Genomic DNA, 70,486 nt, shown 5'->3' on the forward strand with positions numbered 1-70,486 from the left:
GGAATGACAAAATGGAATAAGTGCCTCATACATTGTTGGTCAACACAAATATTAACATTTAGAGATGGCGTTAGTGAGACCAAGTCCGATGCACAAGAGATTGATATTTGTGCTATCTTACCAGGCTCACTTACGCCACCCCCAAGTGTACGGTGACCAAACATTTTAATCATCGGCATTTTGAAAATCTCAAAGCAAATGGAATGACAAAATGGAATAAGTGCCTCATACATTGTTGGTCAACACAAATATTAACATTTAGGGATGGGGTAAGCGAGGCCAGGTAGGATGCACAAGAGATTGATATTTGTGCTATCTTACCAGCTCACTTACGCCACCCCCAAGTGTACGGTGACCAAACATTTTAATCATCGGCATTTTGAATAACTAAAATCAAATGGAATGACAAAATGGAATAAGTGCCTCATACATTGTTGGTCAACACAAATACTATGGTCAGAAACCATAGTTGCAGTATACACCGCCGTATACTTTGCAGAAGGGCCCCTTTCCCCGGTTGGCGTTCCGTCAACGGGTGCTTGACGACACAACAACGCCGATCTGCATCTCCGGCGCAGAACCACGCCAGTCCCTCGCTGTCCAGTACGTGAACGAGTCCTTGATGCAAAGACCGTGCCGGCCTGCCCAGCATTATGCCGGGCCGTGTTGCCGCGCTTCAAACCGTGTGTCCACTGATCGACACGGCCTGAAGCACGACAACAGGGGTCGGCATGATGCTAGGGAGGCTGGCACCGTCTTCGCATTAAGGACTCGTTCACGTACTGGACGGCGAGAGAAGAAAAGTGGTGCTGCGCCGGAGAGGCATGTCGGCGTTGTTGTCTCGTCAAGGACTCGTTCACGGAACGGCGGCTAGGGAAAGGGGAGCTCGTCTACAAAGTATATTGCGGCGTATAGGTGACCAAACATTCTAATCATCGGCACTAAAATGGAAGAAAGAGCCAAGTGGTATCTCAACTAGATATCATATGCCTCATACTTTGTTGGTCGAAAGAAATATTAACATTCCGGGATGGGATCAGTGAGGCCAGGTAGGATGCACAAGAGATTGATATTTGTGCCATCGCACCAGGCTCACTGGCCCCACCCCAGAGTGTACAAGTGACCAAACAATTTAATCATCGGCACTAGCTAGAATGGAAGAAAGGCCAATGCAATTAAGAAGTAGCTAGTATGAACTAAATGGAATGCCTCATACTTTGTTGGTCGAAACAAATATGAACATCCCGGGATGGCGTTAGTGAGGCTGTAGGATGCACAAGAGATTGATATTTGTGCCATCACACCAGGCTCACTAGCGACACCCGGAGTGTCTGATTGACCGAACATTCTAATCATCGGCACTAAAATGGAAGAAAGAGCCAAGTGGTATCAACTAAATGGAATGCCTCATACTTTGTTGGTCGAAACAAATATTAACATCCAGGGATGGAGTAAGTGAGGCCAGGTAGGATGCACAAGATATTGATATTTGTGCCATCACACCAAGCCTCACTTGCTCCACCCCCGAGTGTACGAGTGATCGACCAACCATCTAATCATCGACAAGTAAATCACTTGGGGTAATGTTAAAATGCTTGTCTCCATATTTGGGAGACATTTTTAATATTGGAGTCTAGCTAATGGAAATCAAGAACTAGTCTTGATCTCCAAATGGTGATTAGAGGGAATTTATTCATCTTAAGCAACATTAGGGACAAATGGGATCATGCAAGGGACTTGGGTCATTTGGATCATAAGGCATCAATTAAGGAGGCAACCAGGGACAAAGGGAAACATTTGATGATCCATTATCATAGGCAACAAAGCAGCAACTTTTTCCCCTCTAATCTAGCTAGAGTCCTTAAAAGAAATCCATCATAAGCATGGTCAAATACACATATATAGCATGGGGCAGATGCTCCAAAGGGATTATATATTCATCACTTGGTAATTTGGAGAGCAAACAAGCAGTAGCCATATCACTCAATCCAATAATATAGTAATTTGGATCATAAGGCATCAATTAAGGAGGCAACCAGGGGACAAAGGGAAACATTTTATGATCCATTATCATAGGCAACAAAGCAGCAACTTTTTCCCCTCTAATCTAGCTAGAGTCCTTAAAAGAAATCCATCATAAGCATGGTCAAATACACATATATAGCATGGGGCAGATGCAGCCAAACAGCTCACTGTGCAAAGGTGTGCATGCCCAACAAAGACACACAGCCGGTGAGTCACCACATGCTTGCCAGGCCAAAATGGGTAGAATACCCAGTTTGTATCATCATCTGGCTACTAAGCCATTTGGTGGAAGCAAACTGAAGATCAGCCAGAAGGAAATCACCAAGGGAACATTGGTATGTCAGTATGGTGACACTACCAGAGAAATCCAACATGGATTAATCCCTAACTAGCCATCCAAACTCACCTAGCACCACACAACTAGTTATACCATCGTAATATAGACATTTAAATGTCTATTTTGTTTTCAACAGCAAAAGCTACCGGTAATCTAGTCATGGATCAACCAGATAGCATGAGAGAGTCACAACAACAGCCACAAAGAAAGGGAGCCACCCTTGGACAACATAAAGGCTGTCAGGGCTACCTCAAACCCATAGGAACATTCACTAAGCCACTGCATCATAACCCAATAGGGCTCAGCATGAGCTAGGGTACCCAATCAATGATTGGCAACCCTCTAGCTACATCCAGTCCATCCATGAGATCATTACTGCTCAGCAGTTCATCTCATTTATCTAATCAATCAAGTTAAACTAACCAGATAAATGAAATGCATAATTAACAAAGGCACCAGACTATTGCAAATGATCCAGAGGATACCACAAAGAGCATACCATAGTAGCATTTCATGCATTTAAATGAACCAAAGTAGCATCAAAACCAACCAAATGTCCAACTAGCAAGCAATACCAAGTGAGCAAGTCTTCATTACCTTGTACAGGTTCGGACAAGGATTTATAGAACAAGTACAGAGAGGCGAGGCAGAGGCATAGACAATTTCTATAAGCATATAGAACACTCCAATTTCTATAAGCATAGACAATTTCATTGTCACATCTTTCTATAAGCATCACTAGCAGCAGCAACAATGCATATGAACACCATATACAGTGTACGGTTCGAACAATTTCATTGTCACATTGTACAGTTCAGAACAACATATAGAACACTCCAATAAGCATCACTAGCAGCAGCAGCAATGCATATGAACACCATATGAAGCAAAACGATTAGGGGCAATGCATCCAGAGCAACAGCAGCAATACATCCAGAGCGAGCATTTCGTCGAGCACGTTGTGCTCGCGCGGGGGAGGAAGAGGGAGGGGAGGGGAGGAAGAGGGAGGGAGCTCACCGACGACAACAACAGTTGTGGAGGAGCTCACCGACGACGACGGCAAGGGTGGAGGTCGCGGCGGCTCCTCCACCTTGACGCGACGGCGGCCCCTCCTCGCGGCGGCCCCTCCTCGCCGTAGCGGCAGCTTGTGCCGCAGGTGGCGGGGATGGGAGGAGCGTGGCGGCAGGCGGCCCTCGCGTAGGAAGGCGGCGGCGACGGCGACGGCGATGGCGACGACCATGGCGGCGCGCGGTGAGGAGAGGGAGAGGGAGAGGCGCGCGGTACGGATCGGAGGTGAACAGCGTGGGCGGGGAGGGCACGGGATGATATAGCTAAGTTCCCTTAGTTACGTGGCGCACCAGAACAAGTGCGCCACAGAATCAAATACTTCGTGGCGCACCAAAGAAAGTGCGCCACGTAAACGATAATTTCGTGGCGCAGCGCACCGCGTGCGCCACGTAAATACGTACACCGATAATTGGGGGTGACAGGTTGTGGGGCCCGCCAAGTTTTTGTGGCGCATGGTCGGCTGCTGCGCCACAAAATTAAGCTATTTCGTGGCGCACCTTGCTTGGTGCGCCACAAAACGCTTTACGTAGGCGCATTTTTAGTGGTGCGCCACAGAACTAAGCTTTTGCCTATAAGGGTTTTCCTACTAGTGGGCGGTCAATGGCGCACATCGACATCGTGCTAGGCAGCCGCCATGGCTGGGTGCCGCGGCGGCGCACGGCGGAGTGCCACGAGCGGCAGACGGCGCGGGCGCGGGCCCGGTCGGCGGGGTCGGGGAGCCCGGCTATGACGAGGTCCAGGAGTTCCGGCGGCAGTAGGTCGTAGGACCGTCGTGTTGTCAACCCCAAAGAGCTGCATAGTGCTCCCATGGTCGACCTGTTTGTCCCGACGACGAACGTAGACAAAGCTAGCTAGTCAACCGACCAGAAGTTTTTGTTGCACGAGGATCGATCTGCCTGATTTCAGGGGGAATTACACGTGTATATTTATAGCAGCATAATTAAGCTAGCTGTGCTGAATACAGGACGGAATAATTCTAACACGAGAGACCTACCGTGCTAAAGCGAGTTTCCGTTTTGGGAGTGGATTGCAGTATTATCGACCTATTTCTTACCTAACATTACCTCTGGACTCTGGAGCTACCTTGTCGAGGGGAAAACGCACGGGAGGACACTGAAGCATACACGAACCAAGGTCGTTCACATCACAGGGATACGCACGTTGCTGGTTCTGCTAGGATACCAATCCATAGGACACGAGAGAATACAGATTTGTATGACAGATTTAGCAAGGAAACATTTGCCACATCCGTCCGGATGATAGCTTAGCAAATGCTTCTAAGAGCATCTCCACTCGTCCCCCCGAACAGGCCCCCGGCGAGCGTTTTTTCCATCCGGACGGCGTAATTCGGCCCAGTCGCGCCCCCGGTTCCTCGTTTTCGTCCGGATTTGGGCCTAAATCCATCCGGCGATCCCACGACATCCCCGGACCCCCGGGGAGCGCTCGGGGACTCCGGACGAAGCGAAAGCGCGCGTGGCCCCAACTTGTCGGCGACAATGGCCTCCGATCTACGGCAAAACCCTCGTCTTCCCGATCTACGGCAAAACCCTCGTCTTCCCGATCTACGGCAAAACCCTCGTCGAACGAAAGCTTTGAACTCTCAATTGGTGCAACATAGATAGATTATATATATATTTCGAATATAATTCGAATAAACATAAGAATTACATATAAAAACTTTAAAACTAAACTACTTCTTCTTCTTCTTAGAAGGCCCCGCCTCATCGTCGTCGCGGCGACGCTTCCGGCTCGCCACCTCCTCGTCGGAGGAAGTTGAGTCCTCGTCGTCGTCCTCATCAGCTTCTTCGTCCTCCTCCTCCTGCTCCTCCTCCTGCTCCTGCTCCTCCTCCTCTTCCTCGGCCTCTTCCTCGGCCTGCTCCACGGCCTCTTCGTCCTCCTCCTCGTCGTCCAACTCGTCCTCGCTGGCCGGCGGGGGGGGAATCGTCCTTCTGCCGGACGATGCACCGGATCCCACCAATGGCGCCATCCGTGCGGCTTCCTCGCTGTCGGTGTCCGATGGCCAAGAGATATCGCTCATGGTTGACGGAGGATGGTGACGAGAGAACAGATGAATGGCGTCGCCCGTCGAAAACCGTATATGTAGGTCTCTCGACGACAGAGAGCGCCGGTTGCTCTTCCCCGGAGTTCGTGCTCCATTACGGCGGTTCTCGCATCGAGGCCACTTCGACCGTTCCCGACGAGTCGTTCCGGCTCTCCAGTCCACTTCGCGACGGTTCAATGCGTCGAGGGAACTCCGACGATTGCCCTTCCCGGTGACTACGCCGTCGCTATGCACGCGGTGGGTGCGCGTCCATGGGCTCGCGGCTGGGAAAATGGGCCTCCCCAGGCCAAAAACTACATCCATCCGGCGCTAAATTTCGCCGGATTTGGGCGTGGGGAGCCCAAACGAGTGGGGATGCTCTAAGATTAAACATGCAACGGAAATCAACAATAGATAAAGGAGATAAATTGTACTTTTGCATAAAACCGTATAATTTAGCACCTGTGATACAGAACGTTACATCGAGCCATACAGAGTGTAGCTGGATTTCTCAGGAAACCCAGGTTACACTAGAAAACTGTTTTTGCAGCCTTAGGCCTCTAGTTTAATCGGCTGCGGGTCAGAAGTAGTAGCGTTCATATCATCTGCAGCTTCGTTTATTTCTTCAGCTGGTGTGTCCTCAGTTGCCCCTTTCTGGGAAAGCATCTCCTTCAGTCTTGTCAGCTCTACATCTCTAGCTTCTAACTCCTCTTGCAGGATGGACACCTAGCAACAGTTGACAGTTCGAATGGCTTAGCAGAGAAAAAAAAACAGCAGGTAGTTTAGTAGTAGCGACATGAACGATGAATCCTACCATTTCATTTGACCTCTCGACATCATTTGTTAAGCCATCCATGTGCTTGTACAACGCTGAGAACAAAAGAAAAAAAGGTTAAGCAGATAAATGTTAGCATAACTATAAACTCAGCCATATGATTAAGGAGTTAAGAAATTTCTATTCTGCAATGTACACAATACATATGATTATTCGGCCATATACATCAGATTTAACAAAAATAACTAACAAACACAAATATTGGTTCTTCACTATTATTTTCACTTGGATGTAACTTGACACGTACCATCGAACTGATTCCTTAGCTCATTGTTCTGGGTCTTCAGAACTGCGATTTTCATTCCAAGTTCATGGATCTGTACAAAAGATAGTTCCGTTAGAACTAATTCTGGCAAAACTAACATGGCACTGAATTTCTGCTCTAATATGTTGGTTGTTCAAAGAAAAACCAATGATTTTATTCTTTCAAAAGCACAAACAATTTGGAAGCATATTTAAACCTCCGACATCTGTTGGAAGACTCACTTTTCCTTCAGAAGCCATCGCCCCAATCTCTTCATTTTCCTCTTGCAGTGTTCTACACTTGGCCATTAGCATTTTCCCATGCTTGCTGGATGGAGTAAAATTGACAGCAGCAACATTGTCCTGTAGCTCTTTTATTTTCTTCTCCTTTTCTTCTGCAAGATTCTGGACAAAAATAGGAAATGCCAGCCAAGGTAAGTTATAGCTTTCCTTGGACACTAGTAAAACACAATTTCGAAGTTATAATTCTCAAGGTGTTATCAGCATGCATGGTACACCAAATAATACTATGCTTGAATTGTACATATTTTCTTATACCTTCTATAATTTGCACTTATAAGGCATAATAAAACAATCTTTGTGACAGCTATGAGCAATATGATGGCAATGATGGGCTTCCTGTCTGTCAAACTTGCTTAAGAGGATTATAAACATTGATTCAACAGAAGACATGCAAAATCTGTCTCACTGCCTATTTGAGAAATTTACACGTTTGACTAAAATTCTAAAAATAGTGCAAAGGAGCATCAGAAGAGTGCTATCCGAAGTGGTTTTCCACTTCTTAACATTCTGGTGCATACTCATATAATGCAAAAAAGAATTGTCTGATTGAAGGGAACTCACTGACCTTTAACCGTGTAAATTCCTCGTGAATTGCTGGGTCAAGCAATAATCGCCTCGTCTGTTAAAGCATTCAGAATAAGGCAAGTAAATAAGCAGTTCAGTGTAACAACATAGGGTCACTGCATTATTAAGATTCATTTAAGATCTAGCCGAAGTTTAAGGGGCCCATACAGGGTGAACTACTAGCCACTATGCCTTCTCAGGAAGCTTAAGGCCACATTTTTCATGTGGTAATATTATCCCAATCCCTCCTGTGAATTTGCCGAGTAGTTCTTTCATTACAGACAGTACCTAAGCCTGTTCCTATCCCAAGAGCCCCTTGCCCATTACTTCTCTAAGAAAACAAGCTTTTGGGAGAAGCTAATCCTACTGTGTGTGGAGTCCAAACTAAATTGGCATATCATTGGCACGGTATGAAGGAGAAGATATCCACTCAGAATGTAAGGTATTTCCACTCAATTTTTAAAGAATATATACATGGGGAAAGCTAGAATAGATGACAAGGCACCAGTCTTCAGAGTTCAGAGCATCTCACGTTCCTTAATCATTAAACAAAGCTTATGTCGGGCATGTATGTTAGTAGGGCAATCAAGGAAGAAGAATCAACATATTCTCTCATTTGAACCTATGTACTGACTCAGTCACTCAGTAGCTGTCCTGTTTACCTATAAGATAACCTTTCGAATTGGAGAGGATGCAATTTATTATCGCCGCAACTTATGGAAATTCGTAATTGAACTGGGGTCCAGATGCTCCCGGTATCTATACCGCCCAGTTTCTCTGAGATCTGTGATGCTAGCTGTATTCGATTGTGTTCCATCGGTAGCATGAATTAGGAACAGTGACAAGGCCCACAGTCAGTCTGCATTTAATGCGTTTGTTGCTGTTTAAGATGGAGCGGTACAAACGGAAACCCCACGTCCTGGACCGAGTGGCCCCACCGAGCCTCGAGTACCCCAATCATCCCAGTCATTTGCTGCACTTCTCTCGCCTCAAGCAGATCCATGGCGGCCATCTCGTAGTTTGGCCACATGCGCCGGAACTGTAGCGACACCGGCGACCGCTTCCAGAGAACCACCGGCATCCTCCCTTCGCCACTATCGTGAACCTGACGGCCTCCACCTCGCCGTCCGTGCGCAGCGCTCGGCACACTTCGTATTGGAGCCTTGCCGATCTCGAGGACGAGGAAGGGGAGGAAAACCGAGAAGCGCAGAAGGCGTGGTCGCGTGGAGGCCGAGCACGAACATGCTGTTGACGGCGCCCCTGGTGGCGAGGCCGACCGTGATCCTCCACGCTGACGGCGATGGCCTCGGCGCCATACTTCTAGACAAAGCGGAAGTTGCACCAGGATTGACGGCCTGGCGCCGTCACCACGTCCTTGCGAGCGACAATGTCAGACTCGACTGCGGCGAGCGGTGTCGACTCCGGGGATGGACTCCCTGTTAACCCTCACGAGAGTTCCATCACGTACACACGCGCACTGCATCCTCACGTGGGCCAAGCGAATTCAATGCGCAATACTCTGGTCGATTTAACAGCTTTACATGCCAACCGTATCTCTTTTCGAAATCATTCTGACACACATCCCTATACATATTGGTTGGTCCAGATATCAGGACTATTTGGACCCGTGTGCCAAAACGCCATGCCCCGCAACTTATCTTTTTTAAATATTATATGCAATATAAAATACCATATTGGTTCACCGAGACGAGGTCGGTCCTTCCGAAGCCGCTGCGCAAGGGTTTTGCATCAGCCACCCTGCTGATTCCTTGGATGCTCTGGAAACACAGAAACGATTGTGTCTTCAACAGGGCTCGTCCGTCGACGCAGGCTCTTCTTATGAAGATCAACGAGGAAGCTACCGATTGGGCTAGGGCAGGGGCGCTCGGCCTACGGGCTGTGCTGCCAACCAGCTGGGATGTGCACTAGGCATTTTTTTTCTCTTTTGTACCTGCATCCCTTAGGGGACTTGTAACCTAAACTCTCTCTTTTCAATGATATGAAGCACAAAGGTCCTTTGCGTTTTCTCGAAAAAAGAAAAAAAAACATAAACCAGATCTCTTGTATGTTGTAAAACAATGACCAGACTGCTCACTGCCCTCCTTGCAGAGCATACAAAAGAACATGAGAAATCAACCTGGGTTTACTTTCGACTAAATTGCACCTGCAAGGTACACTTAACATGGTTGCATAGTACAGGTTGTCACTTGCCTCATCACCCGTGTCATCCCTTCATTCATGCTAACTCCCTCTACAATATGTGGATCAGTGGAATTGGTATAGAACTACAGATAAGGGTTGACTACTGCAGATCATGGAGGCTTAGTATATCAAACAGAAGGGAAAGGTAAGCACAAGATGAAAGAATGTGTACACCTTTCGACAAGAAACAGATATTATGAGTTTTTTCTAACATAGTTAACATGTACTGCCATCACTTTGCCTGTTAAAGTAAATTAGGTAATCATTATCAGGTACAGTATTGATGCCAAGGGTTTGCTTGTAACAAGTCCATACTAATTAGTAGGATTTACACATTACAGTATGCAGAAAGCAATCATGGTGAGGTTCTACATAGACGATTTTAGCTACTGAAGTCTTCTTTTACAGTTCACATTTTGCAGTAATTCCACCTACACACCTCACACAAGTAACTTTCGAGAAACGGTAGGAATTAAAACTTTGAATGCACAATAAATTGTCAGAAGTGCAGAACAAATATCATGGGCCGCATTATACCTGCATTGACGGTGGCCTCAACTGTGTTTTCAAATCCCTAACTGCAGACTGCAAGCTCAAAGGAAAAACATAACCAACAATCAGCACAACTAGACGGATGATAGAAATTGATTAGTTACAAAATACTGTTCAGACTAATCAAAATCAAAATATTTCTCACTGTAGAAGGAGGCTCTCAGCGAGTACCTTTAATTCTGCAATCTCTTGTTCTCGTTTTGCAAATGTTACAATAAAAGCAGCCTCTCTTTTCTTTGCTTTCTCCAGCTGAGCATTAATGAACAGTCAAACTGATGCAAAGCATAAGTACTACACCAGTTTTACAAGCATGCCAAAAGAACCAACCTGCTCCTTCAGTGACTCCTCTGACGACTTCAAGTTACTTAGGTAAGTAACCACTGAAACAGGCTCTGTATTTATAATTATATATTATTTGTTCAGCCATTACCAGAAATAGGAAGGACTTGGATTTAACTTGCCAACCTGGATTGGTTCCTGCAGGTACAGCTGGAATGTTCTGAAATGCTGAATGCCACTTCTGAATTTCCGATTTAGCAGCTTCCAGTTCCACCTGTGATGCATAAAAATGCAGCATTTCAAAAATTACTGCTCATGACATTTTGGATCATTACACTGGAATAGAGTGAAAATCTATTGCTGGAACAAAACTGCAGACAGGGTTATTGAAAGTAAATCTCCACATTTCAGTGACAACATTTGATCATGCTACTCAATTTTTCAAGATAAATTATATGTCCATTGGTGTACTATTAGTTGTGACTTGCCTTTATATTTCTCAATTTTCTAGATTTGATTTGAAGTTCAGACAAGTCGTATGCTAATCTTATTAGTTTATGCGTTTTCATATGATTAAGCATCCAAAAGTTCCAAATTGCACTTTGCGAGAGGACAAGGTTTGGCCTAAAAGGACGACAGTATATATCCGGCAATACTTGCTTACCAATTACAGTAAATCTGATTACATGCGATCGATGCTTATTTATACCAGAATGAGGCATAACAGAGTACTTGGAGTCACTAACATAGTAGGTATTCAGCTTAGCATAACTATCCTTTACCAACAAAATGAAAACACGAAAGAACAGGGACTAACTACACACCTGGTTTGTTTCAAGATTTTCTTTGCAGCTCTGCAAACTTGAAAAGCAGAGAGAGAATTCAGTCGCAAGTTGACAATTGACAATATGGAAATCAATAGATCAAAAGGGTATATATATATGATAAATGCAATGCAATGCACCTTTCCCGAAGAGACAGAATCATTCCTGTGGCAGCACCTGGTGCGCTCTCCTCCACCTTCTTTCCCTGCACACAACTTGCTGTCTTAAGCAAAGTTCTTGTTGGATGAAATTCGCGAAACTTATACGGAAAGTATCATTTGCTCCTGAGCACCAGTGCTCTCGTCGTTCAAATAAATTTAAAATCATGGTTTATAAGTTTTAAAAAAATCTGAAAATAATTCTGCACATAGTTAGTGTTGTATCCCACAAGCATGTAAAATCGTGACTTGAAATTCTTTGTATTGTGGGCTACACAAAAATGAAAAATCTGATAAAATTTGGGGATTTGAAACATATTTCTACAGATCTACATTTTTGTTATTTTTTTACAGCTCAGAATACAAAGTATTTGGAATTGATATTTTACACGTTTGTGGGATAATTCATGAACTACATCCGAATATTTTTTTCAATTTTTTTGAAGACTCACAAATATGGTTTTGAATTTTTTGAACTAACCAGGAGCACTGGAGCTCGGGAGCACGAAATCTGCGTTCAAACTTATAGGACTATTAGGTAAGCAAGAACTGTGTTCCAGAGGACTAATTTCTTCCTGCATCTTCCCATCATCCTATAATAACCATCTGGTACCTTAATCCCACAATTACAATTCCATGTGAAAACATTCATAGTATATCGTTCATCGCGCCATGCATTCAGGATAGAAACAACTTCACCAAGACCAAAGTGCTAAGCATGTTGCATTATTGCGAAACCGTAGTGGTAATCGTAATTCAGCACGGTATAATAGGGAGTGTCTCCGGTAAATAAAATTTGCCACGAATTGCTGCAGCGGCCAAAGGAAAAAAAGAGACTTTGTATTGGATATCAAAAGAGGAAACTAGAGCAAGTACCTTCTTGGAAGCGAAGACGTCGTCTTCATCTTCATCCAGATCCCCGAACGGCCTCTTCTCGCCTGCAGCAGCAAAAGCGCCATATGAACCGGGTGAGTTACGCAGAAGCCAAAGCTCGGCGGCTAACAAAAGCTAAGGCGGCGAGCGGAAGGGATTGAAAGGGCAGAGGGGAGAGACCGGAGCGGGCGGGCGCGGCGCTGCGGGAGGGCGAGGCGTTGAAGTCGCGGCCGAAGGTTTCGTCTTCGTCGAGGCGAGGGGAAGTTGCGTCCGCCATAGCCTCCGCTGCCGTCGTGCGGAACAGCTGCCGCCGGTGAAGTGGTGCTGTGACGGCGAGGGTTTGTCCTTGGGCGCCGGAGAGACGGCACCGGTCTGCAGGGAAGGGGAGGAGGGTCCTCTCTGTTTGTGGGCCTTCAGGAACGGGCATCAATGCGGCCCGATAACAGGTAAGTTTCAGCGTGACCGAGCGCCGCGCCGCTCAAGCGCAGCCGTTTCATGGGCCGCCTCAATGCGGCCCAATAACAGGTAAGTTTCTTTCTTGTGTTTTATTTTCGTTCAAATTTAAAAATGTTTAAATCTAAAAATATTAAACTTTAAACAGTTCATATTTTTAAAAAATCAATTTAAAATGAAAGTTTTGAAAAATTGAGAAAATGTTCAAATCTAAAAAGTGTTCAAACCAGAAAAATGCTCAAATTTTTAAAATTTGAAAAAATATTCAAATTTGAAAAATGTTCAAGTTTTGAAATTTTGAAAAAATGTTCAAATTTAAAATTATTCAAAACTGAAAAATATTCAAACTCGAAAAAAAGTTCAAAAGATAAAGAAGTTCAGGAAAAAACCGAACCAGCAGAAATAGAAAAAAATGAAAAAACGCAATAACAAAAATAGACTTGAACGTGGGTAAAAATACCTGTGTGGCTGTGTCTCTAAGTGCTTCTCTCGGTGGACCCTAGGGCTTGCCAGGCTCTTCGCCCTCGCCGTACCAAAAGGGTAGTCGCATTCCCCGGTGTTGGAATCCAAGACATGACATCTAGCACGCCAGGTAGGGGACGCAAGTGAACAAGCAATCTACGCATTGCCTAGACTTTAGAACAATTACTAAATAATCTCTTCAATAAAAAGCGATATATAAAATGTTTTAAGATCGCCTGAACTCTAGCTCTTCGTGGCTCGATACTCTTACTTTGAAACTAGTTATAAATGAATTATGCACTAGCAGTCATCACTATGGTTTCCACTTAGCAGTATAAAAGGAAGCCCAAGCTCCACGAAAGGGAGCATGCTCTCCCAAGAAGCAAAAAACTATATCGGAGAAGGAACCAGGATTTGGTGAGCAGATGGGTAGCTACGCATAGTGCCTCTACCTTTGGATTTGCTTTGAGATTATGCCATCACTAACAGCGACGAAACGGCGTGAAATCTGCTTTTGACCTGAACTGGCATCATGTGTGCTCCTGACGAGAAAGATATTGTATGCCTCCTTGTGATTCTCCTTGTGAGTATATTTTGTTTTCTTGTAGGGTTGGCCACTGGTTCAATGCAAGCATGGCTGGGGCCCAGATCTTTTCGCGAGCGAAGTGCATTTATTTGGAGGAAACCTTGACCCAGCTACTGGTTTGGCGCGTGAAAAGAAAGAGTATGGCGCCGATCGAGGAGGCCGACTGCAGGTGTTTTCGGCCAGCTCACAGGTTCAAACTCGCGCTCTCTTCATGTCCTACATGTATGGTCAGCTGGCTCGTATAGATCCCAATACTTCCGCTTCCTCGCCACCGGCCGGTCCTTGATCCCGGGCTGTTGGCTCAGCTCCAATACGCCGTCGAGTATGGTCGGACGACGATCGACGAAGACGATTCCGGTGAGAGCGCACGCACGTACCAACGACAAGCCCGCGCATGTAAGCTCCAATACGCCGTCCAGTACTGGTACGACACGACGCCATGCTGGCGTGTCCAGGCGTGATTATTCCTAACACGGGCTTCTCGTCCGAGCCGTCGTCGACTAGCAAGTACGTAGTCATGGAAGCGTACGTACATCTGAAGGTATATATGATGCCCCCCATAGGGGGCCTCACAGCGATCCTCGCACGTGAGCCATCGGATCTTCCTTGCGACGAATTTCGGTCGTCCGTTTTTCTTCACTGTGACATATAAAAGCGGCAGCTCAAGTTAGAAACCCTAGCCGCCGCTGCCCAATCCCCTCACGCTTCGCCTCCTCTCCCAATCCCACCACGTCTCTCCTGCTCCTCCCTCCTCTCCCTTGGCAAGAAGACGAAGGGGGATCGGGAAACCCTAGCCGCCGGCCCCCAATCGTCGCACGTCCTCTCTCCCCAATCCCGTCGTCCTCCACTCCTCCCAATCCCGTCTCCCAGTTGTCCTCCTCAATCCCGTTGCTGCTCTCCCGTTACCACTTCCCTGGCTTTCTCTTCTTCTCATCCGTGAGCCTGTACGTGGTGGTGGAGATGCACAAGGCGTCGGTGCTGGAGATCGAGCCGCCGCCAACACCACATCTCCCCGGGCGAGCTCCTCGATGCCTCAACAGGGTTTGATTAGGCCGATATGGGCAGGGACAGGTGCAGCGGGCGGCGGCCGCAGGTGGACGATGGTAGCCGCCGTTGGTGGACGCACGATGGCAGAGGTGAAATCGAGCGCAGACCACGGACACAGCTTGGGGTTTGGGCGGCAACGCCCATCGAGCGACGATGAGCACGGCTGAATGAGGCCAACGTGAGCTTCTCCCAATCTCCATGTCCCTCTCCAAGCTTGTGTGATGTGTTCTATCTCCTTTATCTCTTTTTCTTTTCTTAACTTAATTACTGCGTTCAGGACCACGGGATTAGATTGGTTCTTGGGCGGCGACCCATGATTTGGGCGGCAGTTCGATGACGAGCACGGCTAGAGGAGGTGTGTTGTGCTCTGCCCCCTTTTTTTTCCGTTAAGATCTTCAAGAGCTCCAACAAAAAACATTGGATCTCTCATGCTATATCTGAAGATTAATACCTTTCCCTTTGAATAAGTACTACTAGCACTCCCCGTTAGCATCATGTATTCCTGTCTAGCAGTTGCTTTATGAATCTACCATTTTTTTCCCTTTTTAAGCTGACACTATATCCCTTGCGCGTTTGTTGTTCATTCACTGTAATGGACATGTGTGTTTTGATGTCTGAATATTACTATGCTGAAGCATCTGTCTATACATATTTATCTCTGCATTGCTTCTAGCTACCTGCAGCTTAACTTGGAACCTGGCCACCTGTTGCAGGAGAAGATGACCACTGGCGATGGAATTGCAATCGTTGCTCTGCTGATGTTCACCTCCTTCCTAAACACCCTTGCATGTGACTTACGGCTCATCGCTTGCTTCTCATTTCATTTACTGTGCCGTTGTCGATGATAAGTTCACTCTTCACTGATTTAAGCAGATGCCGTGGAGTTTGGTTCTTTGGCTCCCTCGGCCCCAAGCACTGTTTGCCTAAGGTTCCAACCTCTTGCACAGTTTAGTCTGCTGTAATCTTGCTCTCTTGCTCTGTTGGTTGTTTTTGTTCTTCTAAGTAAATGTAAGTTCTGATAAGGAAACAAAATTCTTGGTTGCATGTCACCAGAAAACTATTGTTTTGTACCAAATTCTTTTGGTTATATTTTCAAGTATTCATATTCTGCTTTAAAATCACACTTTTGCATTCCTGCTGTTACATATAGCTTAAATTCATAATATTAGCATGTGTGTCATGTCCATGCTCTTCCTGCAGGTATATATCGTATCAATCATTGTGTGGTGGCATGTCAATTTAGCTTATTATTTGATCGAGCTCGGCCTCCTTTGCACCCACTTCATCATGCACAATGCCTCATTGGCCATTCGGTTTGTGGTGTCTACCAATTGTATGATCCAGAAAGTAATGGAATATTAAGCTATTGGTGGATGGCCTTCTCAATCCTTCAGGGTATGAAACTATTTAGCCTCTTTGTTGCAGTTACACTGATTGGTAAGAGTTTAGGCCCTCTTCATCATGCATCCATGGTTAACTCTTAGTGCTGACAGTAAAGAAACTCAGTTTTATGTGTTACTAATAAACTACAATGCAAAGCAAATTTTATATAAATTTCAACGTTGCTATCTAGAATCTCTTGTACTTTGTCTAGATTTAGTATGGCATAATGGCATACAGACCATTTTGTCTTTGGTAGCGCTTTCACTGTCAAGTGTTATTTTATGAAAAGTTCAGAAAATGGTCTTTTTATCATATGAGCCGTGTTGAAAGAATGTCTTGGCTGGTTTCATATTTTTAATTTCACCTAACGCCTCCTTATCATATGATGCTTGGGGAATTTAATTCTTCTCTATGCTAGATGATCTTTCTCTGGTCATGGATGGAGGATTTTGTTTCTATGAGCTCCTGGAAATCAAAAGGATTATAGAAAATAAGTCCATTTTACATCAGGAATTATATAGTGCAATATTTGTAGATCATTTATGATGCTCTAGACATTCTTGTTTGTTGAGTGCGAATCCTTAAGTGGGAATCCTTAAGTTGCTTTAGAATTTCCAAGTGAAGGGGCTCTAATTCATATCTAAATTTCTCTGTGAGTTCACAATAATATTTGAATCTGATTTGGTTTTTTAAATAGTATTGTATGAAAATATATGTAGGGACAGAGCAGTTAGAGCAACTAATGGGAGTTTCAAACCTGATTTTTCGAACTAATGGTCGCTGCATTCACTTTTGTTCATCTTATGGTTGCATCTCAGTATCAGTTGTACTTCTATGATACCTCCTCTTGAGTTTACTTATCAAATTTAGTTCGTTTTTCATTCCTCATATCCAGCTATCTAAAACTTGAGCTCTTCAAAATGTGAGAGCTGGTTTCGCAACATCTTCTATTTTGTTTACTAAAGTCTGAATCATAGAGTGTGATGGTTATCTAATTTCTACCTTCTTTTTTGAAAGTTTCTACATACTATTTATAGTGTCATTAAGCAAATAAAATGTATTTGAAGCTAATTCAGATTTCTTGAAAGCTAAAACACAAATGTGGATTTTGGTGTTGTTTGAGATTCTTAGATTCACGGTTCTGCACGTCAGACCACAAATAGGGAATCTAATCCAAGTTAGTGTCGAAATCTCATATTCAATTACTAATCACATGTTATGGAATTAGTTTCCTAATTAAATTTTGAAACATCATATATATTTTTATAAGTAGCCCAGGAGACTTGAAAGCTTTGATTCTTCTTTGTCTTGCAGGGTGTTGGTTGTTCGAGTTTCGTGTGTCTAGCCATTGCAAAATGGTTTAACTTTAATGATTTTGTATATGTCTCCTCTGCATCCTCCTCAACCAAAGTACAAGACTAGTGTGGCTTCTCAAGGCAATCTGGTGGCCAGTGTAACCTTCTACTCCCTAACACACCGTCTCACCATCAATTTTGGCAGTGTATTATTGTCCAGCCAACAAATGGGCAGGCTCGAGGCCGTGGAAAATGCTGCGCCACACATGCCATTGGTATGTAGCAGCCAGCGATATCGAAAGCTTACAACTATGAAAAGCCTAGGAAGCTGTCTCAAGAGTGTTATCTCAAACAATGAGAAGGACAAACGGTTGAATGGGAAGGACAAGCAGCATAAAGAATTTACCAGCACTTGGAAACGCAACTAAAAGGTGAGCTTTCTTAATCAGTCAATGGCCTCTCCGCACATATCCTTTCTTCATGTATAAGAATCTGTAAGGTTTGTTAATTTTTGGAAAAGGTAGCTATGTAGCTGCTTGTCTTTAGTTTTCTCCAAAGCTTCCAGTACCATATCCCTAGCTTATATCAAATTATTTTGTTTTGTTTTGTTGGTGTTGTTTAGTCTGAAAAAATTCCTTAATTAGGCAGGATAACTAGCCCAAAGGTTTTGGATACTAGCTTTAGATTTTGGTACCTACGTGATGCATCGATAACTTATGCAGGGTATAAATATCATGGTAACCTTTGTTGTTCAATTCTAGGAATTGTTTATTTGATCATCACTCATGTATATGCACTGCTTGCTATTTCTGAAATTTATTAATTTCAGTCAACCACACCTTGCATGGGATAAACAACCAGATAAATGCATAAATTGTACCTGTGGGATTTGTTTGTGACCTCTGGTATGGAGAGGACCACCCCTTTTATTGTGAAAGAAAACCTGATTTTTTCGGCCTCAACAATGAGGATTACTGGTTTGGAATTTAGGCGATCGTTTCTTATTTCCTGAGAGACAAGAACACAAGAATATATATGGGGACACACTGACGTATGCATATGCATCGCCCGGCAGATTGAAATGTCTCTCTTGATCTGAGATGCATTTTGATGTTACTATTACTGAGCATTATCAAGATGTAGTTCCATACTTCCATCCTTCATGCGCTATCTGTGATGCAAATGCCATTACTTTATTATGCACTAACGTGACTCAGTTCCAAGCTTAATCAAGCCATCACTTTAATCCGTTCCTTTTGACCAGAGCAAGTGGCTATGCTGGGTGTCTTCAAATCTTGCGGAAGTTTTTTTTTCCATGCAAGTCAACGTATTTTTGATTTGCGTAGGATTAGACAAAGCCATAACTCCCTGACAGAACATTTTCTTGCGACTAATTTGCTCATAGACAGATGGGTGAATGCATTTTTAGTTAATTCCCGTTTAAAGTCCTATTGGTGCATTAGTATCTTATTGTACTACGATCAGTTAGCCATTTATTGGGTATACTGTTATCTCATTCCAGTCACTTGCATTACAGCGGTTTGAGGAGACCAGAATAAGGATCTTAATAATGTGCTTGCTTACTATCCACACAAGTAGGTATAATAAAAATTGGAGTTTATGGCTGGGTTTACCTGATGGCCTTGATATGGAGCTTTGCTGATGGTCTTGCGGAATAACTGAGTTACTTCTGAGTGATGATTTATGACTGATAGGTTTGTTCCCTTGCTGCAAAAAGAAGAAAAGGTAAATTGCTTGGTATTATGCCTTTTGTTTAGTATGGTTTTAGTTCCATAATGATAATTGGTTGTGTTTAACTGCAGCATCATTTCCCCTCACCGGAAAAATTGATAAAGGCACAATATTTGTATATCCGTGCAATCCAGCAATTGAAGCCACTCTTTGCCTCATCCATGAGAAGCACCAGAAACCATACATGGAGGTAAGTTATCTTGAATGCCACTTCTTTTAAATGCACCGTGACCAAAGTTTTGTCTTCCTGCCTTGGCATGCTACTGCCTTCATGATATCATCCGAAGATGTGAGGCCCCAGTCCTTTTCGCGCATTTTTATACCTATTTTTCAATGCATTCTAGATAGTGAAATTGTTCATGCTTATTCCCTCTTCTGAAAATTATGCCTTGGCATGGTACTGCATTGATGGCATCATCTGAAGATGAGAGGTCTTGGTCGTTATCATGCATTGTTTCATATATTTATCAATGCTTCTAGGCTATGACAATTGTGGACATTTGATCGGCATGTTGGGAAATTCATTCTGGTTGTCCCTATAGTTCATGATGTCTAAACTCTCTATTGATTCCCCTCTCCTATTAAAATACTACTCACTTTCTGGATTGTCAGTCACATATTGCTTTTGTTAAATAATCCGCGCGTTGGGAAATAGATTCTGATATTATTTGTTATTTATCTTCAGAAACTTAAACCGGCCATTTGAGATTTCAGTCATGTTCTGGAACTTGACTTCAATTGGGCAAAGAGTGGCTTCAATTGCTGGATTTATCAATGCTTTGTAGGAACTGATTATCACACTTTTTTTTTGTCTTCAGAAACTTTAATCGGGCATTTTAGATTTTAGTGATGTTCTGTGGAACTTCAATCACTCATGATTTCTGTTCATTTCATTTGTACAAGGTGCATGCAATTGGCTCGCATCAAGATCCCACCAACATTCATGACTGACGCCATGTTAGATGAGCTGCAACTTCACAGATTGACATATGCAGAACTACTGCGAGATGGCAACATGACCGTGACTGTGTCATTCTATCCATCAGTGCACATGATACATCAGAATCTTGGCCAAAAGTCTTTCACCAGCCATCCACAGAGCTCTTATATGAGCTGCTGACTGAGAACCAAACAATAATCTAGGATATTGAATAGAATGTCGCCTCAAGCTATGGAGGGCTCTAGCTACGATAGACTTAATAAAACACACTGTTCATGTATATCACCTCAAGCAAGTGGTCGACACGGGTCAGTAGATTAAACAACTTAGTAAAAAAGCTGAAGAAGATGCATAGCTATATTTAATGTTTCCTGCAGCAAGTGAATGACAAAGACAAGCAAATAAGGCAGTTTAGCAGGTTCTGAGATAATGTCAGAGATGATGTATGCAAGCCTGAGGAGGTAGACTATCTGGGAGAGATGGATCACAAATACAATCGTGGCTCGGTTCTTATTGGAGCTGACAAGAATGCATATTCAACAATTCAAAGCATCTAAGGAAATCTAGAAAGCAAATAAGTACATTTCCTACAACTTGAACTTCAACCCCACTGAAGATGATCAGTTCTCCGGAAGGAGTGCACTTGTGATGAGTTGCACCTATATTTTGCTCCATGCAACGGTTGGTTAACGTTAACTTCTGTGTTGTTTTTACATATAACTTCTACCCCTATTATTTACAGCATTATGTGCATAACGCAGCCTGGCTTTATTTTCGCATAGAAAACTTATGTACCTAAAACATTATTTATGTTATGGATGTATGTTATGTCTCAGACTGGATCACCGGTAGCTGCTCATATTTTCATGTTTCCTCTGGCGTCTGTATGCCAACTGACTTTTGATTGCCTAACCTTTGAGTTTTTCTGATCCGCTTAGCTATGTTATACTTTTTGCCCGTTAGTAAGTTTGGGTGAGTTAGCACATATTTATTGTGAACCTATTAGAATTATAATTACCTCTCAAGTATATGTCTATAGATAATTTGAACTTTGTTATCTTGATGCGTTTGATATTAAACCAGTACAAAACGTATCATCATTTTTTGACCTTATTTCTATTGTTGTTTTACAAAATGTAAATTGGCGCAAATTTCACGGGATCGTGCGCCAAGGCGCACATCTAAATCTAGTACGGTGAAAGCATGAGCCTCCAGGCTCCGGTGCCTTTTCTTCCGTGTGTATCCAAAATTGGAATGGATATGTAGACATGCTAATGGAGCCCACTCCATTACGTACATGCAGTCGTTGGATATGTTAAGAAAGCATGCTGGTTTGGAGGAATCGATGTGTTTTTTCTTTGCCTTGCATGACTCACTGTTGGAGATTCCTTTTCAGGCCAAGACACTCACATAGTCACATGCAACGATGGGGTTTTCAGAATGCTGACATACTCACAGAGAAACAAACGGGGTTAGACACGCGTCAATCTCTCTATGCGTGCGTACCTATACATCTGCTCACCGGAGTTCATTCGTATGGAGAAGAGTTGCAGGACGTATGGTACGCACATCGTGACTTAAACCTGGGTAAAAATACATGTGTCTATGTGTGCTTGTGAGAGATCTCTCGACCGATGCTAGGGTTCGCCGCGCTCTTTGCCCCCCGCCGAACCAAAAAGGGAGTCCCATTCCCTGGTGCCAGAATCCATGACACGACAGGCCTAGAGATTCGGGTTTGGAGTGGTGCTGTGACGACGAGGGTTTGTCCTTGGGCGCCGGAGAGACGGCACCGGTGTGCAGGGAAGGGGAGGAGGGCTTTATCTGCTTGTGGGCCTTGGGGAACGGGCTCAAAGCCCTCCTCACCGGTATAGAACCTATATTTTCTCGGCTTTTGATCTGCAGGACAATTTCAGCTGTGCTGACTAAGACCATCGCTAGTAGTACCCCTAAACTCTCAAACCCTCAAACCAGTTCAAGGGTTGAGAATGAGCATTTTTTTGGTAGTTTTAGAGGTTGAAAAACAGAGTGGGTTTGAGGGTTCTAGTCTTTGCCCCAACCCCAACCCTTCTAATTGTCATATGACATATCACAATTATCACTAGAAAAACACAAACAACATTGAAACAACTAGGAAATGAAAATCATTGATGCATGGTTTAATAGTTTACATCACAAAATCATCATCTTCCACGTCTCATCGGCACTGTCACCAAAAAGTTGCACCTCGGCGCCATCTCCTCCACACCGCCATCGCCTCAAGCACCTCCATAGGCGCCGGTAGTGGAGTTCTCCACACCGCCATCGCCACCACAACTCATCGGAGTGTCACCTCGAAGAGTAGAGGACGCACCACGAAGTAGCCTCTTCCTCTCGGCGATGTCCTCCTTGGTCTCCTTCCACCACGCCAATTGGTCTTCATCCATGTCCTTTTTGCACATCATCATGTGCTCCTTCTCCTTGGCCATGATCTCTTTCCATGTCTTTGCTTCCTTGAGCTTGAGCATCCTCTCCTCCATATCGGCCTTGCGCTTCGCTTGTTCACGTCGTGCTTCAACTTGTGCAAGCTTCACCTCTTTCTTCTTCTCGGTGATAAGAAGCTTTGTCTCCAATGTCTTCATTGTCAATGTCTCCCTAGACTTCATCATTTGCTCCATCTTCTCTCTTAAGCTTGACGCCTCTCCTTCCATCTTGATCCTTAGCTTTGCCTTCTTGGTTCCCTCGGGCTTGCACAAGTTCCTTTCCTCCTCATCACTATCATCCATCCTAAGCATTGCCGCCTTCTTGGGTGCGGTCTCTTGATCCCTCAACTTCCACTTGTCAAAAGTTTGAAGAATTGCCCAAGCATGCTTAAATGGGAATGATTTGCCCTTGGAAGCGGGCATCTCCTTGTACCTCAAACCGACAATTGTCTCCTACAAATCCACCAATAGCATAGTAAACAAACATAAGAACCCAACAATGCATAGAAAATAAAAAATGAGCACATATGTACTCACATAGTCACTCTCAACGCATCCACTAGGCGGTGCATTCATCACTTGGTCCATTGCCGCACTCCAACGAGCACAACACGACTTCATCAACTCCCATCGGCCTTGAAGCAACCGGTATGAACGAGAGATGTACCCACTGGTCTTCGGCTTGATCTTGCAATAGGTGTCTTCTATGCGTTGCCAATATCGTTTACCGGTTTGATCAGAACCCATGCTTGCATCCATCCCCACATTTGCCCAAGCATGAACCAAGAGAATATCTTCAGCCTCGGTATAGTTTGTCGAGCACGGGGTGGAGCGGCCAACGGAGGTGAACGTCTCCTCCTCTATCTCGGTCACCTCCTCATCATCACCCTCTTCCTCCTCGCCATCACCCTCTTCCTCCTCCTCACCACCAAACCCAAAAGACTCGAGAGGAGCAACCCCGATGTCCACCTCCGCGTCTTGGAGAAGCCCCATGAATGATGTTGCGGGATTATTATCAAGCACCTCGTGCACGACGGGCGGCGTGTCGGCGATCACGGGCGTGGGAGCAGTGGGCTTTCTTCCGGGCGGTTGTCTTCTTCCCGGCCGGCTTGGCGGCCGCACCCTTGGGCCCAAGCGACGGGCGTTTGGGCGGCGCCTTTCTCGGCGGCTTCGCCGGGGCGACGGGGCCGGGCGACGGGCGGGGCGGCCGGACGTGTCGGCCGCGCACGCCGCTTTTCTCCGACGTGCGTCGCGACCACCGTCGAGGCGACTTGCGCCTCGCGGCGGCGGCGCGGGACGGCGGAGGTCGGGCGCGGCGCGGACGGAGGCGGGGGCGACGGGGCCGGCCGTGGGCCGGACGGAGAGGGGCGGCGCCGATCGAGGCGGAGCGGGGGCGCTGTCGCCATGGCCGGTGGAGGCGGGCGACGGCGCGCAGCGACGGCGGACGGCGGGCGGGCGACGGACGAGCGGCGGCAGCCTGGCGGGCGGCGGGGCGGCGGGAGGCGCGGATCCGCGGCGGGGAGCTCGCGGCGGCCGCCAGGAGTCGAGGGAGGCGGGCGGCGGCCGGAATCGCGGCCGGCGGCGCGGGGTGGGAGGTTGGGGATGGGAAATTTCCCTCCCGCGCGACGAGGAAGAGGAGTGTGGGTTGGGTGCAGTTTGGCCTCCCCCACCCTCACTTCTACAGGTTGAAATCGTGTTTGAGGGTTGGACCTCTAAATTTTTTTGAGGGTTTAGGGGTTCTAGTCTACGCGTTTTTTCTCTCGCAAACTGTAAAAAAGCAGTTATTTTTTAGGATTTGAGGGTTTAGGGGTACTACTAGTGATGCTCTAAGAGCATGTCTAATGTAACCCTCAAACCGGTCGACCCTCAAAATAATCGCCGCTTTGAGGGTTGAGGCAAAAACGGCGCAGATCGTAGCCCTCAAAACTCAGAACCCTCAAAAAATTGGGTGTCGAACCCTCAACTTGGACCCCAACCTGCAGCAGTGAGGGTTCGTAGCAAATTTCTAGGTCGAGCCCTCACCCGGTCAAACCCCACGCGCGCGAGGGATTTTTCCCAACTGCTCCCGCCCCCGCCCCTTCCGTTCGCGCCGCCGGCGCCCGCCGCCGTCCCTGCTGCTGGCCATGGAGGCCGGCCAGCCCCCGGCAACCCTCTCCGCGCCGCCCGCCGCCGTCCTCGCCCGGCCCCGCCCCAACGCGCCCGCTCGCCTCGGCCCCGCCCCGCGCCTCGACCGATGGCGCGGTGGCGGCGATGGTCGCCGTGACCCACGTCGGGCAAAAACGGAGGAGGACGGGCACCCACCTCCTGCCGGCGACCCCCCCGCGCCGCCCGCACCCGTCCCTGCCCCCAAGAAGGCCAAACCGGATGGGAAGCCGGCGAAACCGCCCGCGCCCCCAAGCCGGCTCCCGCGCGCAAGGAGAAGCAGCTCGCAAGGAGGAAGAAGGGGGCGGACCGGCCACCTCCACCAGCGAGCACGCCCGGTCCAACGCCGCCAACCGCCACCACCACCGACGTGCTCGATGAAATGTCCGCCCCAACCGTGTCATTTAGTGCATTGCTCAACAACGCAGAGGTGAACATCGGGGATCCTCCACTTGATTCCTTCGACTACCATGTTGAGGAGCCGGCGGTTGAGGAGGCCGGTGTGGAGGAGGATGAGGAGGAGGAGGAGGAGGAAGATGAAGATGAAGATGAAGATGTCACCGAGATCGGAGAGGAAATGTTTGAAGCGGGAGGTGGTGCTCGAAGGCCAATTCGCACGGCGAACTACACGGAGGTTGAGGATGTCCTTTTGGTGAAGGCTTGGTCGCAAGTGGGCTTGGATGCGGTCACCGGCACCGATCAAACCGGGAAACGTTATTGGCAACGCATTGAGGACAGGTATTGCAAGCTCAAACCCAAGACTGCCACATTGAGAGCTCGTTCTTACCGATCGCTTCAAGGCCGGTGGGACTTGATGAAGCCCGCTTGTGCTCTTTGGAGTGTGGCTATGGATCAAGTGAGGGATCAACCCCTAAGTGGTTGTGTTGAGAGTGATTATGTGAGTACAAATATCATGCTTTATTTACTTGTTGGTTCATGCTATATTTACTTGTTGGTTCATGCTATATTTACTTGTTGGTTCATGTCTTAGGAGAAATATGCCGATTTGAGGTACAAGGACATGGCCGGTTCCAAGGGCAAATCCTTCCCATTCAAGCATTGTTGGGCATTGCTCCAACATCTTGACAAATGGAAATTGAGGGATCAAGAGAGTGCACCGAAGAAATCGGATATGCTCAAAATGGATGATAGGGATGAAGAAGGAAGAAACCGTGACAAGCCCGAGGGAACCAAGAAGGCAAAAGAGAGGATGAAGTTGGTGAAAGGATCGTATGCCGCACCTAGAGGGGGGGTGAATAGGTGCTAACCAATTTTTAGTTCTTTTTCAATTTAGGCTTGACACAAAAAGTAAATTCTCTAGATATGCAACTAAGTGAATTTACCTATATGACAAGGTTATCAACTAGGCAAGATATAGCTACGCAATATATAAGAGATAGAGTGGGATAGAGGTAACCGAGAGTGGAGCACGCGATGACACGGAGATGATTCCCGTAGTTCCCTTCCTTTGCAAGAAGGTACGTCTACGTTTGGAGGAGTGTGGTTGCTACGAAAGCCAAACCAACAGCCACGAAGGCTTCACTCAGATCTCCGGTGAGCAACGCCACGAAGGCCTAGCCCACTTCCACTAAGGGATTTCCTCGAGGCGGAAACCGGGCCTTTACAAGGTTCTTGGGGCACACATCCACAACCAAATTGGAGGCTCCCAAATCTGTTACAACACAACAAATCAACAAGCATACATCAACAACAATCACTAGGGATCCAAAGAGGAACACTAGCAAGGGGGCCCTCAAGCATAAGAGGGGGAAATGAAAAACGCTTCGGTGAGGATGTAGATCGGGGTCTTCTCCGTCGATTCTCCAAAGCACAAGGGATTTGGATGGTTGAGGAAGGAGATCCGATGGATTTGATGTTCTTGGTGGCTCAACAATGGTGTATCTCTTTTTTAGAAGGGGAATGAGCAACCCTAGCTCAATGGAGAAGAAGCCCTTAAAAAGGGGCAGCTGATTCGGCCGTTGGAGAGCTGGGGAGGGGTGGCCGGTAGTACCGGCGAGCTTGGGCCGGTACTACCGGACTTAGGTGCTCGCGCGAGGCCAGCCGGGGGCGGCCACGTGGCCAGGAGGGCCCGGTCCGGGGGGGGAGGCCGGAGCCTCCGGCCCGGGGTACCGGCCGTGGTACCGCCGGGTGCCCCAACCCCCCTGGAAACATCCAGTGTTGCTCGCCGCGCCTCCGGTACCATGGGCGGTACCATGGCCGGAGCCTCCGGCCGTGGCCAGGCCGGTGGTACCGCCCAGGGCCCCCGCTCCTTCTTCTCTTCCTTTCCTTTTCTCTTTCTCTTCTCCTTCTCTTTTCTTTCTTTCTTCTTCTCTTTCTTTTCTCTTCCAATATCTTGCATACTCTTCACTTTTTGAGCATCTAGAGATTGTAATGACCTACAAATCTTATAAACCGAAATGATCATATATTATCATTGTCATCAACACCAAAACTACATATAATATGAGATATGATCTTTCAATCTCCCCCTTTTTGGTTTCTTGATGACAATATAAGATTTGCAAAAGAAGAGAGTATTTGAGCAGAGAGAGTATAAGATTTGCATAAAAGGCTCCCCCTAGACATGTGCATCTAATAGAATTAACATATGAATGATAGGCACATAATCTAGGATCAAACTACTCAAGAAAATATGAATCACCAACAAGTGCAAAGATGCTTAGTAAGCAAATAAATTCATCACTTGAAGAGAGGAGAGACAACCATATGTGAGTAAAGACTAGTGTTGAGTTTAGAGATCATACCACATGAAGTTCACTTAGTCTTTACCATAGATAGATAGATAGATAATTTCTCATACATAAATAGATAGCCCCTATGTCTCACACACATAGATAAGGTGCATAAAACAAGATAAGTAGTTCTCAACAATAGATAACCATAAGTCACAAGCATAAAAAGTCAAAGAAAACGCAAGCTTGTGACTTCCCATGCAAATCCCGAACCTAATAGAACTCTTCTCCCCCTTTGACATCAAGATGCCAAAAAGGTTGAAGAGCGATGCTACCGTCCCTAGCCATCAAGGAAGTCCTCGGCAACATCGGAGTCGACATCATAGGAGGGACCATCCTCGCCATCAGACCACTGGCTATGAGCAGAAATCCACTGAGGCTTCGGAAGGATATTCTCTTCAGATCCTGGAGGAGACACTTCCACACCAAGCTTTGCCATGATGCTCTTCTGACGGCGTCGAGCTTTCTTCTCTGCCACATAGGCGTCATACATGCGCTCCTGAATATCCAGCTGGAGACAGAAGGTCTTCTTTACCTTGATCTTGAGTTTGGTGTACCAAGAGGGCTCGAGCATGGGATCATATGCGGAGTGAGCCGGAGGCCCCCCAAGGGCCATATGAGGAGTAAAACCATCAATGAGTCTAATGTGAGCAAACCGGCGATCAGCGCGAGGATCTGCAGGACTCGCCGGAGGAGGGGCTGAGGCAGAAGGTGCTGCTGAGGCAGAAGGAGCTGCAGGGGCTGAGGTAGAAGCTAGGAGCTCATGATCTTTGATAAGAAGGTTCTTGCGTTTATGAACAGTGAGTGTGGAAAATGGTTCCAGAATGGCACCCTCAAACTTCTGACGCCACACCTCAGAAATAAGCTTCATGATGAAAGGACCAAAGGCAGGAGACCTCTTCTCAACCATACGCAGGAAGATCTGGTTCCACAGGCAATCCATGACATCCATCTTCACACCCTTGCCCTTGCGGAGATGAGTTTGAAGCATCAAGTCAATGACAAAAGAATGGATCTCATCAACATTACCCACTTTGACGGCAACAGTCTCACGGTAGATGCGAAGCATAATATCATAGACGGGTTGGAGACCGGAAGTGAATCCAAGCTTGCATCGACCGGGCATATAGAGCGGCTCAAGAACATCCTTGGTGCTAGCATTAGTCTGCCCATGAAACCTCCAACCACTATCAGTGTCATGTTCACAATCTTCCGGAATAGGATAGCCAAGAATCTGTCCAAATGTGCTCCAAGTGGTAGTGAGTACCACATCACGAGTCATCCAAGTGATGGAGCGAGCATCATCCTCATGAAAATAAACTGTGGCAAAGAACTGAGTCACAAGGTAAGGATCATAGTTGCATTGGAAAGTCATAATGGGAAGCAACCCAAACTCCTCGCAAATACCAAGAGCTTCATGAAAGTAGGCATCCTTCTGCAAATGGTCAATGTTGATATACCGTTGATCAACCACCTTCACCTTGTTGGGAGGATAGACTTCATTGAATATGCGTTCTTGCACCTCGGTGTAGAAGTGGCGGTTGTGGGTGCGAGAAGACCGAGGCCCCAAATAGGGATTAGCGGTGCGAATAGCCATGTATGCATGAAGGCGGACGCTGCCATAGGACTCAATAGCCTTTTTCCCTTTCTTTTTATTTGCCAAAGAAGCACCACGCGCAGTGGTGGCACGGGGTAACACTTCATCTTGTTCAACAAACTCATCCTCAAGGGGCGGATCCCCTCTCCTCTTCCGACTAGTACCTGTGAAATAGACGAACAGAGCCGAGGGAAATTTGGGATAAGGGCACAAGCTCATCTCAACTTAACAAAATTTTGACCCAAAATACACATGCATGATGAGGGAAAAAAAATGAGGCCACACACAATGGGTAGAAAAAAAAGAGCTACAAAGTAGAGGTTAACGGTGCTACATACTAGAGGGCATAGATCAGCAATAGATACAACCTCTAAGAGTAAGATTTAGCCAAAAATCTAAGCATGTAGTACCACGAACCAACACACATGTGAGCCAAAAATGCGAGCAAAATACATGGGGGGAGAGGCTAATACCGGGAGCCATGGCGGAGGAGGGGTGGGGGAAGGCTCCCACGGAGCCGATCCGGCCGGAGATGGCCGGAGAGTGGCCGGGGGAGCAAGGGGCCGGCAGGGGCGGCCGGGCGGCAGAGAGAATGGGAGCAGGGAGGAGGGGGCGAGTGGGGAGGGTTGGGGAGCGTGGCTCGACCCGCCCGCTCAAGGAGGCACCGGCCCGAGGCCGGCGGGCAGAGTACCGGCTGTGCCTCAGCGGTACTACCGGCCTGGTCAGGCCCGGGTCGGCCAGCCTCCGCCCCCGATTTTTTTTTTTTTTTTTTTTTTGTAGGCTGTTTTAAACAAAATCCTCCCCTTTTTTTGTAGGCTGTTTTAAACAAAATCCTCCCCTTTTTTTTGTAGGCTGTTTTAAACAAAATCCTCCCCTTTTTTTGTAAAGACACTCTCTTTAAAACAAACAATTTTGATATGCATTTTTTGAGACGAGCTTGTGCAAGATATAGAATGTTTTAGAGGTGAGAGAATGGCTTAGGTTGGACACAAAGAGAGGTAAGGTAATATGAACTCAAGTTTGCAAGGAGCAAATCAATAGAAACCAAACATTGAGCCAATTCCCCTAAAAACAAAAGATAGGCAAATGAAGTCCAATAAAGATCCAAATTACTCCAACTCTTCATAGAGAAGAGTGTGGTGGCCTAGGCCACCATATATGAGTGTTATGGTATGGCACCGCGAAGATATATCTTGGGCCCAAAAACCACTACTCATCATTGAAGCTCACATATCATCATATGATATAAAGAGAATGATTTCTTAATGTTGGCATTATGGGGGGAGGGATAGCTCAATAATTTAAACCGCACTCCCCCTATTTCCATGCCCACATCTAAACCAAATAAAGTTTTGAGACGAAGGTGTGTTTGCAAGATGGTCAAGCTATACTCCTTGAATCGATGATATTTAGCTCATTCCTCAAATAAGTGAACCTTGCTTCATCAAGAGGCTTCGTGAATATATCGGCAAGTTGATCCTTGGTAGGAACATAGATAAGCTCAATATCACCCCGGGCAACATGATCCCTAATGAAATGATTCCGGATCTCAATATGCTTCGTTCTTGAATGTTGCACCGGATTATAGGCAATCTTGATAGCACTTTCATTGTCACATAATAGAGGCACTTTGTCACAAATGACACCGTATTCCTTTAAAGTTTGCCTCATCCATAACAATTGAGTGCATCCACTTGCGGCGGCAACATATTCGGCTTCGGCGGTGGAGAGAGATATGCAATTTTGCTTCTTAGAAGACCAACACACCAAGGACCTACCAAGGAATTGGCAAGCCCCGGAAGTTGATTTCCTATCATCCTTGTCACCCGCCCAATCCGCATCGGTATATCCATTGAGAATAAAACTTGAGCCTTTGGGGTACCAAATACCATATCTTGGGGTATCAACTAAATATCGAAAGATTCTTTTGAGAGCCATCATGTGGCTCTCCTTAGGAGAAGCTTGATACCTTGCACACACACCAACACTCAACACTATGTCCGGTCTAGATGCGCAAAGGTAAAGCAAGGATCCAATCATGGAGCGATATACCTTTTGATCCACTTCTTTACCATTGGGATCTAGTGCAAGATGACATTTGGTAACCATAGGAGTGGCCACACCCTTCAACTCGGTCATCTTGAACCTCTTGAGCATGTCTTGGAGATATTTTGCTTGGTTGATGAAGGTTCCTTCTCTCAATTGCTTGATCTCAAAACCAAGGAAAAACTTCATCTCTCCCATCATAGACATCTCAAACCTATCGGTCATAAGCTTTGAGAATTCATCATTGAAAGCTTTGTTAGTAGAGCCAAATATAATATCATCAACATATAATTGGCAAACGAAAAGCTCCCCATTGACCCTCTTAGTAAAAAGAGTGGGGTCGATTAGCCCAACATCAAACCCACGGTCTACCAACAATTCCTTAAGGTGCTCATACCAAGCTCTAGGAGCTTGTTTGAGACCATAAAGAGCTTTATCGAGCTTGTAGACATGGTTAGGAAAGTTGAGATCCTCGAACCCCGGGGGTTGCTTAACATAAACCTCTTCATGTAAAGGACCATTAAGAAATGCACTTTTCACATCCATTTGTTGTAACTTAAAGTTATGATGCGATGCATAAGCAAGAAGGATACGGATGGACTCAAGACGAGCCACGGGAGCATAGGTCTCTCCAAAGTCAATCCCTTCAACTTGAGAGAAACCTTGAGCCACCAATCTTGCCTTGTTCCTCACAATATTTCCAAACTCATCTTGCTTGTTCTTGAATATCCATTTAGTGCCTATAACATTGCGGCACTCCTTTGGCTTCTCTACTAGGGTCCACACTTTGTTGCGCTTGAAGTTGTTGAGTTCCTCATGCATAGCTTCCACCCAATCCGAATCTTCAAGAGCTTCAAACACTTTCTTGGGTTCCACTACGGAGATATAGGCATGATGGTTGCTAAAGTTAGCCAATTGCCTTCTTGTGGAGACTTTTGCTCGAACATCACCGAGTACCTTATCATGAGTGTGTCCACGAATTTCAAGGGTCCTTTCTCTTCTTGCCAAACGACGGGCCTCGATCTCCTCCTTGGTTCTTCTTGGCCTTGGAGGTGTCACTTGATCAACTTGATCATTTGGGTCCCCGTCTTGACCTTCAACTTGAGCAACTACAATCTCTTGTGGGTGCTCAACATCATGTGCTTGATCTTGGACATCATTTGGTGTGGAGCAAATATCAAATGGATACTCGTCGGAACCATCATGAATTCTTGGTTGATCATGTTCTTGATCTTGTCCTTGATCTTGTCCTTGATCTTGCACACAAGGGGGAGGGTTTTGTTCTTGTTCTTGGGTTGGTGCATCATTTGCTTCACTTGATGGGGTTTGTTGATGTTGAGAAGATGAGGGCTCCACCGTGGTAGAGCATAGTCCTTCCCGAGACGCCACACCGTGTCCCTCAATGGGGCGGAAAAATCCCACACCCATTCTTACTATGGCATCTTGAGGTATTTCATCACCTGCACAAACATCAACTTGCCCCACTTGGGAGCCATCATTTTCTTCGAACTTCACACTACAAGATTCAATGATAATCCCGGAGGATACATCAAAGATTCTATAAGTGTGAGATTCGGCACCGTAACCAACAAATATACCCTCCAAAGCTTTAGGAGCAAATTTAGACAAACGAACTCCTTTGATTTTGTAGAAACACTTACACCCGAACACCTTGAAGTATGAGATATTAGGCTTGTTCCCGTGAGTATTTCATATGGAGTCTTGTTCAAGCCCTTGCGGAGATAGAGCCGGTTGGAGGAGTGACAAGCGGTGGAGATGGCTTCGGCCCAAAAGTTATAGCGGGATTTATACTCCGCCATCATAGACCTTGCCATATCCATAAGAGTCCGGTTCTTCCTCTCCGCAACACCATTTTGTTGAGGGGTGTAAGCAATGGAATATTGATGACGAATCCCCTCATCACTAAGAAAATCATTGAGTGTGTAGTTCTTGAACTCGGAGCCGTTGTCACTTCTTATTGCCATAATGAGGAGGTTGTGTTGGCGTTGCACCTCGGTAGCAAAGTCAATGAATATTTGTTGAGTCTCATCTTTCGTCTTGAGAAAGTAGACCCAAGTGTATCTTGAGTAGTCATCGACAATCACCAAGCAATGTTTCTTCGCACCAAGACTTGCATGAGTAACGGGACCAAAAAGATCCACATGAAGGAGCTCCAAGATCCTCTTGGAAGAGATGATGGTCTTGCTTGGATGCGGAGAATCATGCATTTTGCCTTCAACACAAGCCCTACAAACACGATCTTTGGCAAAAGACACATTTTCCATTAGTCCCACAATATGGTTCCCCTTGTGAAGACTTTGCAAAGTTCTCATGTTGACATGGGCTAGGCGGCGATGCCACAACCAACCCACATCCGCCTTTCCGAATAGGCACATCGCACTTGACGTGGTGGTCCCCGAAAAGTCCACCACATACAAGTTGTGTTCGCGATACCCAACGAATGCGACTTTTAGAGTCTTGCTCCACAAGAGGACCACAATATCATTATCAATAAAGACGGCGAAACCCATCTTGCCAAGGGCGGAAACGGAAAGTAAATTGTAACCAAGGGTTTTGACTAGCATGACATCCACAAGAGTAATGTTGTGTGCAACCACAACCTTGCCAAAACCCAATACCTCGGATGTAGAATTATCGCCAAAGGAGACGGTGATATCATTTATGTTAGGCCTCAACTCCTTGACGAGGTTCTTGCCACGGTCATATGACTTGTACATCCACTATCAAGTACCCATTTTGAACCTCCGGCGGCATAGTCCTACATGAGATCAATTCTTGGATTTAGGTACCCATTTTTCAATGGGTCCTCTTTTGTTAGCAACAAGGGTCTTTGGGACCCAAATAGACCAAGCAACATAACCATCATATGGACCAACATACTTAGCATAAACATCACCATAATAATCTTTAAAGAGAACATAGTGAGGATTATCTATTCCCGCACCATCATCATTAATGGTGTTGCCCTTTCGGGGTTCACCATTAGCTTTCTCATGTGCGGGCTTGGTCTTTTTCTTGTTTGCCTTTTTAGCCTTGGCATTGAAACCAAGTCCCTCCTTCCCATTGTTTGACCTTTGCTTACTCAAAAGATCATCCAAGGAAAGTTTACTTTGGGGAGAGGAGGTCCTAGCAAGTTCATCTTTCAACCTAGCATTTTCCTCAATAACATTTGCATGATCACATGAAGGAGTAGAGGAGCTAGGCACATCATATGAGGCAAGCCTAATTTGAAGTTGCTCATAAGACTTGGATAAGAGAGTGTATTCACTCTTCAAAGCTTTGTGAGCTTTGTCTAGTTCATCTAGACCTTTCACAAGTTTCTCATGATCAACCTCAAATTGGGCCTTTTCTTTTTTAAGCACTTTAGACTTAGCCCTAGCAAGATCTCTAGCTTTTGTGAGCTTGTTAATTTTATCTTGAGGCTCTTCAAGAGTTTCTAGCCTCTCCTCAAGAGAGGCTATAGTTTCTTGACTTTCCTCAAGAGCATTTTTAAGAGCATGGATTTCAAGAGAGTCTTCTCTCTCTATTTGACCCTTTTTCTCAAGCATATCGCCTTGTTGAGCTATACGAACCATGAGGCTAGAAACATGCTTCTTAGTGTTACCTTGTAGGTTAAGAATGAAATCATCAAACTCTAGCATTTCTTGTTTCACTTTTAGACTATCATCATCAACCCCTAGATCACTAGATAAGTTAGGCATAGAGGGGTTAGGGGGTGATACCTCGGAGGATTTAGCCATAAGGCAACTTTCTTCCTCCACATGAATGACCTCATTGGGGGATTCACTTGGCGATGAAGAGTTAGTGGAGAGGGAGGCAAGAGCGACCAATCCATTAGAGGTTGCATCTTCTTCATCATCAACATCATCATCTCCGGAGGTATACTCTTCTTGAGTTGATAGCACAATAGGTGTGTCCAAGGAGGACCTTGCCATGAAGCAATGTGCATTCTTGATATGAGGGTTCTCATTGGGAGATTCAAAGAGAGATGAAGAGGGTGTGTTGGTGGTGGCGATGGCGGCTAATTCCTTTGAGCTTTCTTCATCTTCTTCACCACTAGAACTTTCAACTTCATCGGTAGAATATTCTTCCCTTGTTACTAGCACAACTCTTGAGGGCCTCTTGCCCTTCTTAGTCTTGTTGTTGTAGAACTTCTTGTTGAGGGGCTTTGAATATTTGCCCTTTGAATCTTTGCTCTTGTCCTTGGGAATGAGCCTCCCATTATGAAGCTCTCTATTCTCATAGGGGCATTCGGCAATGAAGTGGCGTTTGTCATCACAATTGTAGCATGATCTTGTCTTTGGACCAAAGCTAGTGAACCCACTTTTGTTGTTCCTCTTGATGTTGTCTTCCTTGGCCTTGGAGGGATCAATCCAAAACGACTTTGCATGGAAGGCCATGTGGTCATGGTAGTGGCATTGCAAATCTTCCGGATAGGTCATGCTCCAAGATGCCCTATAAGATTCTTGAGGAGTCACTTCATCGACGGAGTTGACCACCAAGGCAAGGTTGGAACCTTTTGCCATCCCAAGAGCACGATTGCGAGAATCATGAGAAGCTTCCTCAAGCACCTTGAGAGCTTGCATCTCGTGCACGACTTGTTGAGAGGTGAGAGAGGAATAGCATTCCCTCCCCACAAGAGTCTTGACATCGATGGGTACAAATGGCATCATGCATTCAATGTACTTCTCCTTGATCCAAGAGTCATTTATGTGGGTGGCACCAATAAGCCGGAAGGCATCGGCAACGGTGAGAAGTCTTCCATACATATCTTCATGATCTTCATCCGGTAGCCTCAAGAACCCTTCGGCTTTATTCTTGAGAGCATTATACTTGTTCCTCCTTGTGCTCTCACTTCCAATGCAACTCGCGGTCAAACCATCCCAAGCTTCCTTGGCGGTGGTGTAGTTCCGGACACGATGCAATTCCTTTGTCCCCACACTGGATTGAATCATGTGCAAGGCGGTGTTGTTGAGTTGACTCTCAATGGCTTCTCTTCTAGTCAAATTGTCGGGGTTGTATGGCTTGAAGCCCACCTTGATGATTCTCCATAATTCATTGGAGGCACTACAGACATGAGAGCGGAACTCAAATTGCCAAGTATCGAAATCCTCAATAGAAAACTTAGGTGGGTCGCCCCTAATGTTCAAATGAGGCATGGGAACCGGTATATCGGGTGATTGGAAGGTGGAGGTACTCGATTGTAGCTCTCACTTTCACTAGTTCCCTTGGGAGATGCAATGGGGGATTTGATAGTGTTTAAGTTATCACCTTCCACGGGTTTGGTAGATGAGGGTAAGTCCGAAGCCTCTCCCTCATGTAACACACCCGTGTCTTTAACCTCTACTCTAGGAGCCTTGGAAAGGGCCGGAGCCAAAAGCTCGGCAATCATCTTTTTCATGCTTTCCATTTGGGCTTCCACGGAGGACTTCAACGAATTGAAGTCTTCCACGGAGACCATCTTGGCGGCCCCTTCCGAGGACTCCTCGTCCGGCATACTCTTAGGCGGTTAAGCCCGAAATAAGAGCCGAGGCTCTGATACCAATTGAAAGGATCGTATGCCGCACCTAGAGGGGGGGGGGGTGAATAGGTGCTAACCAATTTTTAGTTCTTTTTCAATTTAGGCTTGACACAAAAAGTAAATTCTCTAGATATGCAACTAAGTGAATTTACCTATATGACAAGGTTATCAACTAGGCAAGATATAGCTACGCAATATATAAGAGATAGAGTGGGATAGAGGTAACCGAGAGTGGAGCACGCGATGACACAGAGATGATTCCCGTAGTTCCCTTCCTTTGCAAGAAGGTACGTCTACGTTTGGAGGAGTGTGGTTGCTACGAAAGCCAAACCAACAGCCACGAAGGCTTCACTCAGATCTCCGGTGAGCAACGCCACGAAGGCCTAGCCCACTTCCACTAAGGGATTTCCTCGAGGCGGAAACCGGGCCTTTACAAGGTTCTTGGGGCACACATCCACAACCAAATTGGAGGCTCCCAAATCTGTTACAACACAACAAATCAACAAGCATACATCAACAACAATCACTAGGGATCCAAAGAGGAACACTAGCAAGGGGGCCCTCAAGCATAAGAGGGGGAAATGAAAAACGCTTCGGTGAGGATGTAGATCGGGGTCTTCTCCGTCGATTCTCCAAAGCACAAGGGATTTGGATGGTTGAGGAAGGAGATCCGATGGATTTGATGTTCTTGGTGGCTCAACAATGGTGTATCTCTTTTTTAGAAGGGGAATGAGCAACCCTAGCTCAATGGAGAAGAAGCCCTTAAAAAGGGGCAGCTGATTCGGCCGTTGGAGAGCTGGGGAGGGGTGGCCGGTAGTACCGGCGAGCTTGGGCCGGTACTACCGGACTTAGGCGCGCGCGCGAGGCCAGCCGGGGGCGGCCACGTGGCCAGGAGGGCCCGGTCCGGGGGGGGAGGCCGGAGCCTCCGGCCCGGGGTACCGGCCGTGGTACCGCCGGGTGCCCCAACCCCCCTGGAAACATCCAGTGTTGCTCGCCGCGCCTCCGGTACCATGGGCGGTACCATGGCCGGAGCCTCCGGCCGTGGCCAGGCCGGTGGTACCGCCCAGGGCCCCCGCTCCTTCTTCTCTTCCTTTCCTTTTCTCTTTCTCTTCTCCTTCTCTTTTCTTTCTTTCTTCTTCTCTTTCTTTTCTCTTCCAATATCTTGCATACTCTTCACTTTTTGAGCATCTAGAGATTGTAATGACCTACAAATCTTATAAACCGAAATGATCATATATTATCATTGTCATCAACACCAAAACTACATATAATATGAGATATGATCTTTCAGTTGGAAGCGGAGGCATCAAGCTTGAAGGAAAAGATTGATCAAATGATCAAGTCAAAGGAGGCATTGGCGGCGAAGGCATTGGAGGCAAAGCTTATTAACACCGAGAGAAAGAAAGAGGTGAAACTTGCACAATTGGAAGCAAGGAGAGAAGATGCCAAGCGCAAGGCCGACTTGGAGGAGAGGATTATCAAGCTCAGGGAAGCAAAAGCATGGAAGGAGCTCATGGCCGAGGAGAAGGAACACATGATGATGTCTAAAAAGGACATGGATGAAGAGCAATTGGAGTGGTGGAAGGAGTACAAGGAGAACATCGGCGAGAGGAAGAGGCTACTGCGTGGTGCGTCGTCTACTCTCCGAGGTGAGTCTCCGATGAGTGGTGGAGGTGATGGAGGTGTGGACAACTTCACCGATGCTTGAAGTTGTTCGTATGTTTTATGTTTGGCAAATGATGTCTCCCATGACTATGTGATGATGATCATTTGCACGTTGTATATTTTGCTACGATTTCTATGGGATTTTACTATGTGATGATTTGCAAGTTTGTTTCATGTTTGTGATGATGATTATTTACAAATTTGAAGTGATTATATTGTTGTCCAGTTTTCAGGGTTTGAAAGCCGGGGCGCAGATCAGAGCCCTCAAACCAACCCTCAAAATAGAATCTGCGCCGACTGTTTTGGGCCTTCAAAATCACAATTTCTCGGTCCTCAAACTGATTTTGAGGGTTGCAAGTTTGAAGGCTGTGTTAGACATGCTCTAAACTGGGTGAATGTGGTCGGTGTATAAGAACCACCGCACACCCTGTCACTAATCTGGGTCTAGCCCATTTATTCCTTTAGGCGTTGATTATGTCTCAGTGTCTCACAGCAAGCCTTCGCTTGATTTTCTTCTTCCGACTGTAGCTTTCGCTCCGTTTCGTTTCTTTGCTTTCAGTTATACTCAGCTAGTTTATCAGTTCAGGTAAAAAAGCTAGTTTATCAGTTTCGTTTTTTCTTCGATTCTTTTTTTTTCTAATTTCTTTTTTTATTTTATTTCCTTTCTTAAAAACATGTTCATAGCTAAAAAAATATTCAGATTTCACTTTTCTATTGTTGTTCTTCATTCTCTATTTATTATTTCACTTGATATGAAATGCCTTGAAAAAATCCAATTGTTAAAAAATGTATTTATTTTAAAGTCCATATTTATTAAATTGCTCATGTACTAGGAAAATTGTTTTGCGGGTTCTTGAGAATGTTAAGAGTTTAAATAAATTTTTCGATGTTCAAACATATATGTTCACGCTAATTCAAAAATTATTCAATGTTCACCAACATACTTGCATGGGATTTTAAAATGTTCACTCGTTCAGAAAATATCACGTGGTTTAAAAAATCACTTCATTCAAACAAATTTACGGGGTTGAAAGGTTATTCAAGTAAGAAAGATATTTATTTTTGGAAACCTCTCAAGTAAGATAATGTTCAAATTGGAAAATCGTTCAAATAACAGGGTCGGGGCCGGGGCCGGGGCGGGGAGAGCGTGCGAGCTCTCCGAATGGAAGCAGAGAGAGGAGGTGCTCAGGTTGGGGAGAGGAGGGTGGAGGGACCTGAAAATAAATGTAAAAGGAGGCTGAGGGGGTGGCTGCAAGATTGCTAGGGGAGATTGGTGGCCGGCTAGGGTTTCCCCCCAGGATGGGCTTGGCCCAGATTGTGGTGCTGGCTGGGCCTTGCCTTGGCCTGGCCGGTTGGAGGTTGTTTCCCTTTTTTTATTAAAACAATTTGTTTTATTCTTTTTCCTGTTTTATTTTAAAACGTTTCAAATAGTTTTTATGTAGCAAAATAAGCAGAGAAAAATATTATTTCATTTGAGATAAGAAGAGAGGAATAATTTAGCAATAAAATAGGGTTTAATAAAATAATTTTGAAGTTTAAAAATATGCATGATGTCATGATGATGCACAAAGAAAAATAACAAACAAAATCTATTAGGGGTATTTTCCGGGGGACGTTACAGGTTTTCAGTTCAGATTACACTAGCAACCCAGGCGAGGTGCAGCACAGTATCTTGCAACGCTGCAAGCACCGTCAGCCTTGCACAGCAGCCAGTCATTGTAACAAAATGGCAGCAGACACACAGCTAGAAAGGAAGTAGCGAAAGGATCGGAGTCGCCTCTGTAGCCTTAGTTCGCCCTGTAGTCCGTCCGAACTTGGATTCCGTTTATGCTGCAAAACTGTTATAATTCATGCAGTCTCTCCCTCTTTTTTCTCTCTTCCGCTTCTGTGGAACTATTGAACTCTGTTGTGAAGCCCACATGAAGAAAGACTGGAGTTCTAGAGCTGGAATTGTTTATATTGCTGCGCAGCTTCTGAAGGTCACAAGCCCTGCCAATGAGTCACCAAACATTTAGCAAGTACAAATCACACATAGGGAACTTAATTAGTATTTATGCTTACATAAAAGAAAAACAGAACAACATATGAAGTAACTGATATAGTTGCAATCAAGGGTCCATTTTGCACCTCGATTATGTTAAAGCCTATTATATTGGATACACAAAAAAGCAGTACAGCAAAAATCCTAACTTAAGATAGATATAGATGTGACAGAACTACTATCGGTTCTGTGCTATGCAGTCTGTAAATTTCTAAGCGGTTATTGACATGTATTGGCTTGTGAAAAGAAATTAAAGATTAACAGTGTATTAATTACCTAAGCTGTGCCTATGTCTTGCAGTCACCTAATCCTTTCCCATATGTTTTTCTTGGTTAGTTCAACAGTAACCTTTCTTATGTGGCTAATTTTCATAAGATCTTCGTTTGGTTGTTCTCCCTTCCGCCGAAGATTCTCTAAGAGTTCTTCTCCAGTATTTGTCAGACGTAAATCTTCAAGAGTCCTGAGGTGCTCAATGCCATCAGGGAGAAGCTTTAATTCAGGACAATCATCAAACATCAGCGAAACAAGGCTTGCCATTGCACCATCTTCTATTTCAGCTTGGTTGAGCTTATGAGAGCTACCTATTCCTAGGATCCGCAGTTTCGGAAATGATCCTGAAATGAAATGTAATTTCTTCCCTACAAAAGCCTTGTAAAGTTCAAGATGGTATAAACCATGTAAAACCAACAGACTGAAAAACGATTCCTCGTCAATATTGGAGAATGACAATTGCAACCGTGTGAGGCTAGTAAGGTGGGACCACGGCATTGATGCTTTTACTGGCTGCCCGTGTAAACCAAGCCAAGAAATGGTTGGAGGTAAGCATAGTCTTTGCAGCAGCATCTCCTCACCTGTAGCAAAAATGTCTAGATGAACAAGATGTCTCATTTTTGTGAGAGCATTGCACAAATCAGCAGAGTGTTCACTTCTGATGTTGCAGACACCAAATGTTCTTAGCTCCATCAATGCTTCAACTTCATGCAGAATCTTTGAGCTGGCTTCCACATATTGCAGAGCTCGCAGCGCCGTTAAGTGCAGCATGCCATCAGGCACCTTGACTCCAGCAAACTTATCAAATTCTGTCCCACCAGCACATACGTACAAGTACCGCAACTTATGAAGTTTTACCACGTTGTTTGGTAAATATGACAATTCAGTGTTGTACGCATCCAAGACTTGTAGGTTTTGTAACCTTCCTATTGCTTCAGGCAGAGTTTCAATACCAGTATGTCTAACACCCAAATACCGCAAATTGAACAAGTTGAATATTTGTTTAGGTAGAATTTTGATCTGTGCACCTTGCAGATCCAACGTCGACAGCAAACTCGAAGATTCTAGGATTGACTTGAGCAAATTAATATTGATATAACTCTGAAAGACATGGAGTGCTCGGAGATGTGTTCCACAAGATCTACTCAGTTGTTCAATGTTTTCACTCTGGATCGATATGCGACGTGTGCCCTCTACAGAGAATGCTCTGGATCCATCATAAACTTTACCAAAGCATTCCTTCTTGGCTTTGTTAAGAGCGAGAAGGCGTATGACGTCATGCATCCGAAGGCATTTCAATCGGCCACCACTGTTCCTTGCCACTACCTGTAGTAAGCTTCGATCCACAAGCTGAGTCAAGAATCTCTCTGCCACTTCCTCTAGTGTTTTGTTATCCTTTTCTCTGACAAATTTAGCAGCAATCCATTGCCTCATTACTCTCCTCCTCTTTATGTCATAATCTTCTGGGAATAATGCACAGTGTAGGAAACAATTCTTCAGATCATACGGAAGGTCCTCCAAGCTGACTTTCAGAATAATATTAACATCCAGGATCGCATTATTAGTTAGTTGGAGCTCTATTTCCGTGTAAACATTCTCCCAATCAGAATATGTTGGTTGTTTGCAGGACAGCAGGCGGCCAATGCATGCAATCGCAATGGGCAAGCCACTACACTTGGTCACAAACTTCTGAGCTAAAAGCTTTAATCCCTCTGGGCATGTTCTGTTTTGATCTTTCCAAAACGCCTCCTTGCAAAATAACTGCCATGACTGTGCTTCTTGCAGTGGGTGCAGTTCAACTACCGAATTACCAGTTGCTAGCGATGCTACCTCATGGATTCTTGAGGTAATAACAAATCGACTACCGCTACATGTAGGAAATGCATCCCTTATACTGAACCACACATCCACACCCCAAACGTCATCCAGAATCAAGATGTACTTTTTACCTTGCAGGTGGGTATAGATTACCTCGGTTATGGCTCTTTTTCCCATACTAGCAACATCAACTTTGACACCAAATTGTTTGGCGATCATCTTTAACAAGGCTTCAACTTGGTATCTGTTTGAAACTGTAACCCATGCAGCAGTATCATAGTCATCTTTCACTAAATTGTAGACATGGGAGACAAGAGTAGTCTTACCAACTCCACCCATCCCCCAAACTGTTGCAACCATGCTCTGCTCTTTAGAATCATATGTGATGCATTGCATCAACCGCTTCTTGTTCTCCTCAATCCCCACAAGATCATCATCCTTCGCGAAATAGGAAGCTGCATCTACAATCTTGGATTGACAGCCAATGCTTCCGACATCGTTGTCAATTCCTCGAATCTCATAGCGTAGTTTCCTCTCATCAGCATCTCTAAGTTTTCTCTTAACTTGTTGCAGCTTGAGTGCCAGACGTCGCCATGTCTTGGCATGTTTGATCCTCTTCTTCATCTTGGCAGCAAATCCTCCATGTGTATCCTCCAACTTGTATGTGAATTCATCGACAACATCCTCGATCTCGAAAGCAAAGCCCCTGATCTTGTTGACAAAGATGCCAGTGGTCTCATCAGTGTCCTTGAACCTCTCCACCCGCTGCAGATAGCCTTGCATGCTCTCAAGTTCATCCTTGGCTTCACGGATCTCACCAAAGAGACCATTGAGGGCGGACGCTTCCTTGAAAAGCAGTGACGAACCAAAGGTAGCTGCCTCTTTCGCTAAGGCTACACCGAGCTTGGTAACCAACACTCCTACAACTGCCTCCGCCATGGTGTTTGCTTGTGCTTGGTTGAGAGCTCGGAGTTACAATTGGATGTGAGTACTGAGTGGTTTCTGGCCTCGTTGCCTTGTCCCTTGTGGGTGGTTGTGTTCTTCTGAATGTTAGGTGGCCGCATTAGATGTCAAAAAAACTGATCATCATAGTCTGATAGGTTTGGCCAAAATAAATTATATGAAGTTGCTAACTTATATAGATTCAACAAAGCGTTCACACCGCATTTGGTGGAGAGATAAACAAATGTAAATGATTAGCGAGGAAATTTTGTCTGTATTGTTCTGAACAAAGGTTTGTTAGCCCGCTAGTGGCGCTCGCTATCATTTGACGTGGCACAAACGTTAAATACTCCCTTCTTCCCATGAAACATTAAATACACCAAAATTTGGACAAAATGAAGACAAGTTTCATGGTACAGAGGGAGTAGAAAAGATTACTCCTGTCATAGGATGCGTGCAACCAAACTATCTTTCAGAGTAACTTTATTGTTTGCCGAGGAAATTGCACATACCAGTAAGTCTTGGGGTGAATGTTGCACGGGACCAGCAACTTTAATATTTAGTTGCACAGACCAGCAACTTCAGAGCTAATCAGTTGCAAAGAGATCAGCTCCGTTGTATTAGAGCATCCCTAACATGCGCACTAAAATTTGGCGCTATATGTCGCTGCGACCGCGCTGTAAACGCTTACCGCGCGCTGCGCTTAATTTTTCTCCGCCGGACGGTCTATTATGCAGCGCGTGCTCGGGCGCTTAAAAAGTTCGTTCGCCAGACGCTCCATTATGCAGCGCGCACGCGGCGCAGACAACATTTTAATCATATTTTGCGTACAGAATAGATCAAACAAAACATGAAAAACTAACTGGAAATTCGAAATATATTGCAAACTTCGACGCTACAACCACATTTATTTCGAAACTACCCTAAACTACTCGGAATCCTAGTCGAAATCCGACGAGCGAGTGGTGTCCGACACTAGAGTGAATGTCCACTCGAAGGAGGAGGAGGAGAGGACAATCGTCGATGGGCCGGCGCCGTTTTTCTACTCCTCTGCCTTCCTCGCGGCCTTCTCCTCCCTCTCCTTCTTGCTCGCCGCCAACTTCGCCCTCCGCTCCTCGCGATCCACCTTCTTCGCGGCCGCCGCCTTCTCCTCTTCCTTCTTCGCGTAGAAGGCTTCCATCGCGGCGACGTCCGCTAGGAACTGGCGGTGAAACAACACGCGGCGGATGTGAAACTTCCGGACGGTTGGGGTGCGCGCGCGTGGCTTTTATAGCGCGCGCGGCAGTCGACGCAGCAACTTTGGCGCGCAGGATGGCGCAAAAGCGCGTGCGGCGTTTTCGCACGCCCGCTGGAGGTTCGCGCGGGCTCCCACGCGCGCCAAATCGGCAGTTTATTTAGCGTGTGCGCCTTTTGCCACGCCTGTTGGAGATGCTCTTAGTTAATTAGGGGCACTCACCTGGCGGAGACCAGGGCGGAAATCGCCGATGCCAGGGCCGAGCTCGCCGAGGCTAGGGCGGCGCTCGCGGAGGCACGGGCGGCGATTGCGGCCCCTCCGGCGGCCCCACCCGCGGACGCCGTCATCCATGACATCGCCGCCGATGATGACGACGTACCCTGCCGCTAGGGACAGGCCCCACTACCACACCCAGATGGCGGTGTTGCATGAGGTGGCCCAGGCGGCGGCGACAGAGGCGGCGGCTACTGCGGTGGAGGCCAGGAGAGTCCTGTGGGACTTCTCTCTGGCCGAGGCCCTCGAACGCCACAGGTGGCAGGATGAGGTGTCCCATGTGCGGTGTGCGCGGCGCGCGGAGTCTTGATGCCGAGAATCAGCAAGAAGAAGAATGATGTGTAATGCTAGGCTTAGTGACCAAGCATATTCCTTTTTTGGATGCATGTGTGAAGAGATGCAAATTTTGTAAATATTTCTATGAACCATGATGGTGATCCGAATGATGATCATATTATTGCTGTCATCTTTGATGCTACAATGCTTCATTGTTCATGTTGTTTTTCTTACAAATGCTCCTACTGCAGCTGTCATTATTTGTGCTAGAATAAATCTATTTTATCATCAAAACTGATGCATGATGTTGATCAAGCTAGTTGTGGCAATTTTGGAGGAAAAAGAGTGGCTTGGCATGTTGCAGGTGCCACGGTGGCTGCCAGATAAACTGTTAAACAACAAAATGAAGTCATTAAAGCTCCTTGCAACAAGCTACCCCTAGAGTGATTGGTCTGTGCAAAACAAAGTTTAAGTCACTGGTTTGTGCAACATTCTCCCAGAGAATTACTGGTTTGTGCAATTTTCTCTTGTTTGCCATACATTTGTGTAGAAGAAGATTACTGCGAACAACTCAATATGTTACAGTAGCCTATGTAAAAACAGGGCACCTAGGGCTTGTCTACACGACTACACTGCAGAATTTCCAGATTTTTTTTCCTTTGGTCTTTGGAGCAGGCCAATCCACAAGTGATTTATTACATATAGTTCATGACATAGGAACACACGCAGAGACTGGGCTGTGGTGTTTGAACGATCTATAGGAATTTTACTTGCAAAGAAAAAAGGAAGTTCGTGAACGAACCTTATTTTCCCCACCATAACAGGCGGCATCCGAGCTGCGGCAAAGCGCCGCCGCCTCCGTCGAAGCTGCATCGATTTTCCACTAGGGCGTGGCCCTCCGAGCTTCTAATCGACACCCTTCGCCGCCGGGGCGGGCTCTCACCGCCCGACTGTGCCTCTCTGATTGAATTTGAGATTTGAAACTCAGCTTCACACAATCGGGAATCAGAGAAAAATGGACAAATTTCGGGGATCGGGAGGGTGATTGACCGTCAAAAGATGATCCTTATTCTTTTTACACTTTTCAAGCCTGAAGGCGTAATCCCGATAGTTACATTTTTTTTTTTGCGGGGATAATCCCGATAGTTACATATGCGTGAGCATTCAAATAAACTGGCTTCCACATCGTTCCCTAAACCAATTCCGTAACCTTCGTCCAAATAATGTTTCCTTTAGATTGAGGGGAAAGGAATTCCCACCCTTTGTTAACTCAAAAATCAAAAGTGTGACTACAAATTCAAATACTCCTCCATCCGTAGTACTTAAGGGTGTCCTTAAATTTTATTGGTCAACAAACTAAAATTTAGACTATAATTTGTACTTATAATATATTTTCAAAAATTATATAAAGATATATAAAATAAAAGATATTTGTAAGCCAAATGAAACAATAATATTTATACATTCTCAATTCATATTAGTGGTTGAAGTCCCCAAATGCAAGATCGTCTATTTGGTCCGCTGACTTCTTGCCTATATAAGGGCGCCCCACCCCACCCCACCTATCCTTCACAGAGCTTTGCAGTTGCTTAAGTGAGTGAGTTTTTTGTGTTGTCCATCGCAAGCGAGAAACATAGCGGCACGACAATGATGAGTTTGAGTACATCTTTGGTGTATCCGCGACTTTCTCTTCTCTCCTCTCCCCTCTCGAAGGCTCTCGTCTCCGCCCCTTGAGAGTCGACCTCTCCGCCCCGGGCCAATCCGAAGCCCTCGCCGGCGGCGATGCCGCCCGGAGATGGTGGAGGAGAGGCGCCGGTTGTAGTCTAGGTAGTAGTTGTAGATCTTGCCGGCTTCGTGTTGTGTCGTGGCGTGATGCCAGAAGATGGAATCCAGATCCTGAGGGCCGGATCTGGATCTTCCTGGTTCTCTTCTTCACCGCCGTTCGTCTCCGGTGGCAGGAGGTGGGGCGGAGGAGGGGATGGGCACCAGGCGTCTTCATCAATAAGGCCCCTCTTTTCCCTTCTCCCAGGCTTTGTAATCTGGTGCTTCTCCGCGGCGTCAGGTGGCGACTTCCATGGCGGTCCTCCACGCCACCGTGGTGGTGGTTGGCCGGACCTCGCCGTGATGGTCAAGCCTTTCTCAATAAGCGGCGTCTTCCCTGTTCTGGTGGTGTTCTGCTGATGCTGATTCTCCCTCTCTCGGCCCTTGGTGGTGCGGAGGGATGTTGGAATCTACCGGTGGACTCCTGCAAGAATGGAGGAGATCGAGGAGATCCTCTCTTGCCTGTGCTCATCCAAGCTCGAGGCAGATGTGCCTCGGCTATATCTTGCCGACATGGCGGCAACTCTGCAACCTCCACCGTGGAGGCCCCGTGCTCTTTTGCTACGGAAGCTCGACGACGCCTTGCCACCAAGTGGTCTCGTCCCCGGTGGCTCGACGACAGCCGTTGGCAGAAGATCCTCGCCGGAAGGGAGTGCACGAGCTGCTTGCTCCTGTTCCTCGGCGGCAACGCCTGGAGGACGTCGACGTCTGGTGGTAGAGACACCCAAATCCTTGATTGCTTTGATCTACTTTTTTCTAGGGTGTTTTCTGTAAAGTGCAAGCTCCTTTCTTCAAATTCTAGGTTCTTAGAGCGAGTGTTGTACAAGGAGTTTTCTGCAAAACTTTGTACCTACCACTTTAATGGAAGAAATACTGGGATCTTCTAGACCCCTCCCCGAGTTCAAAAAAAAGTACATCTTTGGTGAAAAATTTGAGGCCTATGATTACGGTTCTATTTTTTTTCACTTTATTTAGTGTTTGTTCTCTGTGCATGAGTTTTGTTACCTATTATAAGTTTCGTTTGTTAGAAAAGTCATACACCATCTAGGTATGGTGTATTACACCACCCTATACGTATATACCTCTTAATGTATATGCCATGGTAGAGGTTTTTCCTACCCTATTGAGTAACAGTAAAACTGATCTAGCTAGGAGCCATTACAGCCATTTGAAGCCCGTTAGATCCTACCACCCGACGCTCCACATCGTAATTGTATTCCCGCGGCATTGCTACCAGTGTTTAACAGTGTTTCCTTTGTTAATTAGCTCTAAACGGGCCAGCATATCGTCTCAGGGCTTATGTGAATTCCTATACACTGATCAGGTCGGTGCCTACCAGGCACCGCACACCCCTAGTCGGGTGTAGGAGTGACCCATTTTTGGCTTTTTCATTTTTGTTTTTGTTTTTGTTTCTATTATTTTCCTTTTTGTTTGTTTTTCTGATTTTTTTTCTAGTTTTTTTGTTCAAATTCAAAAACGTTCAAACATCGAAAATACTTAAATTTGGAAATTGTTCAAATAAAAAATGTTCAAATTTATTATTTGTCCGTATTAAAAAATGTTCAAATTTTAAAATTGTTCATATTTTGAAATTGTTTATATTCAAAATGTTCAAAAAAATTATTCAAATTTGAAAATGTTCAAATTTCAAAATCAAAAAATTTAAATTGAAATTTTGAAAAAATGTTCTAGTTTAAAATGTTCAAATTTTGAAAATATTTAGAACAAAAGAATAATTTTTTGAATAAAATAAAATTTTTAAAACAAAAGTTTAAAACTTTGGATTTAAAAATAATTAGCTTTTAAAAACGTAAAAAAAAATGGAAAAAATGAAAAAATAAATAAAGAAAAAGTGAAAGGAAACGCTGGGTCGGCCCAAACCACACGCCTAGACGGTGTGCGGCGTCTGGTCCAGGCCGACCAGGTCGGCATAAAACAATGCTATACACGTGGGTGTATACGAACCACCGCACACCCCTGTCACTAATCTGGGCCTAGCCCAATTATTCCTTTAGGCGTTGATTCTCTTTGAGTGTCTCACATAAGCCTTCGCTTAGTCTTCTTCTTCCGACCGTAGTTTCTGCTCCGTTTCGTTTCCTTGTTTTCAGTTATACTCAGCTAGTTTATCAGTTCAGGTAAAAAAAAAGCTAGTTTATCAGTTTCGTTTTTTTCTTCAATTTTTTTCTCTTTCTTTTATTTCTAATTTCTTTTTTATTTTATTTACTTTTTATTTCCTTTCTTAAGAACATGTTCATAGCTAAAAAAATATATTTAGATTTCACTTTTCTATTGTTGGTATTTATTCTCTATTTATTATTTCAGTAGATATTTAATGTCTTGAAAATCCCAATTGTTAAAAATGTATTTTTTTTTAAAAAATAGTCCATATTTATTAAATTGTTCATGCACTAGGAAAATTGTTTTGCGGGTTCTTGAGAATGTTAATAGTTTAAATAAATTATTCGATGTTCAAAAAAAATATGGTCACGCTAATTCAAAAATTATTCAATGTTCATCAACATACTTGCATGGGATTATAAAATGTTCACTCGTTCAGAAAACATCACGGTGTTTAATTTTTTTTCCGCTTCATTCAAACAAGTTTACGGGGTTGAATGGTTATTCAAATAAGAAAGATATTCTATTTTTGGAAACCTCTCAAGTAAGATAATGTTCAAATTGGGAAACCGTTCAAATAACATAATTGTTCAAACTGAAAAATGTTCAAATAAGAAAAATGTCCAAATGGGAAAACCGTTCAAACCACATAATTGTTCAAATTGTAAAACTGTTCAAATAGGAAAACATTCAAATATCATAATTGTTCAAACTGAAAATTGTTCAAATAAGAAAAATGCTCAAGTGGGAAAACCGTTCAAATAACATAATTGTTCAAACCCAAAAAAGGTCAAATAAAAAAATGTTCAAATGGGAAAACCGTTCAAATAATATATCCGTTCTAAATGAAAAACTATTCAAATAAGATCGATTTTTCTTATTGAACAACCTTTTAAAATAAGATAAATGTTCACATTTCGAAACGTTTAGAAATGGTGTATTTCAGCTTATCATTCTTATTAAATGTATCTTCGATTCATTACGCTCTAACATATTTTTTGTTAACAACACCAAGTATTTTTTTTCACCACCTGTAGAAAACGATTCATTAAAAATGGTTTGGCTTTAACTTGCCATTTTTTTTCGAAAATATAGTACTGATGTCGAGTTATTTTCCTGGTGTGTTTTCGCTTATTCGGCGAGTATCTAGTACTTGTCGAGTTCTCATCTGAAAATGCTTGGCATATGCTTCTCTGTGTGGAGTATTTATGTTTTACTGAGTTTATTTATGGCAATACTCAACAAACCGACTTAGACACCGAGTGCGCAGATAAAAAAAACACTTTTACGGGATTTAAAAATACTCTTGTTTCAAAAAATATTGTTCACTGGCTTTTCGAAAATATGTTCTCTAGACTCAAAAAAATGTTAACAATTTCAAAACATATATGTTCAAATTATTACAATTATAAATATTTGATTTTTTGTCATCCATTAAGAAAATATTTCCTTTTTAAAACAGTCTAACATATGATCAGTTGAGCACTAGAGACCACCGGGTGATTTTTTTTTTTGTCTAGCGAAGCACATGAATAATACTACCTCCGTTCCATTTTATAGTGCCTATAATTTTTTGGCACGGAAATTAGTGCAAGAGTATTTTTTACACAAGACCCCCTGGCTGAATGATTTGAGATTGGAGTAAAATTGGGGAGTCGATAACTTCCTAACTTACCGTAACAAATCCCACAAATCTCTATGATTGACTCTCCATATATGAACGGCGTCTGGTCCAGGCCGACCAGGTCGGCATAAAACAATGCTATACACGTCGGTGTATACGAACCACCGCACACCCCTGTCACTAATCTGGGCCTAGCCCAATTATTCCTTTAGGCGTTGATTCTCTTTGAGTGTCTCACATAAGCCTTCGCTTAGTTTTCTTCTTCCGATCGTAGTTTCTGCTCCGTTTCGTTTCCTTGGTTTCAGTTATACTCAGCTAGTTTATCAGTTCAGGTAAAAAAAAGCTAGTTTATCAGTTTCGTTTTTTTCTTCAATTTTTTTCTCTTTCTTTTATTTCTAATTTCTTTTTTATTTTATTTACTTTTTATTTCCTTTCTTAAGAACATGTTCATAGCTAAAAAATATATATTTAGATTTCACTTTTCTATTGTTGTTCTTTATTCTCTATTTATTATTTCAGTAGATATTTAATGTCTTGAAAATCCCAATTGTTAAAAATGTATTTTTTTTAAAAAAAATAGTCCATATTTATTAAATTGTTCATGCACTAGGAAAATTGTTTTGCGGGTTCTTGAGAATGTTAATAGTTTAAATAAATTATTCGATGTTCAAAAAAAATATGTTCACGCTAATTCAAAAATTATTCAATGTTCATCAACATACTTGCATGGGATTATAAAATGTTCACTCGTTCAGAAAACATCACGGTGTTTAATTTTTTTTCGCTTCATTCAAACAAGTTTACGGGGTTGAATGGTTATTCAAATAAGAAAGATATTCTATTTTTGGAAACCTCTCAAGTAAGATAATGTTCAAATTGGGAAACCGTTCAAATAACATAATTGTTCATACTGAAAAATGTTCAAATAAGAAAAATGTCCAAATGGGAAAACCGTTCAAACCACATAATTGTTCAAATTGTAAAACTGTTCAAATAGGAAAACATTCAAATATCATAATTGTTCAAACTGAAAATTGTTCAAATAAGAAAAATGCTCAAGTGGGAAAACCGTTCAAATAACATAATTGTTCAAACTAAAAAAAGGTCAAATAAAAAAAATGTTCAAATGGGAAAACCGTTCAAATAATATAACCGTTCTAAATGAAAAACTATTCAAATAAGATCGATTTTTCTTATTGAACAACCTTTTAAAATAAGATAAATGTTCACATTTCGAAACGTTTAGAAATGGTGTATTTCAGCTTATCATTCTTATTAAATGTATCTTCGATTCATTACGCTCTAACATATTTTTTGTTAACAACACCAAGTATTTTTTTTCACCACCTTTAGAAAATGATTCATTAAAAATGGTTTGGCTTTAACTTGCCATTTTTTTTCGAAAATATAGTACTGATGTCGAGTTATTTTCCTGGTGTGTTTTCGCTTATTCGGCGAGTATCTAGTACTTGTCGAGTTCTCATCTGAAAATGCTTGGCATATGCTTCTCTGTGTGGAGTATTTATGTTTTACTGAGTTTATTTATGGCAATACTCAACAAACCGACTTAGACACCGAGTGCGCAGATAAAAAAAAAACACTTTTACGGGATTTAAAAATACTCTTGTTTCAAAAAATATTGTTCACTGGCTTTTCGAAAATATGTTCTCTAGACTCAAAAAAATGTTAACAATTTCAAAACATATATGTTCAAATTATTACAATTATAAATATTTGATTTTTTGTCATCCATTAAGAAAATATTTCCTTTTTAAAACAGTCTAACATATGATCAGTTGATCACTAGAGACCACCGGGCGATTTTTTTTTGTCTAGCGAAGCACATGAATAATACTACCTCCGTTCCATTTTATAGTGCCTATAATTTTTTGGCACGGAAATTAGTGCAAGAGTATTTTTTACACAAGACCCCCTGGCTGAATGATTTGAGATTGGAGTAAAATTGGGGAGTCGATAACTTCCTAACTTACCGTAACAAATCCCACAAATCTCTATGAACTAGTTGAATGCCCGTGCGTTGCTACGGTCCCTAATTTATAAATATGCACATAAATATTCATCCTTCAGCATGAAATATATACCATTCATCCTAACATCTAAAGGTTTTTTTAATTAAAATGGAGGCAAAAAAAACTTTGCCTCGTCCATTGAGTAAGAAGAAAGTGTCCAATTTTTAGGAGAAAGCCTAACGAAAACCTACAACAACACGGACAAGCCCACCCAAACACCAACCACCATAGTCACCAACGACCAAGCCTAACAGAAGACCCGAACAATAGGGCCACACCTACTCATGCGAACATATGAGACCACAGAGCCACACGAACGAACACTCCAGAAACGCCACACCTACACCGTGCCCGACAAAGAGAGGCCATGGAAATGGGGGGCATCAAGGAACTGCCAGTGCCTTTGGTGTAGCATCCTTCTTCTTGCTTCTACACTTTCTCATTCCCAATGGCTGATCTTGGGCTATCACACCCAGGGTAGGAAGCAACCAAGGTGGCAAGAAAGTCTCAAATCTCCCTTGCAACGTAAGCTCTGGGCACTATTGTCAACACCCGTGACTTAGCAACCCCATCACCTATAGGAACCACCTTCCTACCGCAATCAAGCGGGAGAGAGACTGAAGCGTCAACATCACCACTCTTCTTAAGGTCAAGCACCTCAACCACAATCATGTCCATGCTTTTGCTATCAAAGGCAGCTGGCACATCAGGCAGTGATGACGGGCCACGAGGAGAGAAACAACCTAAGAGATTCTCTTCCTCAAAAACCTCAACCACCGACGACATATGCTTAGAGGAGTCAAGCATGACCGAAGCCTGTGCTTTGGCGAGGCCCAAACCATCAAAAGGACATGTCTCAGCTGACTCCAAAGAAACAACACACATGCCAACAACAGCTTGAGACCTGCCACCTCTTCACGAAGAGGGCGAGACACTTCATCGACACGAACATCAACCAGCTGAAGGAGCTCTCCATGCGCATCAAGACAACCTCAGACTGAAGAGAGAGTCCAAAGTGGCGTTGACCTTGAACTTCTCGCAACACCTAGGAGTTTCCCACTTGGCATGACATGGAGCTGGAGACACACGATGCTTGGTGGCGAGTTACATGCAGGTACATATTTTTCTTATGTCGCAATGGAAGACTTGCAATGGAACAAGGGATAAAGTATGCACATGTTTTTATATCATTACTTGTAAAATATTTCCCTTGGCTGCCAAGAATGATTGTCATACTATGTAAATCCTGGTAAGAAACCCCTCAAACTTCAGGAGAGGCCAGCGGAACTCATTAAAGGGAGAAGCTTAGGATTTAATTGCAATGTGACTTAGGATTTAATTGCAATGTGAGCTTTGCAATTTTAGCAACAATCTTCGCTATAAGGCTTAAACGTGCACGCACAATGCGTGTCATCGTCTCAACCAATATAGATTAACAAAAGTATATAACTTGACTTAACCCCATTTCTGCTAAAACCATTTACCAATATATAGCCCTAATTAATGTTATACCCAAAAACGGTTGATGGAGAAATAAGTCATTCCCGGTTGAGTTTGTACATATGTTCACATAGACCAAACAAAATGTTTGTTGAGATGTACTAATTTGTTAAATTGCAAAAACTTTATTCTTTGTTCTTGGAGTTCATAAAAATACAAAACATTTACAAGATCTCAGCATTAAATAGATGGCCCTCAATATCGACTGACACTTAACTAATCCTTAACCTTTTGAGAACATGTATATCTCTGTAAATAATATCCAATCAACACTGCTATGTTCTAATCTTTTAATAATGTTAGAAAGAGAAACATGGCAGACCTGTATCGGCTGCTTCTAAGAGAACTTCTTCTTGAGTTATACCTTTTCTTCTCCCTTTTTTATCTTCGTAATTGTCTTGACCATTTTAAAAGAGGGCGAAATAGTCAAATAACCTCAAAATTCCATCTTTTGGGTATACATTTCTAATATTGATAGAATTAACATCGATAACATTTGATGCAATGCAAGAAATGGAGGGTTAATGAATCGACAGGAACCTCAACGGTTTCCTGCTTTTCAGCTCATGAGCTTAATTAAGGATAATGACAGATGCATCTCAAAAGCGAAATGAATACACTTAGCTTGGTAATTATCTGACGGATCAGAATCACGCATGATCTTCATTATATATATATCTTGCTCCAGTTACCATCCTCATCAACTTGCCAAATGCAAATGACCTACAATGTTTGGAAAGAAATCAGTATAACTTAACCATACTTGGTACAGAAAAAGGGAGCTTATTATGGGTCACCGCAACATCTAAGATTACAAACCTCTAGGAGTAAACACCAACCCTTTAAAAAAAGAGCATCAGCATTGTGCTTTTCTTTCCACTGAATTTTGAGCCATACTTTGTCCGTTTGCGGCTGTAGTTACAAAGATTTACATGGTTAATGTATAGAAGAAAAATGCCTCTCATCTCCACCTACCAACTTATATCTCGACTAATGCTGATGTGGGCCTTCTCCACTTGCAGGGTCTCATATATCCACGTCTATACGCCGTCTTTAAATTTGAAGAACTTCATTATTCTTTTACATGAAAAAATTAAATGATAAGAAATCAGGTAAATATTCCTCTACAAAGCTAGTTTAATTCGAGATAAGAAACAAGGAACAACCTAGAAGCTAGGGAAGTTTAGAACAACTAATAAGTTCTTTATGGAAACAATCATGTGCTAATTCAGTTCACTGGGGAGTGTTACCACTTCAAAAGTTCAAATCAAAATAACAATGGTAAAATGACTTGGTGGTATAGTCGTATGTACCTAGATTGACGAGAAAAATAAGAAAGAAAGAATTGAAAATTTGCCTAAAGATGCAACCTTCAGGCATGTGAATCTCATGTTCTTTATCTACACTATGCAATTATTCCTAAGTTATGCAAATCTTCAAGGTTAATCTAAATAGGCTACACCCGCCATGATCTATAACACCTCCCTCAATAGCTTCTTGAAATATCCAAAATGTGGTTAGAGAATTAGAAGAGTGTAGTTTACAGAACCTCAAACGATTGTCGACTGAGTAGTCATAGGCTTGCATTAAGGGTATCTTCTAGTTTCAGCTTCTTACTGCTGTTCATGTTTATAGTTAGTTTTGTGTAGTGTAAATTATGACATGCTATGGTAGACTCTCTGGTCTAAATCTACTTAATTTTATTGGAAATGGCAAGCTTACAAATATATAAATCAAATAGTAGTAACTCTGGAAGAGAGCTAGCATAATTATCTGAATAGCAAGCCTCGCATGCAGAAGTAAACAACCATAACGTGGGTACCACTGAAAGTTTAACTGCAATTCACATGTATATACCATCATCAGACAAGGTTTGGTTTCTCTCCCAATTAAGCGTGAACCAAAGCCTGATCGATAGGAGATGAAAAAAAGAAACCTTGGTGGAGTCTGTCGTCCAGGAGCCTGAAGCCTTGGAGGTGCAGGGACGGGCGGGGCGCAACGGCGATGGCGTGCAGCGCTGCGGTGAGCAGGACGGCGAGGATGGCAGTGTCCTCAACGACAGGGTAGTCCCGTTGGACAGGGTAGCGGCTTCGTCCTGGCCGCTGGCCAACAGGGTTGATGCATTGGCCACATTTTGCAGGGCAGCGGCATGCGTGGAGACAGGGCCATGACGGTTCGGAAAAATACACGATTGGGTTCGTTCCGATGGGATGGAAGACGACTCCTGGGCCTCCCTGCGGCTAGTGCGTCGGAAATCATCGCCGCCATCCTAGCCGTCGTGCAGTCAGGGACGCTCCAGCGCTTGCTCAAGGCCGACCTGGTGTTCTCTTCGTCCTACACAGTCGTCGGCGCAATCATGGCCGTGCACCAGGAAGGCGGCGAGCTAACCTAGCGCCTGCTTTTCTCCATCGCATCGCAAGGTTGGGGATAACGAAGCAAAGAACGTTTGATTTGGTAAGTAAATAATTGATTTGACAAGAAAAGAATGAAATTAGCGCGGGGATTGAGGAGGGCAGACAAAGGGGGAAAGTAGCGCGGTAATTGTGCAGGGCGGACTAAGCATAAACGGGGTAAATAGATCGAACGAAGCGGAGATAACGAGATTAGATCCAACGGTCCACATGCTCTGAATCTCCTTCACCAAACGCGTTGTATGACGTACGACCAACTCGAATATAATAGTAAAGATGACTCTCCATATATGTGCAGCCAAATTTAATTAAGGAAAGAAAAACATTGTTTCCTAAATCTAAGCAATCATTGAGATCATGCACTAGGAATCTCAATTAATTATTTCCTATTTTGTATGGATTTTTTTTTCATGCATGTCGTGTGGGAGTTGACCGGTGGAGGCGGTAACTGAAAAAAGTCAAGCTACAGCATTATATTCTGAAACATATGTCAAAAATCTATACACACTATAGAAAGGAACGACCGAACAAAGCAAGAATTTATTTTTCTCATTGTTGTCTTGTCCATGTACACACAAAACAGTACGAGAACGGATGAATCGGTAGGGAATAAGCTGAACGCGGAACAAAACCCAATCGGAACGCAACCTGCGATATATGTCACAGAAATTCAAACCACAAAAAAATACCTGAAAATGATCACAATGTGCCAAATAATAGGAAAACTTCACTTGTCAACTGGTTGGTCCAACGGCTGGTTTCTCTCTCTTCTCCCGGTCTATCTTGCGCGCGGGCGCTTCTAGCCGCCGATCTGGTTGGCAATCGCGCGGATGCCGCACACCCTTGCATTCCCGCTTGGGCTAGTTGTGTTGTGCCTCAAGATGAGGTAGTATCTCTTTTTTCCTTTTTCTTTTTTCTCAGTTTTTTTAGTTTTTCCAAAATTTATTTTTTTGAAAAATTAAATTTAAACTATTTGAATGTTTTTCAAGGGCGAACATTTATTAGATCTAAATATTTTTTAGAATTTAAACATTTTTCGATAAATTATCATTTTTAAAATTAGCATTATTCAAACCTATATATTTTTAAATTTGAACAATTACTTGGAATGCTGCATGCCGCTGCTTGGTGAATGTCCGTCATGACTCAGCGGTGGAGAGGACAAAGTTCTGTTGTCGTATGGATAGTACATGTAGGAGTAGACGTAACAGCAATGCAGAGCAAGCTGATCATATAGATAATCTTTTTTCGAGAATACGTCCTGAAAGATGTATCAATCACATAGAAGAAGAGGTCGACGGCCGATACAACTCCACACACACCCAAAACGATACATAGCCAAGCGGCTTACAACACCCCGCTACAAACGGCCTGATGAGAATGACCAACCCCCAACATCCTACCAAAAGAGGTGAGGAGATGGATCACGGAGCCACCGAACCGCGTCACGAACCAACCGAGACACCACCATAGCACGATCACGACTCCAAAGCAGCTAGGATCATATAGATAATCAAGGACTGGTAGATCTGTGGATAGAGGAGGCCAAAGAGAATGATGGGGTTGTAGATGTGTGGTGCTATGGTGGGCATATATAGGAACACAATTAAGAGGGGTCGGCCGCTCGGCTGCCCTAATCGTTCTCTATTGTTTCCTTTTTGTGGAACTATACTGGAAAGACAACGGTCGCTTGGCTCACTAAGCATGCTTAGTCTTTTCGTTTCCGTGGAATTGTAGCGAGAAGAGACACGGATGCATGGTCTAAATAGATGCTCTTGTGGGGATGGATGGCAGGCAATAGGAAAAAATTAGGGTGACATGGCATAGCTGCATGTTAAGAGGAATAAGTTAGTGGGGATGAACTATATAGGATTCTTGATGTCCACGTTATAGAGTTATGATTCACCTTGACCTTCATGTCACCAATCAATATGCAACTTTAGAAGATAAAGATACCACTAAAATTTAAAATCTTCACATGGTACTTTCATAGAAATGTCATCGTAACCAATGTTAACTTTGCATACTGAAGTGGTATTTGGAGCAGACAGTGTTTTTTATCATCATAATAAGATAATTAAGCATTCAAGTTTACCGCTGCTATATGATCAGTCATCCAGCTGAGTTTAAACCAAGGACTTGTATCGTTATGCTAGTGTTGCAAATATCATTGGTATGGCTAGGAGACATCGATCAAAAGTTCAAAATGATCATTTCTGTGGGAGTGGTAGGCTTGATTTGGTTACAATGACTATATATACAAATAATATTTTATCAAAAAAGTACATATAATATTGTGTCTAATACCAAAACATTATCTTCTTTGCAGGCTATCTACCATTAGTGTGTGTGCTATCTGCTCATGGCGGCGAGAGGGTTCTCTCCTAGCGTCGCGTGGGAGCAACGCGAGGGTTCTCAGGGTCCTTCTAGTTAGGGTTTTTAATTAGAACACCATCAAAAGTTAAGTTTTTGTTACTCCAATCCCATAGACAGGGGCGGAGCTACACCCCGGACAACCAGGGCAATGGCCCGGGGGCAGCAATTTTCCAACCTTCTGCTACGTACGGAGATTTTTCGATCAAACGGCTCGAACCTTTCCTCTCATGGCTGAATCCCTCCCCTCGCAGTGGCAGCCGTAGGACACGCAGGCTCAGGGCCTGCGCAGGCTCCCAGGACGGCCGGACCAAGTCCCAGGCATCGCGCCATCCTACTTTGCCGACCCCCCGCTATGCTGCTCGGCTGCATTTGCTGCCACTGTTGGTTTGCCTGCCTAGCCGCCTCCTGCTGTCCTCCACGCAAGCGCGAGCGCGACCGTCAGCCAACACCAGTGCTGGTGTTGCTTCTCTAACTCGGCTGTGGCTTCCATTCTGAGTTACGTAATTGACTAATTATATTCATCTCAATATCTCAATTGAATTAATCAACGGATTTTTCAGAAATCAACCATCTTTTTTTTTTCGTGTATTACCTTTTCTAATTCTTTTGTGATTTTTGTGTACTTTGTTGGATCAATAAAAAATCAGTTGAAGCTATATGTTAATTTTTTTTGCAATTGTACCAAAAAACAAACTGTGCCATTACATTATTTTGTTTAGAGTATTTTGCGTTTAGTTTTTGGTCTGGATCTTGCTCCAATCTTGGCTCCACCACTGCCCATAGATGTGTTTGTGCAATCTACTGAACAATTAGAACGATGAACAAGTCGCTTATGTCACGTCACGTATGCAGAGCGAAGTTAACGAGCATCAAAATAAACAAATGCCGATTCTTCTGCTAGGCTAAACGGTCAGCTGAAAAATATCTCTTCCATTTCTCCCCGCAGAGCCTCGACTGGTCTAACGTATTTGCTGCGAGTGGACGAATAGCGCCCGGGCTGGTTTGCTCCCGGTGAATGAGTGGTTGTGGTTGATTCAGGTGTAATAAATGCTGATTTTCAGCTGCGTTATATAAATTTGGCAATGGATTCAAATGCATATTCATCAAATTTCATTTGGTGAATTGTTTTTTTATTTCAGATCTCTTACCACTACCACTCTGTTCAGTGCTCAAATTAATTTACTGTAGGCATCCATGCAGGATAATGTCTAGTTCAGTAAAATTGTTTGAATATATTTGGCATTGCCACCATTTCTTTTCATGGTGCTCCTAAATATGTTTTTGTTTTGCAGGGTCATCCCAAGTCCTATGAATGATATTCAACCAGCTGTAAAAAGTGCCTTGACAAAGGCTTACAAAAGGAACTAGTTCTCGTGTTAGGGCATCTCCACGCATTTCGGATGCCCAAAATGTCCGGGCGCGTCCGTTTGTGCGTCCCAAATGGTCAAAATCGACCGCGCGCCCGTTTGCGTCGGAGGTGAAGCAGCCCACGCCGGTGGTGGAGGTGGAGCCGCCCACAGGTTGTACGGTGGAGGTGGAGGCGGCGGTTGCACCGGTTGCGGGGCCGAGTCTTCAAGCGCCCGTCGTAGGGCCTCTTCCTCCGTGAGGCCTGGCGGCATGATGCCGGTGGCATACCGGGGCAGTGACGGCTGCATCAGTCGGTCCACCTCCGAGACGAGGACGCTGAGCCTCTCGATCTCGTCGTCTGTCATCGTTGTCGGGTACTCGAACTCCCGACCCTCCACCATGGCCAATTGCCATTCCTGGAAAATGCAGGCGACATAGTCGTCGTTGTCGTCCTTGGCCTCCTCGTTGTGGTAGGCTAGCGCATCGCTATAGTCGTCGCCGTCGTCCTGTGGAGGCGCCGGCGGGTGATGTGTTCGATGATGAGGCGGCGGTGGATGGTCGAACGGGAAGTCCCTATCGTCGAGGAAGCCCGCCTACCTCCTCGGATCCTTCTTGGTCTTGCGCCAGGTGCACTGGGTGTTGGAGTCGACGGCGAAGGCGGGATCGGCGCGGAGGTCCGGTGGCAGGTAACCGCCGCCTACGACAGATCTCGGTGCTCCTGTCTAGCTTCGCGCGGAGGCACGGGCAGGACAGGAACCCGGAGGTGGCTGAGCCGCCAGCCGCCGCCAGGCAGGTGCACGTCCCGCCAGCCGGCGCACGGCGTCCAGTTCTTGTGCATGAGCCGCGCCAGCTCGACGGGCAGCGACACCCTGTTCGGTCGCGCCTCCTTCTTGATGCCGATGCTAGACACCTCGAAGTCGTTCTTCTTCTTCCCCATGGTGATGCGGCGACGCGCGGTGGTGCGGGTAGGAGCGGAGGTGTCGGTGGTGTGGGTGATGGCAGGAACGATGCCGGTCGATTTTTAAGGCCGGGCGCGCGCGAGATACGATGCCATAGATGACGACGCAGAAGCCCAGCCGCCGCCCGCCAGTGCGCGTGCAGAAGAGACATCCACGACATTGATGGCCGCCGAAGCGATGCGCTCGATACAGCCCTATGACTTGCTGCCAGTCGGGCCCGGTGGAAAAGCGAGCGGTCACTTGAGGCGTCCGCGCAGCGTCCGCCGCGATGCATCCTAACACATATTTGTGCCGCATTTGCGTCTTTATGGACGGCCCAGTCATTATGTGTCGTCCCGCTAGAGTAGGGCCCAAACGTATTTTCAGTCCGCGCGGACTGCGTCCGTTTGCGTCGCCCTTGCTGGAGATGCCCTTATCCGATCAGCGGATCAAATAAATATTCGAAGCAGGAAACACAAACTTTAAAGGAACGAGTGGCAACAGTCCTGGAGCCATCAAGAAACCGCGTGGTACAGGATCGACCTCTACCTCTCACTCTCTCAGTATCTCATCATCTAACTGTACTCACTGACAACTTTTCGGTTCGCATGGCTACCATGCATATTTCTGAGGTGGTTGGGAAGACCAGGCTCTGTACTGCTATCTCAGATAACTACTAATTATACACAACGAGTTATGATGTCAGTTAAAGAACGGATGGCTTGATTGGAAATGGATAAAAGGCTCACCCAAGCTCGGGCGTACTTTGGAGTTTTCGGGCACATCAGATGCTACTGCATGTCTGCATCTCAGTTACTTGGTTGGTATCTTATGTCAAACATGTGTATCTCTTAAGGATTAAGTTTATTTTTGATTGATCATGTGCAGAAGTTGCTTGTCTTTCAGGTAAGCAGTTATTTATGTCGTCCCGACAAAAAGTTTCAAAAAAATAGTACCTATCTCTGCAAACAAAGTGAATTCGGTGCATTGAGAGACACACAAAATGCAGCTTGATTTATTCCAGAAAGTACTGATTTTCCCCTTGTGCTTTAGTCACTTGGTGGACAAAGTCGGTCAACAATGTGTTCCGTTGGATGTACCTATCATATGGCCTCATTTTTCTCCAGTAGGGCCAAAACTCTGGTTTGCTTCTTCGAATAGACACCGGGACGGTGGGACTAGTTGTCCTTCGTCACACGCTTGAGTTATTCATAGCCTATCCCTGCCTGAGAGAAAGATGCCTTGCTCTGGTTCCACCATGCTGCCTCACCTCTTATTGCTCTGTCTCCACTTCCTCATCTCAACCTCCACGGCCTACGCGGACGACGGCTTCACCTACGATGGGTTCTCCGGTAGCATGCTCCGGCTCGATGGCGTAGCTTCGATCTCAAGCAGAGCTCTGATGCTGACCGATGGTGCTCTCAAGAGCGTAGGACGCGCTTTCTTTGGACGCCGGTTTGACTCTGTTTCCTCATTTCGACAACCTTTGTGTTCGTCATCACTGCTCCATACTCTAGTTTTAAACAGAAGGCCCTTGGCCCGGCTTTATATATAAAGCCATCACGGCAACCACAGAGTAGCGATACAACACACACCTCACATGCTGGTACCTCCAAAGTGCTGATACCTCGATACAAATACTACAAGTCTGGTACCCAAGATAAACTCATAGATACAAGGAGAACAGAAGCGCATAGAGCGGGTAGAAGCGGCAGCATGCAGTCATCGACGTCGTCAGTGTCCTCCTGCCCGGATCCGCGCATGTAGCCTCCTAACCTCGTCCAGCGCCGCGTCCAACAACGGTCGGTCCCTCGGTCTGACCAGTACCCTCCAGCTCTGCATGTAGATAGACATTTTGAAGATAGCGTCAGCCGGGCTGGAGATGAGGGAGCCCTCGATGGCTAGCTTGTTACGTATGTTCCAGAGCGCCCAACACTGCGCAGCGAAAGTAAACCAAGCTATCCTACGGAGTCTACCCGACAAGCCGTTGGCAATGGCTACAAAGTCCGCAGCCCCTGCTGGGTTCCAAGTGCAGGAGAGGAGATCCCTGATTCCTGCCCACATGAATTTGGCGATGTGGCAAGTAAAGAAAATATGATCGCAAGTTTCCCATTCGCCACAAAGGGCACATCGCCCATTCGATGGCCCATGCCGCTTAACTAATTGGTCCCCCGAGGGGAGCCTCCCCCGGATGAGTTGCCAGAGGAAGCCATACTCTAGTTTAAGCGGGAATGGGCTTGCATTTACGGTTTCCGCCACGACGGACTCTTTATTGGATGCCCTCCCGTCTCAGTACATGGGCATGTTCAGCATCGCAAACGATGGCAATGCCACAAATCAACTCTTTGCTGTCGAGCTGGATACCATACTAAATCCCGAATTCAGGGATATTAACAGTAACCATGTTGGGATCGATGTAAACAGCCTTACGTCTATCAGTAGCAACCCTGCGGGATATTACACCCCAGATGGCAGCTTCTCTTCCTTGAGACTTATTAGTGGTGAACCGATGCAAGTATGGGTGGACTACGATGACAGTTCACACCGCGTGAATGTCAGTTTAGCACCTTACTTGCAGCCTAAGCCTCAGCGACCACTGCTATCAACCACTGTCAATCTTACATCTCTTCTCCCAAGCTCAGTATATGTTGGTTTTGCCTCTGCAACCAGCGTCTTGAGGTCCATACACCGCATTATCGGTTGGAGTTTCAATCCAAAAGGGGACGCCAAACCACTCAACTACACGGCGTTGTCTGAAGTTATACAAGATGTTCGACGGGATAATCAAAGGAGTCACTCGCGTATCCCTATGAAAATTCTTATACCGGTTGTCACTTTGTCAGTATTCGTCACACTTGTTATTATCGTTGCTCTGTATGTTAATATGAAGAAGGCAAGGGAAATTGGTGAGTGGGAGATCGATTCTGGGTCGTCATCTTTCACATATAAAGATCTTGCAACCAGCGGTTTCAGTGACAGAATGCTTCTTGGCAAGGGAGGATTTGGAAAGGTGTACAAAGGGGTGCTGCAAACCTCGAAGCAAAATGTTGCCATCAAGAGGGTTTCGCCAGAGTCGAAGCAGGGGATGAAGGAATTCATAGCCGAGATAACCATCCTCGGTCACCTCCGCCATCGCAACCTTGTGCAGCTGCTCGGTTACTCTCGTCATAAGAGTGAGCTCCTTCTTGTTTACGATTACATGTCAAATGGTAGTCTTGATAGAGTTTTACATGGTCAAGACAGGCAACAAACAGTAGACTGGGTTTGCAGATTTAACATCATAAGAGGCATTGCATCTGGTCTTTGCTACCTCCACGAGGATTGGGAGAAAGTGGTCATCCATCGAGACATCAAGACGAGCAACGTGCTCCTCGACAATGAAATGAATGGTAGACTCGGTGATTTTGGCTTGGCAAGATTACACAACCATGGCACAGACGCCCACACCACGCATTTGGCTGGCACCTGGGGTTACATCGCTCCCGAGCTAGCCAGGTTAGGAAGGGCAACCAAGGCGACTGATGTCTTTGCATTCGGCGTCTTCATGTTGGAGGTGGCTTGTGGGAGGCGCCCAATAGAAGTGAATGATTCTGGTGAGCCAGTGCTGCTGACAGACTGGGTGACCGATGCATGGGAGAGCGGTTCAATCCTCAGATCAGTAGACCCAAGATTGGAAGATTATGTCAGGGAGGAGGCAGAGTTGGTACTAAAGCTTGGCCTGCTATGCTCACACCCAGTACCCAGTGCTAGGCCATCCACGCGCCTAATTGTGCAATACCTTGTAAATGATGTGTTGCTTCCGGATTTCCAGCCAAGTTTTTTGAGCCTTACCAGCAGGGATGAAGACTTTGATCAGCATATCCTGACATGCCCTTCTGTGGTGACAACCATGACTGGTCTTTCTGGAGGAAGGTGATACATGATTTCTTATGGCTGTGATAACTTACATTTACTAAATATATTGTATTGCAGAATTTTCATGTGAACGATGTGTTCTTCCTAAAAATTTATCACATGTAACTAATGTAGTAGAAATATAAAGGTTTCTCTCCTGGATCCCTTGCATCTGGTATCAACTTTGTGGATGGCATATTAATGTTGCCGGGTTCTTATGTTACTAAGCTTTCCTGACCAACACACGTGCTCACCATATATTGTCACTGGTATTTTGACATGTATAATGATGTTATCTTAGAAATGCCACCTAAAAATAATCGACTAGTTGAAAGAGAGATAAATCCAGAAAATGTGTTAGGCTTCTTTTAACTAATTAAGAGATGATCTAAGGAAGTAAGACGATTCTTTTTACTGTACAAGACGTCATATCTCTGGGTTACATGTTTTCTAGTTCAAATATTGTCACTTCAGGAGCATGGAAAATTAATTGTCACATATAACAATGATATTCTATTTTATACCATGTTTGCCCCCCTATATGAATGATATGCATTGCATAAAAATGGACCGTCATATCAGCCATTGTACTGGAACTTAGGTTGTCAATATGTAATATAAAATAAGGTAAGTGCATATTACTAATTATTTTTCAACATCATTCCTCTTTCCATTAATTAATTGTATAACGAATATAGGTTGTCTTCTTTAATATCAATTAAAAGGGAAACTGGACAAGGGAGAACAAAAGGAAATTAAAATTGGTAGGAAAACCCGTCGTGTCGCCCTCGTATCGCCCCCGCGTGGCGGCCGGGCGGGACCCTACTGCGCCACCGCGGCTTCCCCCCTCTCCCCCTCCCCTCCCTCGCCGCCGCCAGGGGGCGTGGTCAGGCAAAGGCTGGCCAGCGACGGCGGCGGGGAATTGTTCGTCATCTCGCGCGCGGGGGTTGGGCGCGGGTCGCCTTCATGGCGGCGCCTGGCCTCGGCTCGGCGACGACATGACGGACGATGAGGCGGTGGTGTGCCCTGCCGGCGGCGGAGGGAGGGGTGGGGGTGGGCTGTAGGGGGAAACCCTAGGTCCCCTTCTCGCCTCTCGGCGGCCGGCGGGGAGGGCTGGCTTTCGGCTGCAGCGGTGCCCAGGCGTGTGCGGTGTCTCTGGACTACGCGATCTGCTTGGTGTCTACGACGACAACCATGGCCAGCCTGGGATGGTCGCCGGCGTGGGGGCCCGACCTGAATAAAGGCGGTTGTCCTGTTATATTGTGATCCAAATTCATATACTAAAGAGAGGCTAACTTCTGACGAGGGTACGGGGGGAGGCAGCCCCCCGCGGTACGGATCGTTGCCACCATCTATATATTTTCCCTGTAAGACGCCGCTAGGGTTTTGTCGCATCATTGTACACCCACGGCGTTTGTAAACACCACCGAAATAGTGAAGTTCTGCTGGCTGGCGCCCGTGGTTTTTCCCTTGTGTGTTGCAAGGGTTTTTCACGTTAAAATCTCGTGTCCCCTGCAGTGTTTTACTTTTCGTTCTTCGTTTATTGTGCATTTCGATTCTAACATGTCCTAGGGTCTCTCTTGGGCGAAGATGAAGATTTGCCGGAGGCCTGCCCTTCATGATCTAGCAGGAATGTTGAGTTTCGGAAGGCACCGCCGGTGAATGTAACAATGCTTCTATTGGCTGGAGTTTGTTGGATCGGTGGTATTCGGTCTTGCGCGCCCATGCTTTTATTTCGACCATTTGGTTCTGGAGGGAGCTGCACGAAGCTCTTTTCTGTGTTGACACCAAGTGACAGTTGATCCATGGTGAAGTCAGAAGAAGAGAATATCATGAAGGCCGGATTGGAGGACTAGCTAATGGAGGTTCAAGTCTTTGCGTTGTTGAGGGGCTTGCTTGGTGTTCTAGACTTCGCAGCAGTGGTATGAAAGTGGGGGCGGCAACACATGTGAAGTTCAGGGTCTTACTTTTCAGGGTGAAAACCCAAGGTCTAGCCTTAACTGGTTGTACCTGGCAATGTCCTTGTTGAAGACATTGTTTTTTTAGAGCGGAGACTATCTTCCGGGTGAAAACCTAAGATCTTTGATCGGGCGACGGCGATGTTCCCTTCTTGGAGGCGTCGCTTTTGAAGAGTCTGAATTTCAGGTGTTGTCTTGGTGGTGGATGTGTCACTGTTGCTAGGGCTGGGATACTGTAGCGGGACTTTTATTTCTTAGTTTTCTTTTTCTCTTTTTTGTTTGTGTGCATCCGTAATGTTATTAGGGCATTACGTTGTTGAAGAGGCTGGATGTAATTGGTATCTTTTGATATTAATGTATTTCCTTTATCGAAAAAAGGAAAAACCGCCGTCTGGCCTCGGCATCGCAAACCATACTAAGGGACGAAAAACCTACCCCTAGCTACAAGAAAGTCTTAACCAACAAGTTCCAGAGAACCACATCTGAACAAAATTCATTCAAATAAAACAGCCTTCAAAAGCTACAGCAACCACACCCAGCGCTCTAGCTCCTTGATCATCAACCGAAACTGCCGATCCAGAAGAACAGTTTACCATGCAACTTTTAATATCTGACGCCTTTGACATCAACTGATCAGCTCCTCCTCTAACCTTGTCCCTACTTATGCTCCATACAACCCTTCCCAGTAGCAAAGAAAGGAACACATAGAAAAGATGGTCACAACAGGAGATCTTACAGATTATTTCTAAAAGGTGATTTGATTTCGCACATTCCAAATAGCTCAAAATATGGCAGCCATGAGTGACATATGATATATCTTTGCCAAAGAGATTTTGGACAGACATTTGCATTAAACATGGACCCTAAAACCCCCAAACCACTTTAAGATGAGAACAAGTAAAGAAGAGATGAGTAGCCACTTCATGTTCACCACAGAAAGAGCACAAAAAGTGAAGCAGACCAATTTCTTTTACTCAGATTATCCCTTGCAAGGATAGCATTCTGAAAAAGTTTCCATGGGATTTTTTAAATCTTTTGATGAATATTCGCCTTCCAAATCCATTTATGGTTAGATCTAGCAACATCCTTTTCCAGCAACGGATAAAACATATTTTGTTGGGAATCTCTTGTTTGCTATGAGACTCCAAACAACACTATCAGAAACTTGAGGCCTGCCAATCTGCACAACACAGTTTTTAATATACTCCCATTGCCCTTGTACCAAAGGAAACAATCTTCTTTTAAGGGGGGTGGTAAAATTGCAACTTAGCACTTTCTCAAAGGTCCAATCCTGAGTATGACACACATCAAACAGCGCGGGATAAGTTTTACACAAGAATGCATTATCCAATCAAGTATTCAACCAAAATCTCACAATATCTCCTTTATTAAGCAGAACCTCTCTCCATTTGACATAGGTTTATTTAGATTTTAATAAAGCTTTCCAACATGGAGGGTCAGACATTCTTGTCTTAACATTCGCCACGGGTTTTTTTCTCAAGTATTTTGCTTTAATAATTTTTTGCCACATCCCATTTCGTGTCTCCGATTTCCACCACCATTTGTATACTAAGGAATTTTTTTTGCTTCCTCAAATCCTTCACACGAAGTCCATTTTTGTTCTTAGATCTACAAGCCGGTTCACCATCTGATTTTTTCCCTTCCCAGTCCAAAAGAACACTAGTAGGAAAAGCCTCATCAGTGGCGCACGAAAATTTGATTCTGTGGCGCATGGGAGGTGCGCCACAGAAACGTCGCCACAAAAATAAGCTTTCTGTGGCGCACCTGGCCGTGCGCCACAGAAATAAGGTTTCTGTGGCGCACTTGGTCCGGTGCGCCACAGAAATAAGTAGTTCTGTGGCGCATGTGATGTAGCTGCGCCACAGAAATAGGTGCGCCACAGAATTATTTTTTGGTGCGCCACAGAACTATCTACAGGTATACTCGATTTTGTGCTCCCTGGAGTATTATACAGGTTTTATACTGGTTTTATACACCGTATACAGGTTATATACTGATATAATATAGACAGATATAATATGGACATATATAATCATCACATCATCATCACATTACTTAGAGCCCGATCGAGTTATACATATAGCTCCATACAACTCATAATCCATGCAAATTAAGAAAGTTCTCATCATCTCTAGATACAAACGAAGTGACACCGGCCGCCGCCTACACTAGGATGAAATAGAGTACCGCCGCGACGATGGTGAGCAAGAGCGAGAGCACAAGGAAGGTCTTCATCTTGCTCTTGTTCGCTTGGTGCGCCCTCCACTTGGCAACCGCCTCGTGTCTAGTCGGGTACCCTTTGTAGCAGTTGCCGCTGAACTTGTGCACCTGTTTCTTGCACTCCTCCCACTCCTCGTACACTCCTGGAACCCGCCCCTCGAACACGACGTAGTACGTCATCTCTATGGACACAAGGCATATTAGTATATAACGCAATGGAAAGAGTTAGAGGGTTCACATGCATACATATTCACAAGAATTAAAGCAAGGAAATAATAATAAACCTAAAAGAAATATAGCATCGGTATCACATAAGTAATATGGTTCAACGATAACGACTACAATAGTAATTGAAGTCCAACAACGACGACCACCGTTTCGAGCAAATTAAGCAAGTTTAGTTTACAACACGGTACAAATTGTCTATCGATTCAAAGTAATGCTAGGCACACCGGCCTCGGTCAATGAGACGTCTTCTTGAGCGGCTCCGGGAACGGCTTGTACAAGTCCTTCGTCGTCCACGTCCTTCCATCACCCTGCCTATGTAGGCGTTCTTCGATATCCCTCTTAGGCAACGCTCTGGCTGCGTGTAAGAGCCCCGATCCGTTGGATATATCTTGTAAGATAATTTCCGAGAGCTTTACTTGGATGCGATGGAAGTCTTCTCTAAGATCATCATCACTGATTTTCCCCGACATTTTAATGGGGTCTCGCTTACTAGGTGGCAGAGACATCATCTCTGCATCCTCGACAAACCCTTTAAGGTGATGGAGGACATAGAAGGCCTCCTTAATGCTGCCAGCTGGCTGCTTGATACAAGGGAAGTTGATCACGTGCTTGAACCCGATCTTTTTAGTGTCCGGCCTGATATATTGCCCATTATTGTCGAAGGTGCCTCCACTTTTGGAGTAGCCAAGGATAGCCTCATCGAGAACACCCCTTATTCTC

General features: G+C 44.8%; 5 protein-coding genes across 28 annotated transcripts; 3 read left to right on the forward strand and 2 right to left on the reverse strand.

Moving 5' to 3' along the window:
- Nucleotides 1–5,886: 5,886 nt before the first annotated feature.
- On the reverse strand, nt 5,887–12,714 carry LOC127316979 (FKBP12-interacting protein of 37 kDa). The gene is made up of 13 exons (XM_051347484.2): nt 12,485–12,714; nt 12,308–12,369; nt 11,414–11,478; nt 11,274–11,310; nt 10,636–10,723; nt 10,498–10,562; nt 10,342–10,419; nt 10,156–10,203; nt 7,418–7,471; nt 6,793–6,954; nt 6,554–6,623; nt 6,286–6,341; nt 5,887–6,197 (listed from the first exon to the last, which is right to left on the reverse strand). Exons 1-13 carry the CDS (start codon nt 12,579–12,581, stop codon nt 6,024–6,026), a joined length of 1,056 nt encoding a protein of 351 aa, XP_051203444.1. The 5' UTR covers nt 12,582–12,714; the 3' UTR covers nt 5,887–6,023.
- A 1,750-nt stretch (nt 12,715–14,464) lies between these two features.
- On the forward strand, nt 14,465–21,057 carry LOC127316978 (uncharacterized). Of its 23 annotated transcripts, none has more exons than XM_071824558.1 (10): nt 14,465–15,030; nt 15,130–15,207; nt 15,566–15,780; nt 16,053–16,247; nt 17,550–17,961; nt 19,068–19,125; nt 19,205–19,276; nt 19,354–19,472; nt 19,968–20,063; nt 20,186–21,057. In XM_071824558.1, the coding sequence occupies exons 7-10, from the start codon at nt 19,235–19,237 to the stop codon at nt 20,400–20,402; spliced, it is 474 nt and encodes a 157-aa protein (XP_071680659.1). In that variant the 5' UTR covers nt 14,465–15,030; nt 15,130–15,207; nt 15,566–15,780; nt 16,053–16,247; nt 17,550–17,961; nt 19,068–19,125; nt 19,205–19,234; the 3' UTR covers nt 20,403–21,057. The 23 variants fall into 23 exon arrangements, 19 of the variants coding, with proteins under 19 accessions (XP_071680659.1, XP_071680655.1, XP_071680664.1 ...); XM_071824554.1 differs by having other exon boundaries at nt 17,550–17,688; nt 17,766–17,961; nt 19,068–19,276; XM_071824563.1 differs by having other exon boundaries at nt 15,566–15,641; nt 15,726–15,798; nt 19,068–19,276.
- A 3,836-nt stretch (nt 21,058–24,893) lies between these two features.
- On the forward strand, nt 24,894–26,168 carry LOC127312962 (uncharacterized). The gene is made up of 2 exons (XM_051343511.2): nt 24,894–25,721; nt 25,815–26,168. Exons 1-2 carry the CDS (start codon nt 25,206–25,208, stop codon nt 26,088–26,090), a joined length of 792 nt encoding a protein of 263 aa, XP_051199471.1. The 5' UTR covers nt 24,894–25,205; the 3' UTR covers nt 26,091–26,168.
- Nucleotides 26,169–40,002: 13,834 nt separating this feature from the next.
- LOC127316977 (disease resistance protein RPM1-like) lies at nt 40,003–46,397 on the reverse strand. Of its 2 annotated transcripts, XM_051347483.1 has the most exons (3): nt 46,083–46,397; nt 40,744–43,598; nt 40,003–40,415 (listed from the first exon to the last, which is right to left on the reverse strand). In XM_051347483.1, exon 2 carries the CDS (start codon nt 43,492–43,494, stop codon nt 40,768–40,770), a length of 2,727 nt encoding a protein of 908 aa, XP_051203443.1. In that variant the 5' UTR covers nt 43,495–43,598; nt 46,083–46,397; the 3' UTR covers nt 40,003–40,415; nt 40,744–40,767. The 2 variants fall into 2 exon arrangements, 1 of the variants encoding a protein (XP_051203443.1); XR_007860737.1 differs by lacking the exon at nt 40,744–43,598.
- A 16,917-nt stretch (nt 46,398–63,314) lies between these two features.
- Nucleotides 63,315–65,580, forward strand: LOC127316976 (L-type lectin-domain containing receptor kinase SIT2-like). Its single transcript, XM_051347482.2, has one exon. It carries the CDS (start codon nt 63,637–63,639, stop codon nt 65,359–65,361), a length of 1,725 nt encoding a protein of 574 aa, XP_051203442.1. The 5' UTR covers nt 63,315–63,636; the 3' UTR covers nt 65,362–65,580.
- Nucleotides 65,581–70,486: the final 4,906 nt, after the last annotated feature.

Source organism: Lolium perenne, chromosome 7 (assembly GCF_019359855.2).
Source record: "Lolium perenne isolate Kyuss_39 chromosome 7, Kyuss_2.0, whole genome shotgun sequence".
In the NCBI taxonomy this organism is placed as follows: domain Eukaryota; kingdom Viridiplantae; phylum Streptophyta; class Magnoliopsida; order Poales; family Poaceae; genus Lolium; species Lolium perenne.

What these genes read in the sequence shown, in the direction of transcription:
- LOC127316976 (XM_051347482.2), top strand. Translation starts at nt 63,637, where the DNA reads ATGAGTTGCCAGAGGAAGCCATACTCTAGTTTAAGCGGGAATGGGCTT.
- LOC127316978 (XM_071824556.1), top strand. Translation starts at nt 19,235, where the DNA reads ATGACTGATAGGTTTGTTCCCTTGCTGCAAAAAGAAGAAAAG. An exon ending in TGCTGCAAAAAGAAGAAAAG is followed by an intron (nt 19,277 to 19,353) that starts GTAAATTGCTTG and finishes GTTTAACTGCAG; the next exon opens with CATCATTTCCCCTCACCGGA. An exon ending in GCTGGATTTATCAATGCTTT is followed by an intron (nt 20,064 to 20,185) that starts GTAGGAACTGAT and finishes CATTTGTACAAG; the next exon opens with GTGCATGCAATTGGCTCGCA.
- LOC127316977 (XM_051347483.1), bottom strand. Translation starts at nt 43,494, where the DNA reads ATGGCGGAGGCAGTTGTAGGAGTGTTGGTTACCAAGCTCGGTGTAGCC.
- LOC127316979 (XM_051347484.2), bottom strand. Translation starts at nt 12,581, where the DNA reads ATGGCGGACGCAACTTCCCCTCGCCTCGACGAAGACGAAACCTTCGGC. An exon ending in CGCCGCGCCCGCCCGCTCCG is followed by an intron (nt 12,370 to 12,484) that starts GTCTCTCCCCTC and finishes TTGCTGCTGCAG; the next exon opens with GCGAGAAGAGGCCGTTCGGG. An exon ending in AAAATCTTGAAACAAACCAG is followed by an intron (nt 10,724 to 11,273) that starts GTGTGTAGTTAG and finishes TATGCATCACAG; the next exon opens with GTGGAACTGGAAGCTGCTAA.
- LOC127312962 (XM_051343511.2), top strand. Translation starts at nt 25,206, where the DNA reads ATGTCCGCCCCAACCGTGTCATTTAGTGCATTGCTCAACAACGCAGAG. An exon ending in GTTGTGTTGAGAGTGATTAT is followed by an intron (nt 25,722 to 25,814) that starts GTGAGTACAAAT and finishes TTCATGTCTTAG; the next exon opens with GAGAAATATGCCGATTTGAG.